At 38.1% G+C, this 72,089-nt stretch overlaps 1 protein-coding gene across 2 annotated transcripts; it reads right to left on the reverse strand.

The window, feature by feature from the left end:
- Positions 1-2,565: 2,565 nt before the first annotated feature.
- LOC149236736 (calcium-transporting ATPase 10, plasma membrane-type-like) lies at positions 2,566-52,198 on the reverse strand. 2 transcript variants are annotated; one of them, XM_089372482.1, is made up of 8 exons: positions 52,050-52,198; positions 51,673-51,863; positions 48,236-48,290; positions 46,187-48,144; positions 45,856-46,014; positions 24,039-24,210; positions 23,491-23,789; positions 2,566-3,447 (listed from the first exon to the last, which is right to left on the reverse strand). In XM_089372482.1, the coding sequence occupies exons 2-8, from the start codon at positions 51,847-51,849 to the stop codon at positions 3,139-3,141; spliced, it is 3,129 nt and encodes a 1,042-aa protein (XP_089228608.1). In that variant the 5' UTR covers positions 51,850-51,863; positions 52,050-52,198; the 3' UTR covers positions 2,566-3,138. The 2 variants fall into 2 exon arrangements, with proteins under 2 accessions (XP_089228608.1, XP_089228607.1); XM_089372481.1 differs by lacking the exon at positions 52,050-52,198 and having other exon boundaries at positions 2,566-2,989; positions 3,138-3,447; positions 51,673-52,038.
- Positions 52,199-72,089: the final 19,891 nt, after the last annotated feature.

Genomic DNA, 72,089 nt, shown 5'->3' on the forward strand with positions numbered 1-72,089 from the left:
AAAAGCAGTTGGACCCTACTCCATAAATAATCTCGAGACTAGGAATATTTTTCTTTGAGCATACAATTGATAAGATTTGGACGTCATCTAGTGTATCCTCCAATTAGTCAAAAAGATCCAAATATTTATCTATATTTGTGGCCAAAATATGCATAATCCCTCACCCCTACTCTCATATTCCTCCCCTAGTGTCAAACATAATCTCATTTATCAACCACCACCGTGACCTATCTCTTTCTTTACAACCATTGCTATAGTTGGGTTTCTATGTATGCATGTCATTTATACATGACCCAAAGAGCCCTTGTAATTGTCTCCACCAACAGGATTTTTATGTTCAACTAGGCAACTTTCAGCATTGGAAGCATGCACAAACCAACACAAGGTCTCCCTTCTTTGTCACGGGCTTACAATTAAGATAAATTATGTCTTGTTACAAGAGACGTTCCGTTGCAGATATCCAATGGGTCAGAGTAACAAATTTATGATATGTGCATTTGGCCCACTGCTTTAAAATTCGGCCGAATCGAATCCGAAACGGCCGAGTTGATCCGAGTCATTGAAGAATTTTATGACCCGGCAGAAAAACCAGTTCGGGAGGCCGAGTCAGTGAATCAGTTCGGGAGGCCGTGCATGACACGACCGAGTTATTGCATGACTCGGCCGAGTCAATCATGACTCGGTCAACCCGGCCGTTTCCACAACTCGGCCGAGTCATTAAATCCAGCCAGTCACCCATTTTTCTAAAAAAAAATTAACTTTTAACATTTAGCTGATTGTTGGGGACTCCAAGGTGTTTTCTAAATTGGTTAAGTGGTATTTGGGGTCCATTCCCCTCTCCTAGTATTGATATGCTATTCAAATTTCATGGTAATGTTAAATTCTTAAAGTAAAAGGATGAAAATGAAGATTAAGGAGAATGTCACTTTTACTTTTAAATTTTTAACATTACCATGAAGTGACTCAGGATGTTTGAGAGTGGTTCCGGCCTCATTGGATTTCATATGGAGAAAGTAGAATTTTAGATTTCATTCAAAACCCAGCAGACTTATCAGTTTTTCAGGATTTCAGGATTGGAGGATTGCAATGTTTCCATTGAATTTTGTCATGTATTAGGGTATGGAACTCGTATTTAATCAAGAGCGCCAATCCCTCTTTGTACCTTGATGTTAGTGACATTGGTTTTCGAACTCCTCTGGGATTCGGTCCCAAACCAGGAGCTTCTAAAAATGTCGCTCTCGCTCCCGTTTTCGCTCTCGCTCCCCACTTTCGCTCCCGCTCCCAAGTAACACTGAGCCAGATGATGTTGGCAACTCTAGCAATGGCCAGTAGTATTGGTCACAGAGTTTTATAGCCTCTTTGATTATGTGTTTTTGTTTTGATCTCTATATCATCATCGTGTATGTATTGGACAGTGCACTGGGTGCCATTTTGATATAATGGATATATTCATGAGCCTACTTTGATCATATGTTGTCTTCTATCTATATTCTAATGCTATGTGTTTGGAAACATGAATGAAAATCTTTAAAATTATGTGTTTTTATAAAAAATAAATATTTAATGTATTTTTTACAACGATCGAGTCATTGAAATCGAGCCAGCCGAGTCGTTACCAAGTCGGAGTCAGAGTCGGAGTTGACCCTCGGCCGAGTCGGAGTCGGAGTCGGAGTTTTAAAACATTGATTTGGCCTACCAAGGTTGCACTAATAATTGTGTTTTGAGGGGGTTTCCCTCACATTCCAATTCTTGAACACACAAAATGTTTGATGAGTGGCACTACTGAGGAAGCCAATACGCATATGCTGCTGGATTGTATTGTCGCAGATCCAGTCAGGATTAAGATATCTATTTGATCTAGCACTCGGCCATCTGGCTATACAACTGGTTATCAAGATGAAGCTTCCAGATCAGTGCTTTAACCATAATTTGTAGCCCACCCAGATCAGATCTCTCTATTGGCAGTTAACCACGTCTCAATCGGAAACATGGTGTGCAGTCACACAATGACCCTACAACCATGGATCTACTTGATCACACTGATGCTATTCTAGGATCTGTTGTTCAGCCCTGTTTTCATACTCTAAAGTGAAGATCCTTTTATTTGCTTAGGTTATAAACCATGGCCATAAGCATACAAGATAAAACCACACCTTAGCACCGTGTTTATTTGGCTAATTCAAAGTTCAGATGTAATTTCATGTCTATTAAGCACGCATGTTCAATTTATTCAGAACCTAGCACAATGCTAACAAAAACACTTTTACCTACACCATCATGACATTAACAACATTGCACTAACTTCAACTTTCCTCCTATACACATTACACAATTAAACACGCATCTTAACACAGTAGATATGATTTTGCCATTAATTTTAACAATTGAGATAACTTGGAAATATAGCCATCAATGACTAGTATTTCTATCCAATGTGTTCTGCTCTGTTTATAAGTTTTGTTTACGCATGTTCTCAAAAAATTTAAACAAAACTATATTCAATGATCGCCAAAGTGTTATAAACAGCAATATGGTCAAACTCCACGGATAAACTTTCAAAATTGCAACAACAACAAAAAGAATAAAGAGATTGAATAAAAATATATCAAATCAATATACATTTCCATAACAGATAACCAGTGCTGAAAGCTAACTCGGTTGACTATTGCTGAATGCTAGCTCAGTTTATTAATTCATCAGGACCACCAGGAAGTGGTTTGTATCCCCTGTAATCTGTCGGCTGTTTAGGTGAAACAGGGATACATTTTATGACTGCTGCAACAGACATGCTAAAGAATCTTATCAGAACACTAACCAACCAAAGTTTCCCACTACGTGGAACTGTACTTGCCAAATCGCCAAGAAATTCTACCATTATTGCTTGGAATACAACAGTGAATGACATTACTCCAATGAAGATCAAGTTGTTGAATGTGCCACGCAATACATGTATCTTCTCTTTATCTCTAGAGCTTATTTCATTGAACATCTGTGCAAAATCCACGGATAAACTTTCAAGATTGCAACAACAAAAAAAGAGTAAAGGGATTGAATAAAAATATATCAAATCAATATACATTTCCATAATAGATGACCAGTGCTGAAAGCTAACTCAGTTGACTATTGCTGAATGCTACCTCAGTTTACTGATTCATCAGGACCACCAGGAAGTCGTTTGTATCCCTTGTAATCTGTCGGCTGTTTAGGTGAAACAGGGATACATTTTATGACTGCCGCAACAGGCATGCTAAAGAATCCTATCAGAACACTAACCAACCAAAGTTTCCCACTAAGTGGAACTGTACTTGCCAAATCACCAAGAAATTCTACCATTATTACTTGGAATACAACAGTGAATGACATTACTCCAATGAAGATCCAGTTGTTGAATGTGCCACGCAATACATTTATCTTCTCTATATCTCTAGAGCTTATTTCATTGAACACCTGTGCAAAATAAATACCAATTAGAGCAATCTAAAGGAAATGACTTTAGGTGAAATTTCTATATATTTTATTCATATAAAATAAGGGAACAGTAAATATACAAAAAATATGGATAGCCAAAAGACACTGCAGCAAAAGCACCACCATTATCCAATCCTCATACACTTGCAAAGTAGGCAAAAGACCAGATAAGTAGACAAAAGATTGTAACAGACTCGTAGGAACAATCATTATTTCACACATATCAACAACTTTGTATAGATAGGCTCTATTATCAAGGGAACAAATTATTTTAAACATTTCAATGACTTCGCAGAGACCCCCTAGAAATTAAATTGTCCGCTGAATCTGACAGTATTTCAAACATAAATATAACAATAACAATGCAAACAGAACAGTCACAATTCTGAGAACAAAAGAAATAGGGAAAGCTTCTAAATAAGATGGTAATACAAGTCTTAGAACTTGGAAGAAATATTTGCATATTATCAATCAGTTATCTCTCCTCCATATGCTAAATATGGAGAGTAAATGGTTAGATATTAAAATATCTGCATTTTCAAGATGTAAGTAATTGCTTATATTTACTTATTGACACAATACAGCTAGGCATGGCATGAGATCTTGTTCTGAAGTACATCTACATCATCCCTGCATTTTCAAACATTTCCAGAATGAAAAGTATCCCAAATGTAGAGCGGTGAAATGAAGTGTCACCCTACTGTACCTCTTGGTTGGGGTAGAATTGGGATTCATTTTCCAGCCAATGAACAAAAACAGAGTTTTATGCCTGAAAATGGCCGAATGGCTGAAAAAACATTATTTTTAATTTTAAAAGGTGGCACAAGCTGTTAATTTTAGGTGTGTTCTATGCTTAGAGCAATTTATTTCAATTTTCACAGTTAGCTCAATATCTTTTCCAGATCATCAATCACATCAGCATTAAAGTAAATTGCAGATAGAACATAAACATAGATCGCAAAAGACAAGCCAAGACAAGAGGACACAAGATGTGGCGCTAGCCAAGGACAAACCCCAATGTGGGGAAACCCTTGATCAATTCTTCTTATATGTTCTTCAATAGTTCAGAAGAGAAAGAGAGAGATAGTACATATACAACAGAGGTCAACACTTTGACTTATCTAAATAAGAGCATAGATCATCTCTAAGTAACATGAGGTAGCTGAACTCGGTTGAAGACAAGCTGCTTCAACTGATTCTCCCAGGTGACTCCACCGTGCTGCACCTATCGTTATGCTGCTCCTCATCATCATGCTGCACCTCACCGTGCTGCACCATGATGCACCCATCATCACTATGCTGCATCTCATCATGCTTCACCAATCATGACTGTACTCATCACTGCACTGCATCATGTACCATAAACCATTGCTGCTCCATGTACTTGCTGCACCAAGTATCATTGCTGTCCCAAGTACCATTGTTGCACCTTGTTGCACCATGTACTTGCTGTCCCATATGCCATTGCTGCACCATGCTTGCCACTGCTGTCCCATGTGGCATTGCTGCACCATGTTGTCACACTACTAGCACTGCTGTCCCACTATTAGTGACATTGCCATTCCATGTTTGCCATACTGCTGTCCTATTGTTAGTCATAGCTGCTCCTATGATTGTTTGATGTCCCATTTGTGTTTGCAGCACCGTGCTTGCTGTTGTGTGCTTACTGCACCTTACCCAATGCAGCACCATGCTCTTGCTGCTGTCCCATTATTGTATTGCTGTACCATGCCATCATTGTACCTTCCTGAACTTTTCTATTTGCTGCATAGGAATTCTGAGCAGCCTCTAGGTTAGGCCATCACAGTCCTACCTATCTTCACACATTGTCATGCTCCTCCAACTCTGTTTGTTAGAGCACACTGCTGTAGCCTCAATGTTATCCCACAGTCAACCCCATAAGGACTGCGGCTAGCTCTCCACTTATTGACTGCGACTAGGGATCTTTAGGCCTTCATTGGACAGCGTATAGAGTCTTCCTTTAAGCCTCTCCTTGCTGAAACGAATAGCCTCATTTGAGATAGCGTATGATCCTTCCCATGACTGCATCTAGGGCACTCTAGAACAGCACCATAGGACCTGCGTTTAGGCCTCTTACTGACCCAAAGTCAGTTCCAATTGATCCCAGATCAATATCAAAAGAGAGTGTCTCAAATCACTCATACTGATCCTAGATCAATGGAGGTCATCCTAGCATAGGGAGTACGGTAGATACAGCGATGCGTCCATCGATAGTACTACTATGGTCCCTAACCCCATTTCCCTATTCATTGGCCAGATGAGAGGTACTTCCCATGAGTCCTAGACTGCATGGGTAGGATGCCTCAACAGGAGAACCACTCATCCTATCCATAAGTCGCCATGGGGTATCACAGGGCAAAGCTAAATCATTCACCCTGTACACAACACACCATTAGGGGAGGGTGAGTCGCCCTATGGTCGGTTGTTGCTCCAAGAAGTACCACAAGCCCCCCGGAGCTCCCAGAGCTCAATGCATGCATCATGCAGGACCCTCATAAGAGGGTCTCTCAACAACTCCAAGTCATTCGGAAAGTCACAAATTTTGACTTTTCCCCAGGGCTTCGACAGAATGTTTGCAACCTGTACATCAGTCTCAATGCGATGGAGCCTTCTTGCTCATCGATGTACCATATCCCAGATAAGGTAGTATCTAATGTCTATATGCTGGAGCAATCATAGAATACGAGATTCCTCAATAATCGAATCCCCCTCTGGTTGACACAGAAGATCACGGTGGTATCTATCATGTGTACAAATAGCTCGCTGAAGAGCTTCCGCAACCAGACAGCTTCACACGAGGTCATACTCGTAGCTATGTATTTGGTCTCAGCAATGCTTATAGCAACCGACTTCTTCTTCCTACTCATCCAGGATATCGAAGCAGAACCCAAAGAGAACCAACACTCAGGAGTGCTTCTTGCAATCCTCCACATTGCCTGCCCAGTCAGCATTCGAATAATCATGCAGCTTCACATGTCTGGCAATGTATCTCAATCCATGAGAGATTGTGCCCCGAAGATATCTCAAAAGATTCTTGGCACCAATCCAGTAAGGCTCAACCAAATATGAGCCCAACATGCTAACTGTAAAACATATATCCAGATGGGAGTTCACCAAGAACATCAATGCTAGTATAAGTTCGTGAAACTCAAAGGCATTTCCCAAAATAGGTCCAACATCCTTACCACATAACTTCTGAAAGTTAAGATCCATCGAGGCAGTCAAGGGCTTGCAATTCATCATTCTAAATCTAGAATCCAACTCCCTCTTACTTTTGTAACTGAGAGGGTCTAGACCTGTCAGAAGGAGGTTGTCCTCAGAAGGCGCCAGTATGGGAGGTCTATCATCCACAACCTTCAAACAATGGTTTGGATCGGCTTCACTCCTAGTGAATCTTAGCTTCATCAAACAGCTATCAATCCTCTCATATTAAGCCCGAGGTGTTTTGCTTCAAGCCATAGAGGGATTTCTTCCACCTACATACATGAGATTCCCTATCATGAATCTCAAACCCCTCGAGTTGTTCCAAACTTGTGGACTTGCTACATGTGGGGAATGGTCCCCTTGTAAGATTTTCCTTCGGTACATCTCAGACATGTACCTTCATGCTCTTTTTGAATTCAAGCATCCCTGTCACCATCTGACTCACATCGGGAAGGGGCCCATAATAAGTAGACCTACGGTGCTATAGATGAGATGTGACAACTGACATGGTCCCCAATGGACTTCCTGCAACTTGAAACAAATTACCAACCCTGAACTCAAAAGCATCTTTGAAAATTCCATTTTCAAATACGTACCTTTCCATCAATGAATGCCACCACAAAACCTTTGACTTCCATTGCCGAAATGGACACCAAGTTCTTCTTGCAATCAAGTACATAAAAGAGATTCTTGTAAATGAATCAAGTTACCCTCATTCAATTAACGGGTAAAATTCCCTACACCCTTTCTGGGATAAGTGGCATTGACTCCAAGTATAATCCCACGATCGTTTCCATCTCTACCAAATTAGAGAGAGCAGCCTTCTATCCAATGAAGTGCCTTGAAGCACAACAATCAATAAGCCAGATTCCCAAAGAGTCTGAAGGAGAGGGCCAATATAAGATAACGCTTCTTTATCTTATTAGAAACAACATTTGATTCTCCATACCTGGGGTTCCTTGCTTTCTTTGAAGAGTCGGTTGTTTCCTTGATGACCTGCATTACCTGTCATTCCTCTAATCATTGAAGATGTCCCTGGAATGATTGTTATCATCATCAAGTGATGAGTCCCTACCATTCGAACACTCCTTTGCATACTGGCTGAATTTATTACAAACAAGGCATTTGCCTTTCCTTCCACCCTTAGATCCAAACTTCCCATTGAAGCGATCTTTTAGGTAGGCCATCAGAGGCTTCTACTACGCCATTCTGATAATATTCTCTGCTTCGATTTCACCCTTGGTGAATTTGAAGAGGGATGTGGAATCCATTGATCCTTTTGTCCTTTCCAATTGTCTTTAGTGATTGCTCTTTCACTCTTGCTTGGGCTTTGTCTTCACTTCAACTCTGATACCAAGTGAATTTTAGGTATGTCCTATGCTTAGAGCAATTTATTTCAATTTTCACAGTTAGCTCAATATCTTTTCCAGATCAGCAATCACATCAGCATTAAAGTAAATTGCAGATAGAACATAAACATAGATCGCAGAAGACAAGCCAAGACAAGAGGACACAAGATTTGGCGCTAGCCAAGGACAAACCCCAATGTGGGGAAACCCTTGATCAATTCTTCTTATATGTTCTTCAATAGTTTAGCAGAGAGAGAGAGAGAGATAGTACATATACAACAGAAGTCAACACTTTGACATATCTAAATAAGAGCATAGATCATCTCTAAGTAGATGATACATGAGGTAGTTGAACTCTGTTGAAGACAAGCTGCTTCAACTGATTCTCCCAGGTGACTCCATCACCATGCTGCACCTATCGTTGCACTGCTCCTCATCATCATGCTGCACCCATCATCACTATGCTGCATCTCATCATGCTTCACCAATCATGACTGTACTCATCACTATACTGCATCATGTACCATAAACCATTGTTGCACCATCTACTTGTTGCACCAAGTATCATTGTTGTCCCAAGTACCATTGTTGCACCTTGCTGCACCATGCTACTGCTGTCCCATGTGGCATTGCTACACCATGTTGTCACATTACTAGCATTGTTGTCCCACTATTAGTGACATTACCATTCCATGTTTGCCATATTGTTGTCCTATTGTTAGTCATAGTTGCTCCTATGATTGCTTGTTGTCCCATTTGTGTTTGTAGCACCGTGCTTGCTGTTGTGTGCTTACTACACCTTACCCAATGCAGCACCATGCTATTGTTGTTGTCCCAACACTGCTACTATCCCATTGTTGTTGCTATCCCATTGTTGTATTGGTGTACCATGCCATCATTGTACCTTCCTGAACCTTTCTATTTGCTGCATAGGAATTCGGAGCAGCCTCTAGGTTATGCCATCACAGTCCTACCTATCTTTACACATTGTCATGCTCCTCCAACTTTGTTTGTTAAAGCACACTGTTGTAGCCTCAATGTTATCCCACAGTCAACCCCATAAGGACTGCGGCTAGCTCTCCACTTATTGACTGCGGCTAGGGATCTTTAGGCCTTCGTTGGACACGTAGAGAGTCTTCCTTTAAGCCTCTCCTTGCTGAAACAAATAGCCTCGTTTGAGATAGCTTATGACCCTTTCCATGACTGCGTCTAGGGCACTCTAGAACAGCACCATAGGACCTGTGTTTAGGCCTCTCCATATACCATCATACGCTGCCCTTTCTTGTACCCAAGACACCTCAATAGACCTATGGCTAGGGCTTGAATAGACCTATGGTTAGGATTGGGCAGATCTGCGGTTAGGGCAGATTTAAGACAGCGTCAAGGGCTTCTTAAGGCCTCCTCCATAGTTGTGTTAAACATTTTCCATGAAAAAGGTAAGGGATCCTTTAGGTCAACGTATAGATCCCTTCCATAGCTTCGTTGGCCTGTCTTCTTTGTTGCGGCTAGGGCAGTGCCCTTTCCTCCAATGTCTAGGGCTTGCTCTCCTAGATTTCTCTTCCACTAAAACCCAAAGTGAGTGGAGAGAAATCAAGAGAGAAGTGTGTGTAAAATGACTCTCAAGTCATCTCCTTTTATACTAAAACGTTGAGCACAAGTGGGTGTTATTTAGTTGCTGGCCAACCTTGACGAATTGTCTTATAACACAAATAAATTCATAACTCCATGAATACTTATCGGAATCGGATGATCTTTAGATCAATCCTGATCCAAGAAAAATATCAGCTGCCATAAATAAGATGACCCACATGGAGTTTGGCCCTAGTTGCCAATTTTAACACAAGCCTACACCTTCACCACCAAAAATAAAAGTGAGAAGAAGCCCAATAAAGTCTAAAGTTCTAAACATTTTTGTTTTCGACCTGAAAATAGTCGAAAAAAATTGAATAGCAAAAGTTATGAAAGTTATGGAAAAACAAAACCTAGAGAAAAGAAAGGAATTATTGCAAGTTAGGGACTTTTACCAACTTATTAAGTCTAGATGAGCATTCTTTAGATAGTAAATGGTGTCACCCTTGATAGGGGCATTTGATTCGAGTCACTCATTTGTGTCCTTCCAAGTTCCACCTAGTCATCATGATCATTGAGTTTTGCCTACCTTTTTGGTTCGAAAAAATAGAGCTTTGGTTCACCCATCATGACTACAAACAAACCTTCCCTTGTGTCTCCTTTTGACCTCAACTAAGTCACCTCCCATGGTCTTTTCAAAAGTGGTTGATGCCCAATTCAAGCTTCACCTACTTACTCTATATCAAGGAAAGTCTTGCATTTCCCTTTCTGTGTTTGGACCATTACATCTCACACTTTTTCACATAAATTCCAAAATTTGAGGCACAAAACCTACTGTACTTTGGAAGGGATGCCACTATCACCTCACCAACTCTGCTCTCACTTCTAGAAAGAGCCCCCCTAAAACATTGACTTCAAATACCACCAATAGAAGCACTATTCCTTTTAGGGATTGGGGTGGAAACAATTGCTAGGATTCTTTGGGCAATTTCAAGGTTTGAGTTCAAAAGGAAAGTCCCCAAACACAAACAACCAAGGAACCACCGAGAGAGTCAAACACTAACAAAACAGTTTGAATGATTTACAAAAAGAAAAGTGATGGACGATAGATGATTTGTTGAAGTTTTTAAGTTTACTTAATTTAGAAACCCTTCATGCACTTTCTGATTTATTCCTACCTACTTGTTAATTTTTCTTTAACAAGTTATTTACAAAGTAAATACTGAAAATAAACAGCAATGCATGCTCAACATATTACAGATCAGCAACTAAAAGAAACAAGAGCAAACACACCACATGACACCATTATTTTTGGACCAATGTCCCCGGAAAAACCCAATGCGGGAAAATCGATGCAGCTATATGAGGGTTTTCTTATTAAGAAATATTAGAGTACAATCTGGGTGTCGTAACTGGCCTACCCAACAGAGAATTTCCTTATCAGATATACCTCACAGTTTGAGAGAAATCTCCTTGCTGAAACCCCGGAAAATCCTTCTGGCAGCTCCTCATCACAAAATTGCTCCTACAACCCCAGCGTCTGCCCAATCTGGACTGTGTCAGCCCCTCTCTGTCTCATGTTGGCCTTGCGTCAGCCCTAGGAGGCCCTGCATCAGCCCCAAGAGCCTTTGCGTCAGCTACGCTGGCCCCTTTGGTGCTCTGCGCAGCACTTGGCTACCTCTGCGTGAGCCCTTGCTGGCTCTGCGTCACCCTCCTTGGTTGTTGCACTGCTCTCTCGGCACCATCTTTGCCTTCTTTGTTCCTCTGTACTCAATGCCCCTCAGCTGCTCTCCCAATCACAAATTCTATGTCTCTTAGCAAACCCCGCTCTAGAGAATAGAATGACTGATCATCTAGTGTGATCTCCAAGTGACCCTCAAGCCTCCTCTTATACTTTTCCTGTTGACAATTCAACAGCCGAGATTAAGTCCCTAATCAACAGCTAAGATTAGATCTGGCTTAGTCCATGTCTTTTGGACCACTCTAACACAGATTCATATTAATACACATTAATATTTTATTTTCATATTAATTATTTTGATATCTCCTGATCTATTTAGAATTTGCCCAAACCCTTTCTCGGTATTGGAGATCTCATGTGCCCCAACCTCTCCACCAAATTTTGTGGCTAGAGCACATCTGATGCTACCCCAAATCAACACTCCCTCTTAGCGAGGACTGTGCTTTAGCAATACTCCTCACTGAGTATTACTCTGATCATCCGGCATCAGTACCTGTGCTGATGCTAGGCCTTCCTACCCAACATCCTCTACACTGCTGCCTCCTGTACAGCTGCCCATGGTTCTGCCACTGCCATTGTTGCATCTGTACGACAGCTCCCTCTGCATCCGTGCTGCTGCTGGTGCCAAGTGGAAAAGGTGACATGTATTTCTATTTAGATAATATTATAGTTTCATAAGGATAATAATAATATTAATGATAATATCGATGATTAAATAAAAATTGAACAATTACGACTGATTAAGGATAAGTTAAGTGATCTTCCATCATCTATACTTGATTACCAATTGAAGCAAGGTGATTTACTATTTTTTGAATGATACACATCACTTTCTATTTTTAGAATGTGACTCTAGAATACTCAGAAATGAGATTTTATTCAAGGAAATTCATCCCTTAGCTACCAATTTTCAACACTTAACTTAGGTCACCTCAAGAGAACTTAATCAAGAACATTGTTCAATGACAATAAATAGATAAAAAATACTAGCAAAATAACAATGAATACTCAATAGCCCTTATCCATTAACAATAAACAAATTGGAAGAAGATAACTCACATTGAATAGCACATATCATCAAAGATCACCAATAATCATCCATGAAAAGATGTCAATCCACATCAACAAAGCCTTCTCATCAAGATCTACCAATATCCATTAAGAAAAGAGAACAAGCCATCCGCATCAACAAAATCTTCCAAAAGGTCACTCCACTTGTTTCTCCATAGTTGAAATTAAGAATCAAGAGAGATTTTAAAAAATTTCAACCTTGATAAGGAATTTCTCCCCAATCCAACCATATGAAAATGAGATGAAGTGCACGTGTATTTATAGAGGTGCTCAACTTCCTTTACATAAATATAATAATTTTTAAGACTAAGAACCCCTAATCTAGCCTATAGAGGGAAAATGTTAGTTTTTGTAGCATCAGACAAGCGTTCTAGTCTTGACTTCGGTCAAAGAGGCTAAGAAAAACAAGATCTCCAAAACCCAAAAAAGGTTTCAAGAGAAAACACCTAGAGGCAACTCGATTAAGTTAATTGATCAGTAACTAAAAATTGCTTTAGTCTAACTTAGGAAAATTGATTAATTAACAACAATTAATTGAGAAAGATCAAGAATGTTCTAGAAACTCACACGGATTGAGTTTGAGATTATCTGAGCCACTGATGGAGCTCTAATCATGGTCGTTGATTCACCAACGAGAGATTATAAGAGCAGGACAATGGGGATGAAGAAGATACATCGAGTGAGTGGTTGATCTAGGTAGATCAAATTTCCCATAGAGCAGAGATTTAGCCAAGGAAGGAATTCGAGCCAAAGATCGGGTTGCAGAGGCGAAGAAGCAACAACAGTGAGATTTTGAAGAAGTTTCCAATTTTAGAGAGGTAATAGCAAGAGGCCGAGCTTTTCCTCAGTGAGGTTGCATAGGGACTGCACAAGCACCTTTGGAGGGAGTCTGATTTATCTTAAAGAGAGATTGGTTCAGTCGCTGGAGGCCATGAAAATTTCCAAAAGGCCAAGCGAGTCATTTTCATAAGCTAAGTCAGGCAGAACAACAACATCAAAGCAATTCCAAAGGCAATACGACTTAGCCAGCACAGACGCTAACGCAGGGGTGTTCTAGCAGCGAGTTTGAACCAGTGTCAGAATTGATACCAGTGTCGGGTGAGAAAAAATTGTCTCACGAATTTTTTGGCCAGATTATTTTGCTAAGAATTGCCAATTTGGCATCCAAACTTTTTGTTCTCAAATTTCATTGTTGCGTATAATAATAAAACCCTCATTTGTTGCACTGGTTTTCCCACAATGGGTTTTTCTGAGAACATTTGTCCAAAAACAATAATGTTAATTTTATTATTTGTGCTCTATTTTCTCAGTTCCAGTTTTATTTCCACAGTGCATTTTATTTTTGGTGAAAATTGCAGCTGTGACTTTATTCGTTGTTTATCATAATAGCAAATAAATTGCACATAATAATATTCAATTAGAAGAATAGTTTCCAGTTTCTGCAATAGAGTGAAAATTTCACATGGTATCAGAGCCGTGTTGAACAGATCAGAGACTCACTAACGAGGAATAAATTGTGCAGTTTCAAAGGGAGTATATGGGCAAAAATTTTGGGTCTACAAAGAGGCCAGCCAAGAGTGTGAATTAGCAGAGGCAGGGGTTTGATTTTCAATTGCAGGCAGCAAAAAATTCGAAGAGTCTCAGTTGCAATGATTTGCAGGCAGTAGTGTTGCCAAGAAGTAGTTCTGGTGAGCAGATCAGCAATTTTGTTGAGCATATATGAGCGTAATGATTTTGCAATAGGGATTTTTCAGCCACACAGAGAAACGATTTTTCAAAGTTTCCCTGAGGGTTTTCGGCTCCAATTTTTTGGAGGAAATCCAAGATTTCCATCGCAAAGGCAGTAACAGAACAGATTTGTGCATTCCAAAAGTGAGTGCGAGTAGCAAAGCATGCAGTTGAGCAAGAAAGGGAAGAGATTCCTATTTATTTTCCAAAATTTGAGTTTTGCAAAAATGGCCTCGGCGGGACTTCGAGATCAGGATAGGCTTGATAGAGCCTCTAATTATTGTATCTGGACAGCCAGAATGAATTTCTTGCTAGATGAGCATGGTCTAAAGACATATGCAGAAAGAGTTGTTGTCATACCTACACATCCGCAACAGCTAGAGAACTACAATAAGGATATGGCCAAGGCGAAGAGGATGATCCTCGATGGAGTTCGAGATCATATAGTCCCACATCTAGCTGGCAAGAATACTGCCTAGAAATGTGGGATGCAGTCACTACGCTTTTCCAAAATCCTTCCGAGAACCAAAAGATGTTCTTGAAAGAGAAGTTGCGGACCACCAAGATGCATAAGGGTGAAGGAGTCACTCCTTATCTCACCAAAATTCGAAATGTCTGAGATGAGCTTCCAACAATTGGAGAGACACCTCTCAAGAGTGAGCTTGTGTGTATAGCTCTCAACAGTTTCACCAAGTATGGGCATCTTTCGTCCAAGGTATTGTTGGACAAGATCAGCTACCTGGATGGGATCAATTGTGGGCCAATTTCACTTAGGAAGAGATGAGGTTTGCTCTGGTCGAGAGTAATATCAACGATAGCAGTAGCAAAGGACTAAAGAGTGTGAAGGACAAGGAGAATGTAGCCCTTGCATCGATGGGGAAGGAAAAGAAAAGTCTTAATCAAGGACAAAGCTCAAAGGGAGAAGAAAAGAAGAAAGATTTGTTGAAGATCAAGTGCTTCAGATGTGGTGAGTTTGGTCACCACAGTACCTAGTGTCCCAAGAAGAAGAAGGACAAGAAGGAGAAGCAGGAGCAAGCAACAGCTTCAGCAGCGATCGATAATTTGTCCAATAGGTTGGAGGACGAATTCGCTTAGTATGTAACTATACCTCCACGAGAGAGGTGGGGAGATCGTGAACTCTAGTTCCCAGAGTTATGGAGATTTGGAAAAGATCCATGGAGGATAGCATCAGATAGATGCTTCCTCGCAGATCATTACCCTTTCTACAGGGGCCCACAGTTTTAGAAGCATATGGATTAGTGTCATCTTGGCGCAATCAGATCTTGAGGGACAATAGCAGAACTAGTTGTAGTCAATTATTAAGGGGCGCAAAACTAGTTAGAGCATAGACACACTCAATAGAAAACACAGAACTAGTTAGAGCATAGACACACTCAATAGACAACGTAGAACTAGTTAGAGCATAGACACACTCAATAGACAATGCAGAAGCTAGTGTTGATTTTTGGGTATCATCAGATGCACTCTAGCTCCAAAATTTTGTGGAGGGGCTAGAACACATGAGATCTCCAAGACCCAGAAATCATTTGGTGAAATTCCACCTGGATTGTATTTTATTAAAATAATTAATATTTTTAATGGGGTTATTAAGTCTAAATTAGGAAAATTAAAATATTAATAGGTATTAATAAAAATATAGGTGAGGAGCTTGTAAGAGATAAGGATCAAGTCTAATTTAATCTTAGCCATTGATTAGAGATTAAATCACAGTCATTGATTTCTCAACAGGAAAAATATAAGAGGCGGCTTGGGGTCAGTTGGAGAATACACACACATAGAGCAACACTTGAGCTAATTTGAAATTTTGGGGCGTGGTTTGCTGAGAATTTCTAAGTAAGTTTCTAGTGCAGAGAGGGGCGCTTCAGCAGAGGGACTTCAGTCCAAGGACGAGAATACATAGCAGAGAGGCAGCACAGCAACAAGGAGAGACAACACATCTCTAGAAGCGTGACGCAGAGGCTAGAGGAGCTGACACAGTCACTTGGAGGTAGCACAGGGGTTTCTGTTAGGCAGATCGAGCAGTAGTTCAAGAAATCGATTTTTGAGCCAAAAAGGATCACTGGAAGGGCGACGCATTTCCAGCGGAGCACTGGGAGCAGCCATCGTTGCACAACACTGGGATAGCGCAGTCACCTGTGGTGTTTGTTCATCCAGTTGTTGGATTCGCCAAAATATGTCTCCGGATAGAGGTACTTTTGCTGGGTTTATTCTCTTTTCGGTGAGCCGGATTTGTCACCCTAGTTGTATTCAGAAATACTTAATAATAAAACCCTCATATCTGCTGCACTAGTTTTCCCACATTGGGTTTTTCCGGGGACGTTTAGTCCAAAAATAATTGTGTCCTTTGTGTGGTTGTCTCATTTATTTTTTCAGTACTTGATCTGTATATTGGTGTAGGCTGCAGTGTATTTGCATTAATATTTTCTGAATAATTCTCAAAATAACTTGTAAACTGAAGAACACAAACTAGGTAATGCAAATCAGTTTACTGTAGTAGAATTTCTAGTTTGCTAGATTCAGATATTTTCACATGGTATTAAAGTAATTGCAGATCAAGAAGGATTGAAGCCATCGGCGAAAGAACAAAAGAAAATATGTGTGCGAAGGCAGTTGTCCCGAGAGAGCACAGTTTCTGGCCAAGAGAGTAGAGGAGGGGTGACGTAGTCACCAAGGGAGGCTCACGCAAAGCCTACGTCAAAGTGATTGGGTGACATTATTGTTGCAGAGGGCAGCGCAGAGACTGTTGAGTCTTGTTTTTCTAGTTGTCGTGGCTAGAGGTGCAGCGCAGATTTTATTTGGAGTTGCTGGTGGGGTGTTGATTCTTTTGGTGCAGAACAGTACCTAGTGGGGCAGAAGCAAAGTAGAGGGAACCAATTCCTCAGAAGATTTCTTGCCAAGAAATCTAGATCCAGTGCTGAGCAGCGGCAAAGAGAGATCAGAGAGGGGTGGTTCGACAGTGGTAGGAAGAAGGATTTCAGTGAAGGAAATCGAAATTCCGAGAGAACTTGTTCCTTAGAGGATTTCTATCGCCAAAGAAATCCAGATCCGAGTTTTTTTGGGACAGCAGCGAAAGAGGGAGAAGAGAACCAGTTCGACATTCTATTTGGTAGAGATGGTAGCCGCATCACATACGGCTACGAGACCCCTTAATGACAGTAGTAGAATACAAGAGTCAGTTGGTGCAAGGGATGATGGAGCGACAGTGGCAGAGCTAGACTGCCAAACTCTGAAGCAACGCAGTAGAGTGTTGAGCAGTGCGGGAGGCATAGAGCAAATACAACAACAGCGTAGTAACATCAAAGGGTCAACAAAGATTAGCAACAGAGGTAGCTTCAGCATCACAAGGTAACTAGACTGACCATCATGTCAATTTTTGGGTGACTTTTCAGTTGCTTACTTCTCAGCGACTGAGTTGCAGTGCAACAGTTAGCAATGGCAGTGCTATGGGCAGCATATTGAACGGGAGCTGCAGTACATATGTAGCAGTCATAATGGCAATGTCATGGGAAGCAGTACAGATTGTAGCAACGTAGTGGATGCGGGGCAGCAAGCCGAGCATCAGCAATGCAAAGGACCGAGGTCGTGGATCAGTTTGAAACTTCTGCTAGGAAGTATTCCTATAGCACATTCCTCACTAAGAGGGAGCGTTGATTTTTGGGTAGCATCGGATGTGCTCTAGCTCCGAAATTTTGTGGAGGGGCTAGAACACATGAGATCTCTAAGACCTTGAAATCGTTTGATGAAATTCCACCCGGATTGTATTTTATTAAAATAATTAATATTTTTAATAGGGTTCCTAGCTCTAAACTTGGGAAAATTAAAATATTAATGGATATTAATAAAAATATGGGTGAGAATCTTCTAAGAGACGAGGATCAAGTCTAATTTACTCTTAGCCGTTGATTAGAGATTAGATCACGGTCGTTGATTCTCAACAAAAAAAGTATAAAAGGAGGCTCAGGGTCAGTTGGAGAATACACATCGAGAGAGCAGCACTTGAGCTAATTCAAAATTTTGGGGCATGGTTTGATGAGAATTTCAAAGTAAGTTTCTAGTGCAGAGAGGGGCAGTTAAGCAGAGGGACTTCAATCCAAGGCCGAGAATACATAGCAGAGAGGCAGCACAGCACCAGGGAGAGACAGCGCAGCTCCAGAAAGGTGACACAGAGGCTAGAGGAGCTGACGCAATCACTTAGAGGCAGCGCTGGGGTTTCTATGAGGCAAATCAAGCAGCAATTTAGCAACTCGATTTCTAAGCCAAGAAGGCTCACTGTGAGGGTGACGTAGTTCCAGCGCAGAGCTGGGAGCACCATCGTTGTACAACACTGGGGACAGTGCAGTCACCTGTGGGGTTTGTTCATCCAGTTGTTGGATTCACCAAAATATCTGTCTCCGGATAGAGGTACTTCTGTTGGGTTTATTCTCTGTTGGGTGAGCCGGATTTGGCACCCTAGTTGTATTCAGAAATTTGCTTAATAATAAAACCCTCATATCTATTGCATCGGTCTTCCCACATTGGGTTTTTCCAAGGACGTTTAGTACAAAAATAAGTGTGTCCTTTGTGTGGCTGTCTCATTTATTTTTTCAGTACTTGATTTGTATATTGGTGTAGGCTGCAGTGTATTTGCATTAATATTTTCTGAATAATTCTGGAAATAACTTGTTAAACTGAAGAACACAAGTATGTAATGCAAATTAGTTTACTGCAGTAGGATTTCTGGTTTGTTATATTCAGAAATTTTCGCAGCTAGTTGCAGTTAGAGACTCAAGAGACAGTTGCAGAGCCAATCCAAGGACACAATTGACTCAAAGTTTGGTTTTCAATTGTAGTAGTCATTGCAACAGCAGCATGAGATCAGAGGCAACACGGAGCAAAGTTGGCAGCAGTATAGGGTGGTACAGTGCAGTGTCAACAACAGCACAGATGCAGTAGGGTTTAGCTACAGGCTTGGCAAATGAATCAGAGTATGGGCAGTGGCTTGGTGAGTAGTGACAAGTTGTCATAGTTGTCAGACATCAACAACATGAAGGAAGATTTTACAGGAGAAAAATGGTAGAAGACCTTCCTCGCTATGAGGGAGTGTTAGTTTTTGTAGTATCAGATAGGTGTTCTAGTCTCGAATTCGGATTGATTAATTAACAACAATTAATTGAGAAAGATCGAGAATGCTCTAGAAACTCACACAGATTTAATTTGAGATGATCTTAGTCATTGATGGAGATTTGATCATGCCCGTTGGTTCACCAACAAGGGATTATAAGAGCAAGACGATGGGGATGGAGAAGATACATAGAGTGAGTGGGTGATCTAGGCAGATCGAATTTCCCAGACAAAAAGGATTTAGCCAGGGAAGGAATTCAAGCCAAAGATCAAGTAGCAAACGCTAAGAAGCAGCAGCAATGAGATTTCGAAGGAGTTTCTAGTTCCGGAGAGACAACAACAAGAGGTCGAGTTATTGCTCAATGAGGTTGCGTAAGGACTGCGCAGGCAGCTTCAAAGGGAGTTTGATTTAGTTGAAGGAGAGGGTGATTCAATTGTTGGTGGCCGGGAAAAATTCCATAAGGCCAAGCGAGTTATTTTCAAAAGATGATTCTAGCAAAACGACAGCATCAAAGCAATTCCAGAGGCAGTACGAATTGGTATGTGCAGAGGCTGACATAGGGGTGTTTTAGCAGCTAGTTTAAGCCAATTTCAAAGCTAAGATTAGTGTTGGGTGAGACAAAATTGTCTCACTAATTTTTTGGCTAGATTATTTCCCTGAGGATTGCCAATTTGACATCCAGATTTTTTGTACTCATATTTCACTACTACATATAATAATAAAACCCTCATCTGTTGCACTAGTTTTCCCACATTAGGTTTTTCTGAGGACATTTGTCCAAAGACAATGGTGTCAATTTTATCGTGCATACTCCATTTTTCAGTTCTAGTTTTATTTTTGTGGTGCATTTTATTTTTGTTGAAAATTGCAGTTGTGAATTTATTCATTGTCTGCCGTAATAGCAAATAAATTGCACGTAATAATTTCAATTAGAAGAATAATTTCCAATTGCTGCAATGGAGTGAAAATTTCAAAGGAAAAAGTCCCTCTTCAACAATTAAAAAGATCCAAAATAATACATAGGGGAATTCATGCCACATGTATAAGGAAAAGAGGCACTAGCAAAGAGTACAAGAAGTTTTTGGTGCAATAACTCACCTCCAAATACTTTATGAAGGGTTATAAGAAGGTTCTGGTGTGGCAACCAACCTCCAAAGGCCTTATGAAGGGGTATAAGGGGGTTTTGGTGCAGCAACCAGCCTCCAAATGTCCTTCAATGTGCAAGGAATCTCCACAAAGTCTTCAAGACCTGCTATCAAACCCTCCAATGTGGGCCCATAAGCCCCAAAGGGGTATGACCTGCTCTAAAAGTGTGTAAAAAATACTTCAAAACTGCCCAACAACTTGCCTTTCATCCTTTCACAGGTGGACACATGGCCTCCCAAATAATCACTCAACCATCCCCACCCCAACATTGGGTCTCCAAGAAGCCACATGCTTAGCCTCCAAAGGCTCTTTAAATGTACAGTCACACCTATTAATCAAGCAAGCAACACCCCATTGACATGTGGATGATTATGCCATATCAAAACCCTCCAAAGGGAAATAATTGGGACCCAAAGGGACTTATCTGACTCCAAAGGTTTAGCAGGTGTGTACACATCATGTAAACTAAACCTCAAATACACCTTTATATATGGACAAGTGGGTCAACATGTTTTTCTTTCAAGCTCTTCATGGTCTCAAGTTAAACTGCTTCTGGTTATATGGACAGGTCGGCTCAGATTTAAAACTCTATTTTAAATCAATTTAATCTTCAGTCTATATGTCTTCTCAAACATTCCCGCATCTTGTCTTAGGTCAGCCCTTAAACACGAAAGAAGGCTGGGAATATATATATAACCATAACCACAAAAATGTTCCAAAATCATGCACCCTCTGTAATTCTGCTGCCAGGAACAGGACTGAGCATACAGTATCTATACAAGGGTTGATTATTCCTTTTCCTTCAATATTGAGCTTACCTTTTCCTGTAAGCAAAGTGTGAGCAATAAGAGGTGAGGTGTTCCCTTAGACAGGCTCAAAGTATTCTTTGTTACATGCTGAAAGGTGACTGCGACCATTGTTTCTAGTCTTTTGGCTGCTAGGCCCAAGGATGATCCAGGCATGAAATCAGGTTCAACCAGTATTCTTTCTAAACTAGAGAACACATTCTGCTGGAGTGCTCTTTCTGCTGATACATTTTGCTACTTGACTGCTGTTACATGTTTACTGGAGATTATTTCTAGTCTTTTGGTTGCTTGGCCGAAGGATGATCTAGGCATGAAATCAAGTTCAACCAGAATTCATTTATAATCTGAAAAGAAACATTGTACTGGAGTGTTCTTTCTGTTGATACATTTGCTACTTGAATTTTGTTACATGATTCCTGGAGATATACTTCACTACTGGAAACAGTGTTAAATCTGCAGGCTGTCTGAGATGTTGAAACAGGACCAGACACAGTGCACTTACAGCCTTTAAATTGTGAATTCTCCAAACTTACCGTCCTCAATCAGTTGGAATTCAACGTGCCCTACAGTCTGCCAATACCATGGTGGAACAACGGACATGAAATCAGTACACTGTCTATGTTTTGTACAGTCCAACATGCCTTAAAAAAACTTGTAATGAAGAATCCCCTGCTACCGAGTAACATAACCATAATGCAAATTTCAACCATAAAGTGACACAATTTTACTTTCCATAGCAAAATTTCTTCACGCCACATGCCTTCACCTTGGTCAAGGATCTTCTTGTTAGTAAAATTGGTACTATGTAGAATGACTGATAGCTGTGCTACATCTCAGAATGCCATGTATTATCCGAGTGCCCAGCAAAACAGTGGGTAGCATGGAATGACCCTTAAGTCTATGTCTCAATTATTCATCAGATATCTTCCTACCTCATGTTGGTTGAAGGTGTTTCTCAATGTCATTCTTTTTACAGTTCTATCCCTATCAATCATGACACATTTTTGCTAGGAGTTTGTTCTATAGGCTTAGTACCTCGGTTTCCACCTTCCTCGTTCATGGATTTACTTGCAATTGTCAAGTGGATTATCATCCTTGCTCCCTAACTGAATAATTCATCTTTGTGCTTGACCTCAGCTCATTTATTCACACTGTTAGGATCATACTAATATCTATTGAAGTTTTGACTCACTAGTATTGGTGCCAATTTTTACAATCGATGGGTCACATCACATCTAGCATGGATTTCATCATTGATTTCTAGCTAAATTGCTTCTCCCATGTTTGAATTCAATTCCTTATCGAGAATCAAATTCAGTGGGTTAGTGTTCCAAAATCTGTCAAAGACCAACTGCATGTGTTGTTCCTTTCAAAACAGTATCGGAGCCTATCTTTTGAGCTCGCTCTCTTCAACTGATTTTTTGAGTTCCTCACATGTCCAGGCCCCTTTCCAGCTTAGGGGCCTCATCTCCTGCAGTTTTATGCCATCCAGTTCTGGCAGATTTATATCATTTATGTTAGAGAATGCATTGATGATGTATTTTCCAAGAACATTAGTGACTTAAATCACTTAGTCATGCAATTAATTTCCCACCATTAACCAAAAAAAATGCATCACTGGAAAGAAATTATATCATCTTAATGATGACAAATTCCATAAGAATGGTCTCACCCAATAGATATTTGGCTATAGTCTTGCCCTCACCCCAAAACTTAAGGAGCAAAGGCCATAGCTTAAAACCTCCTGAACATGATCCCAGCTTGGGGATCAAAATTCGTCAAGGTTTCTGAATCCAGGAAAAATGAAACCATGTCTGGATGGAAAAAAAACTAATGAGTACAACTTCAGCTTTCAATAGGAGTATGAATCTTTCAGTGTACTGGTGAGTTTCTGGCACAACTTATTCCAGCAAATGCTGGTTTCATTTATGGCACTCCAGGCAAGACAGATCTGGAATTAATTTACATGGAAAAGCTACAAGAAAAAATTGAATAGCAAATGAAGTGGTTACTTAATTTCTAGCCTTCAAAAGAATTTATTTTTATTATCGGGTCACAGCTCAAATAACTGCTCGAATGTTTTCCTCAACTCAGAGAAACCTCACCAAAAGAGTTAAATTCTGTATCTCTATGATCTATTTAACAAGTTTTTCACTGACATCAGGTTCCATAATACATTGGGTTGGCTTTAATAAATGCTTAGTATGTCAGAAACGATGTCAAAGAATATATTCACCTTCCAAGACAGCAATAGATAAAGATTACCTGGCAGAAGACAAATGTATTAAATATCAGTGTGTTTAAAATTGATTCTGCATCAGAACCATGTAGCTGAAGAAGCCGTATTCCTTCCATCTCCAAAACTGCTAATACAATGAGTTGATAGACACTTTGGCCAATTATATTCCTCCACATAGAATTACTGATAAAACTTTGAGTTCTTCCTACAGGTAATCTTTTCATCAACTCATCATTTGGAGGTTCTGTTGCCAGTGCCAAAGCACCAAGTGTATCCATAATCAGATTGACCCAAAGCAACTGAACTGCAGTGAGGGGGGCAGTTCCTGCAGTTAAACACAAAAAATGGATGTGAAGATATCAAAGTTTTCAACAAAAGCTACCAAAATAGATAGTAGCACGTATTGGAAGACACATTGAACTACCCATAAGAAAAAGCAATGTCAAGCATCCACTTTAACATGTAAAAAACATACCATAAATTATCACAAATTCCTGCAAACATGTTAAGATTTACAAAACGGATCTACTGGCTTTGGTAGCATAAAAAAGTAATCAATACTAAATAATCTCACCTGTTATACATGCTGAAACAAAATTCAAAACTAGAGCAACCACATTAACTGTCAGCTGGAACTGCACAAATTTTTGAATGTTTACATATACTGAACGCCCCCATTTTGCTACATTTACAATTGTTGCAAAATTATCATCTAAAATCACGACATCGGCACTCTCCTTCGCAACCTGCGATTAAACATGTACATTACACACACAAGACTACAAGAACATGACATTAGGAAATTAACACGGTAAATTCTATAGAATTTGCAGAGCAACAGCAATGTAAAAGCTAAATATTATTAAGGTTTCAGATTAAGTTCCCAATTTCCACCAAGAATAGGGTGTACCAAGCTGCAAGCATAGTTACATCGTACATGGAACATCCTTGGTGGTCTTGAATGCCATGGACATGTTTCATATACCAATGTAATCGCTTTGGTTAGTTCCACTTAGTGACATTGATAATATTGGCATTTCCAAATCTGAGAATCAACAAATGAAGCATATGGACTACTTTGTAAGCCCTTCAGACTATCTACGTGATCCCTTCAGACTATCTCGGAAATGATCTTTCAACAATATGCAAAACAATAACATTGTTCAAGAATTGTACGTTCAAGCTCACCATAGCTGACTCTGGTAGGTATTTGAAAATCAGATGAATTTAGATGGATGGCATGGAGGAGGGAAAGTACTTAATTGACATTATTGCTTCCAGAAAAAGTTCATATCTCAGGGAAGATATAATAAATACATAATAGGACTTACAGGAGATGAACTATGAACATCCCCAACTCCAAGTGTTGTTTTTCACATTTTCAATCTACAAGAGAAATTGTGTAGTTATAGAAATGTGATTTAAAAGCACCTAAGTATTATCCAGAATTTCGATTCAAAAAATTCTACACCTGCTGGATTGAAGATAAAACGTTTGGGACAGTAGGGAGTACACATAGGCATCAACTGAACAGTGCAAACTCAAACTTGAAAGAATGGAAGTGTGAAGATAATAAAAATAGAGTAGAAATAGGCACATAAGCATTGGGCATCAATCACTTAATAAGAATGGTAGAGATGGAAGGAAAATAATTACTTCAAGTGAGAACTGGAAGTAATTAGGGAAGGAAAAAGCCTCAGACTGTCAAAATGTAACATAACCCCTTTAGTAATCAAGACAGAATTTAAGTTAAATATTGTCTTGTATAATGTTATTTTATTTTCATGGAAGAATTGATGAAATATGTATTTTGTTTCAGCATTTTGGTTGATGTGCTGACTAGTCTATTGAAGACTTTGTCTAAATATTAAACAAGTTTAAATCGCACCTACTTGCAGAGATTAAATGAAACCAATTCAAAATACAGGCATCACATATGTGAATATTGCTCCACCTGAATTCGAATAAGGAAGAATAAGATGAGCGGCAAAACATGATAAAAGATGCATTAAGAATTGTAGAAGAAATGGAAATTGAAGCTTTGAGTTGATACATCTCATGGTTTGTGGGCTAATTAATTGTCCCTTACTCCAAACTGCTGACAATCTGAAGTGAATGTCAGATTCATTAACAGAAAATTGCTAGTGCCAGTGGACTCACTCTCATGGCAGGGGGTGAATAAGATAGCTAGAACTTCATAGTGTCGTAATGAAGAGTTGGAAGATTGTTAGATGCTCCATCTTGTTCAAATTTGCACAAGTCACAAATCGCTTCATGAGTCAAGTCAGTTTTGTAGCTCACATTTATTGAACCCAACTAAGTCAGTTTTGTAGCTCACATTTATTCAACCTAACTGAGTCCTCTTACTTGAGGCATTTAAAATGTTTATTGTCAGAAATGCTCTTACTTGATGTAAAACTATTGCCTAACAAAGGGTAATTCATATAACAAGTTTGGCAAACTTATGAATCTGTCCTCTGAAAATTGTACGAGTCAGATATCAATATGACGGAAAGAATCAATTTAATCAAACAAGTATGTGCAAATGTTTCAAAGTTATTTGATGTCAAGAGTTGCATAAATGTTAAGTCACAGTTATTAAAGATTGCTCGACGAAGGAGAAAGTCCTTTTGCAAATGCAGTAAGTTGGTTGTGCATTAGGTCATTGAGGAAATGCAGTGTTGATAATTATAGATCATCATCGGACAGGAGCTTCTGCATATGCTAAGTGTCAAGCATGCAGAAGTTGTCCGAATCCTCTCTAGGTATTTGGCATTTCCTTAATTTATTAAGTAAATGACTATTATAATTCTTTCCGAAGTTTAATTTAGGAAAAGCACATTAGCTAATTAATTAATGTTGGCTATTGGGCTCAGGTTTTCTAAAGAATCGTGATCTATTCACTTTAGTGAATTAGATCTAATCTCTAACCTTGATCACAAGGGAGGCTTAGGATTTAATCCTAGCCATCAATCCCTAGCGAAATTAGGGCTATGGAGCTAGCTCAATGAGAAATTATAAAACAAAGCCTTCGGAGAGCAGGAAGTCACATTGAACATTGAGAGTGCAATTTTCTCAAGTGAAAAGTGAGAGACTCAAGGCTATGAAGAAGGAAACATTGCAGTAGGAAAATCCGGAGGAAACCTTGTGGAGGGCCAACTTATTTAGTGCCAATTTGCATTGGCCAAAATTCACCTTGAGGATTGGCACAGGGTGCCATACAAGTCTCAGCCTAGCTGAGTTCGTCTGAGTGCATCACCACAGGCCATACAAGGAGAGAGGAAGGCCATGTCAGAGATTGGGGTTTCAGTTGGCCAAATTTTTCCAGCTGGCCAGGTTTACAAGGGGCTGAGGTTTTCACAGAGGGGATGAAGTTGGCAGGTTCCAATTTCTGTATAAATTCCATATTTCTCTGTCGGCCATTTTGACTGCCAATGAGCCCTTATTTATTCTAAGTAATAGAAGTGAAGAGTAAATTGGAGGGTTTGGAATTTCTGCTGTGTAATTGACTTTCTATTTGTGCTTCTGTTGCATTCCTATTGTATCATCCAAGAATTGTGCATTTATGTGATGCAAAGGAGGTTTCCCCCTTGAAGAGGCTAATTTTCAAGTCGTTGATCTATCTTTTCTTTTATTTTGTGATCTGGTGGCATAACATTTGGTACCAGAGCATTGGATTCCACGGTTTCACTTCTTCAAACATGTCATCTTGGCATATTCGTTATAACTTTTTTTATACGAGGCTTCAGAAGCTGAAAAATCGACCACATGGAACTGAAATCTTGGTGAACTTCGTGTACGAATTTGAGATCTTGGTTCGCTATATTTTCTGAGATATGATCCAAGCAAGTTATGGTTTTTGTTGGCTCCAGAATTCAGTCTCAAATAGGTGGCCTAGGGAAACTCGTCATAACTTTTGCTACGAGAAGCGGATTTGAATTTCGTAAAAAGTTTATGAAAGTGCACGAAATGTAGTTTTTCGCATATCATTTTCAAGGCCAAAATTTGAAACAGCAACACGTGGCATTCCCTACAAGTTCACTCTACTAAACCAATCCATAATTAGGTCATCGTGGGAGATTGAACATAGCTTTATCTTAAAGAATTCAATTTCGGTTTAACTTGTGGCATTGGAAAGAAGACTCAGAGGGACACCACAGGGCGAAATTTCAAAGCTTGGAAAGCCGAAATTACAAAGATACAACAATTTCAATATCGAGCTCCTAAAAAGCAAAAAAAAATGTGTATTTTTTTAAATTTCGCATAACTTTTGTTTGAAAAATTAGTTTGAAGTGATTCAAAGGGCATGGTGAAACATAGATATCGTTGTTTGATTCCAAAATGCCTTGAAGCGAAAAAAAAGACACACCTAGTAAGCAACCAAAAATCTCTACTATGACGCATGAAGAAGAGGAAGAAATGCAACATGATATATCAAAATGACGCGACCAAGTGCAACAAATTTCGCTCTCGCAAAAAGTTACCAAAAATGAAATGGAAGCTAAGATGGATGGTTTGAAGAATGGTTTAAAAAAATACATGGAAGGTTTTAAGCATGGATTAAAAGTAGACATGGAAGCTAAGATGGATTGTTTGAAAGCAGACATGGAAGGTTTGACAAAATTGCTACAAGAATTGCTTCCTAATGGCGAAAAGATATTCCATGAAACTCATTCCAAAGATCAATATGAGGAAGTTTGATGGCAAGGATTAGGTAACATGGATACTACAGATGGAGCAATATTTTGATCTCCATGATGTACAATACACACAAAAGGTGTGCATTGCATCTTTATAATTAGAACCCAATCAGTTTGTATGGTATCGATGGATTTGTTATCGTAAACAACTTGTCTCTTAGTCAACAATTTTCCCAGAGGAAATGATAGCACAATATGAGGATACAAAGAGCAACACCTTCTTTGGCCAACTGATAAATCTCAAACAAAAGGTTTCAATGGTGGAGCACATTGAGGACTTCCAAAAATTGAATATCAAGGTAACTAGTATTCGAGAGGAGCATAGGATTGATCTCTTCATAGGGACTTTGAAGGATAACATCCAACATGAGGTTCTCCTTTGGGAACCTAATTCATTGGAGAAGGTATTCAGGGTGGCAAGAAAAGTTGAAAGCAAAATTACAGCAACAAGGAAGTCTACCACTCACAACTATAAAGATGGAAGTGTTGTTGCTCCTAGCTTTCCACAACCTACAAGGTTGACGCCACAACAATTGCAGGAAAAAAGAGCATAAGGGCTTTGTTACAATTGTGATAGCAAATACACTAAAGCTCATAAGTGTGTTGAGAAGAAATTATTCTACATAGATTGTGAAGAGGAGGAAGAAAAGGAACAAAAAACATCAAAAGAGGAGGATATACACCAGGATATACTTCCCTTCCACAAAGAGGAGGATATACCTCCCTTTTGGAGGATAGTGGTACAACCTCTTCATTTACATGTGTCATTTGAGTAGGGCATAAGGTATTTCCTAATTTTCTTGGTCAGGAATAGGTAAAGGTGATGTAGTTTCTGTAAGGGAAGAATATCCCCCAGGAAGAGGACAGAATTATTTTCTTGTCTTGGTAAACGATTTAAATTCATATTACATATAATGGATAAAGATTATTAATGTGGGCCATCAATCCAATAAACGAAAAATAAACAGTGGTTTCCATAAAAATGTAGCCCAGGGGATTCCATCATCTGAGCCACTATGTCGTCGTAAATGCACCCACCATCTCACTGAGTGGTGTCAGCATACAGCAAAACCGGGCATCTGACCTGTAGTTGGTTTTTATTTCTTTTTATTTATAATTTCCATCACAATTCAATTTTATGGATGAGTGCTAGGTTACTTTTACCACAACAATTTCCTTTGTATTCTCTCTTGAGCATCCTTTATTTCATTTTCATGAATTTTCTTATATAACAACTTTATATATTAAAGTTGTGTTGATGGAAATTGATCATAGACTTCAACATAATTTTATCATAGGATTCTTTGTCAAGCATTAGTTGTTCATTTTACAATATCTTGCATGTCAAAATTTATGAACCCCGAAATCAACATTGAGGGGATTCTAGTATTAAATACAGTGCAAAAATTGTTGAGTGGAAAATCCCAACAATTCACTAGTGAGATCAATGAAGCATTAAGCTTGTCCAAAAATATTTCATTTTCATCGTACTCTGTCCCACCTAAATGGTCTGTCTCAACCTTAGAGATGTTGGAAAATGTAACTATGTTCAGTCTTCAATAATGTACTTGAGTCATCTTGTAATGTACTTGTCAAAAGAATTAAGAAAAAAAAAATTATTATTAATATTGTGACTTATTAAAGCATGGTTTTCATGCTTGGGTCACTATGTTTTAGGTCAAAATCCCCATTGAGGACTTCTAGGATTTATTTTGTGTCTATAGAGTTATTATACATTTAAAGAGACCCTTCTTGGGCTTTTGAATCATGTAAAAAGGTTAACTATTGAGTCAACTATGAATTATGTAACCTCCACACCATGTCGGCCTAAGAGAATATCAAGTCGACCTAAGGACCCTATTCGACCCCACAAGAAGCCTATAAAAGGAAGGTCATTGAATTCATTGGGAGCATCATTCTCATTAATTTTGAATTCTCTTGTAGCTGGGAAGAAGTGTGAAAACCTCTTGTTTTTGGGCAGAAGTGCGAAGTTTTCTTGTAGTTGGGTAAAGGTGTGAAGTTTGTTGCCAAGAAGCCGAAGTGAATGCGAGTTAGGGGAATTGGAGATAAGGAAAATCGAAATTTTGGTGTCTCTCTGTCTTTGTTTTGTGTCCTGGATTGGGAGATCGAAGTCTTCCAAGTTTCATTGTTGTCAGAAGCTCCCAGTTGTCGTAAGTTGTTGCATAGTCAAAGTTGTTGGGAAGAAGTCAAAATTTTGAGAGGCTGACTTGGTGTGGAGGGAAGGTCTAGTCTTGGTCTAGGATAAAGAGTCTCAAAGAATACTATTGAAAGGAAGAATTATCTTGACTGGGTTTTCCCCTCGAGGGAGGTTTTGCCCTGGCATGTGCCTACATCTAGTGTCTATTGTTTTATGTGTTGCTTCTTTTGGTAATTGCTCAATGAACTAAAGAAAGCAGATATAAAGAATCGTAATAATAAGAAACATCACAAGTAATTATTAAGAACAAGAAAATATTCACTGTCTTTTTGATTTTCTAACATGGTTTCAGAGATTTGGTGAACATGGAAGAAAAAGGCAGTCTCTAGCACTTGATCCATTCATAGGCACTATCTCAGGGAAGGAGTCTATTATATTCAAGGAAGATGTCTAAATCAAGGGTGAGAACAGACTTGAAGGAGCATCTAACTTCGGATCCTGGAAGAAGAGGATTGACCTAATCCTCGAAAAGAACAAGGTGCTAGACTTGGTAAAAGAAAATGTAAAGAAGCCTACAGAAGAAGCCAGTAATGTCGACAAAGTGAAATTCAGGGATTTAGAATTGGTGGCTATGACTCTGATGGTAGAAGGGATAAAAGACAATCTTGTCCCATTCATAGCTAACATCAATCATGCTCAATAGATGTATGAAGCCTTGTCGAAGTTGTTCACTATCAAGAACATTGGTCAAGTAGCAAGTTTAAAGAATGAGCTGAGAACTACAAAGATGACTAAAGAAGATATTGTGGTAACCTTCTTTGTGAAGATAGCTAGACTTAGGGATGATCTCTTGTCCATCGATGAGATTGGTCCAAAAAAAAAAACTAGTGATCACTGCTCTATTAGGATTGCCACCCTCTTGGGGTGCATTTGTTGCAGGTTTCAGTAGTTGGAAGGAAGCTCCCACCTTTGAAGGATTATGGACCACATGTAGTCAAGAAGAATTAAGGATCTCAATGGTTGCCAATCCTAAAGGAGTATCAAATGCTTATGTTGTTCATCATAAAGGAAAGAGATCGAAGGGACCAAGGAAGAAAGCTGACATGTCCAAGATAGAGTACTATCAATGTCATAAGAAGGGTCACTACAAAAGTGATTGTCCCGAGAATCCAAAGAATAAGAAGAGCGGAAGGGATCAAGCCAACCTTGTTGTAGAAGGAGACTCAAAGAAAGTCAAGCCCGAAGAACCTAAAATGAGGTATCCTTCAAGCTTTGGAGGAAGCCCCCATCAACTCCCAAAGATAAGTATTTCATGTCTTTTCAGTTTTGGGTTCATGTATTCATTTTGTTTTGCTTATATTAAATACTAATCACCTTTCTCCCTCTGTTGTCTTGATTAGGGAAAACATCTGCAAGGAGGATCTCTCAAGACAAGTTTAGTCAAGAAACTAAGCTATGCTTTAAATACATTGATTGAAAGGATTACTCATTTGATGATCTATTACTAACTTTGTTAGGACCAGTTGTATTGAATCTTAGTGATTCTTGTTTGGGTGATTCATCTCTTGATAAATCTACCCACCCCACTCTTAACTGTTTTTGTAAAACCTTAGATTTAAACTGCAGATAGAACATAAATATAAATCGCAGAAGACAAGCCAAGACAAGAGGACACAGGATGTGGCGCTAGCCAAGGACAAACCCCAATGTGGGGAAACCCTTGATCAATTCTTCTTTTATGTTCTTCAAAGTTTAGCAGAGAATGAGAGAAAGAGAGAGAGAGATAGTACATTTACAATAGAAGTCAACACTTTGACTTTCTATATCTATATGAGATCAGTTGAAGACATATTGCTTCAACTGATTCTCCAAGGTGACTCCTTCACCTATTGTCGTGTTGCATTTGGTCCACTTGCTACACCACTGCATACTGCACCATGCTGCACTAATCATGATTATCATCATGCTGCCCATGTCCATGATCTTATTCATCATCATGTTGCCCTTTATGTCCATTTGTTGCACATAACCATGTGACACCATGTTGTACTGCACATAACCTTGTGACACCATGTTGTATAGGTCCTCCTCATTGTTGCACCATTGAAGTCATCACTACAATATCTCTGAGATCAGCCTTGACATTAAGTCAACGAGGTCTTCTTCAACATGATGATTATGCCTTATACTTCATCATCATTGAGACAGTGATCCTCATTAATGATTTTCATCAAGTAGTCCTAGTTATTATATCATTCCTCCATTACTAGTTTGTTGAAGCTTTAAGACTGTTTCTCCATATAGACTGTGATACTGCTCCTTATGCCGAGACAGTGAGATATAGATTCAAATCTCATTGTGATGTATGATCTCTCTATGATCATCACTGAGATTGATTGCTGTCTACTATAGGAATACCTTCATGATCTTTATGTCCACATCCGAAACTCCTTTTATTCGAGATAGATATGCCGAGAGTGACATGGTCAAACTTTGTTATGGATACCACCTTCAGATCTTAAGTATGCTGAGAGTGACATGCCCAAACTTTGTTGCGGCTTCAGATCTTAAGTTTGTTGCGGAGAACTTATTCATTGCTCCATGCATCGAGGTTGTGGCAGCACCTAAAACCGAAACCAGGTGAAGTCAAACCCTGCGGTTCCTCTCTTCATGACTGCGTCTGCTTTCTTCATGACTGTGGCAAGACTGCGGCTTCATGCGTTGACTGCGGCTCCTCTTCTTCGTGACTGCAGCTCCACGCCTTAACTGCAGCTTCACCTCCTCGTGACTGCGGTTATGACTGCGGCTGCTCCATATGACAACGGATTAGGGTTAGGGCATCACGTTGACTATCTCTGCCCTGCGTATAGTTCAAGAATAGCGTATTAAGTGTATAGTGTAAATGTCACCATGAACATCGTATAAGTATCTTCAAGAACTGCGTATAAGTAGTCTTCAATTGTTGTGCGTATAGATGACAGCGTATAGAGTCTATAGTTGCTGCGTATGACAGCGTATAGAGTTCATTGTTGTGCATGGTTGCTCAATTGCCAACATTCATTGCTGTGCGTAGTTGCTCCATTGCCAACGTTCATTGTTGTGCGTAGTTGCTCCATTGCCAACGTTCATTACTGTGCGTAGTTGCTCCATATCTGCGTGTAAGCTAGGGCATCATACAAGGCCAGTGTATCTTCATTGTGTCTCTCCTTCACCAAAAACCCAAAACGTGGAGAGGAGGAGATCACGTGAAGATTGAGTGTCTCTTAAATGACTTCAAGTCCTCTCCTATTTATACTAAAACGTAGATGATGAATAGACATGACTATTGGGCTTCCGAGCCTACATAAGATGCTAGCCGACATGACAATTTGTCTTATAATACAAATAAATTTATAACTCCATAAATACTTATTGGAATCGGATGATGTTTAGATCAATCCTACACCTTTCGATGAGAGGGATCCAATAAAAATATCAGCTGCCATAAATAAGATGACCCACATGGACTTTGGCCCTAGTTGCCAATTTTAACAAAGTCCTTGTTTGAGATTCTACGATGATGATATTTGAAAATCTAGGGTTTTGTAGCTAAACCCTAGTGAAGTTAAATTGTCTAGTATATGTGATATAACAATTCGAAATCTATTAGATGATTGTTGAAAATAAAAATCTAGCGTTTTGCAGTGAAATCCTAGTAGTGACATTGTCTAATGTGTGTAATATAACAATCTGAGATCTATGTATTTCATGATTGTTGAGATTGTGGAAATAGAATTCTAAGGTTTTTGGAGTTGAACATTAGTCAAAGTAAAATCTCTTAAATATGATGATTTGAGATCCATGTAAGATTGTCGAGATTGTGAAATTGGAATTCTAGGGTTTTGGAGTTAAACCTTAGTCAAAATAGAAATCTCTGATATATGATGACAATATGATAATTTGAGATTTGTGAAAGATTGATGAAATTTGAGTCTTTGGTTGAGATTGATGATTGAACGGAAATCTAGGGTTTTCCACTAACCCTAGTGGTAGTTAGTGCCTAAACTGTTGAATGACTATTTGGATAGATTGCCCTGGTCAAGAATCTAGTCCATGGCATTGCGGTGCCTAAAAGTTTTTCATGGTTCATATAGTTTGAGATCTTCCATTGTATTTGTACATTATGAATACCTCCCTAGTTAAGGGGAAGTGTTGGAAAATGTAACTATGTTCGGTTTTCAATAATGTACTTGAGTCATCATGTAACGTACTTGTCAAAGGAATAAAGAAAAGAATTTTTATTATTATTATTGTCACTTATTAAAGCATGTTTCATGCTTGGGTCACCATGTTTTAGGTCAAAGTCCCCATTAAGGACTTCTAGGATTTATTCTGACTCTATAGAGTTATTGTACATTTAAAGAGACCCTTCTTGGGCTTTTGAATCATGTAAAAAAGTGAAGTATTGAGTCAAATATGAATTATGTAATCTCCACACCATGTCGGCCTAAGAGAAGATCAAGTCAGCCTAAGGACCTTATTCGACCCCACAAGAAGCCTGTAAAAGGAAGGTCATCGAATTCATTTGAAGCATCATTCTCTCATTAAGTTTGAATTCTCTTAACATTTTCATATCATATCCATACTTAACATTTTCTATAAATTTCCCTCCATTTCATCTAATCCATACGAAAGTTGCATTCCCCATTTGTGAATAGCCTATCAAATGTCACAAAAAGGGTATGATGAAAAACCTTCGTTGACTTGGATAGACTACTTTTTGAAGAAGATACTTTGGAGGGTTAACTTGGTGATTGGTGGAAGTTCTTGGTCTTGTTTTTGGAGTCTTGGCTATCTCATTTTGACTTGGCTCTACATAGAGAAGAGTTTGACTGGGTTTTCCCTTAAGAGAGGGGTTTTCCCTAGCCGAGAGCCTATATCTTGTGTCTCTTGTTCTTGTGATCTTCATACATTTTGAATTGGTAATTGCTTGATGAAAGAAGAGCTAATAATAAAGAATTAAAGGCCAAGATACAATCACAAGTAATTAACAAGAAAAGAGGAATCAAAGCCCCAATTTCCATCTTCATTGATTCTCAACATGGTATCATAAGTAAGGTTCAAGAAGGACACTTTGAAGATCACTTCATTGGCTATCTACTTGAAGACCCCCTTCATGTATTCCTTGAAACAACTATCTTCAACAGCTAGTCGTATGAAACAAGGCATCAAGGCTATTGAAGACTTATTGATATCTACTAAAAAGTGTGTGGTCAATTTCATCTCAAGACTCTCTAAAGGTATCATGGATAAAGGACTCTTCTCCACTCTCACAAGTACTTTTGATGATGAAGACGTATGTATAATTGGCAGTGGAGCCTCAAGACAAATGACAGGAGAATGTGGTTAACTAACCTTATCAAAAGGAAACACTTCTCATGCAGTAGAGCTTGAAGATAATAAGAGTTATCTAGTCAAGGTCGTTGGTTCAACATCTTTGAAGCTAGAAGGTCGTGGAAACATTCATATCAACAACATACTCTTTGTTCTAGGTTTGAAGAAAAATTTACTTTCCATTCCTTGTCTAGAAGATAAATGACATAGAATTGCTATCATAGATGGCAAGGTTCTTGTTTGTGGAAAGGGTACCAGCATTGATAAAGCTAAGGTTATTGGGATTCGTGAGGGGAGGTTGTATAGACTACTAACACCTCTTCCTCAAGTTTTTGTACACTTAGACATTAGCCCTTATGAGTTTTGGCATTGAAGGTATGGCCACATTCACTATAAAATTCTACCCACTTTAAGTAAGATGGTAAAAAGCATCCCCGATTTAAAAGAAGACCATGAAGAAGTATGAAAGGGATGTGCTTTAGGAAAAAAAGTGAAGAAGTCATTTACAAGCAGTGATACTAGGTCTAAAGAAATATTAGACCTCATTCATTCAGATGTATGTGTACCAATGGCAGGAAAATCTCTTGGAGATCATCAATATATGTGACATTCATTGATGATCATTCAAGAAAAACGTGGATTTATCTCCTCAAATCTAAGAATAAGTATTTGAGAAATTCCAAGAATTCAAGGCAAAAGTGGAGATCTTGACTGAAAGGAAAATAAAGACTCTAAGATCTGATAATGGTGGGGAATACACTTCCAAGGAACTCATAGATTTTTGCAAGAAAGCAGGTATTAAGAGGGAGCTCATAGTTCCCTATAATCCATGGCTGAAAGAAAAAATAGAACAATTGAAGGAAGTGTTAGAGTCATGCTCCATGATCAAGATCTTCCTAAATTATTATGGGAAGAAGCAGCAGTGACAGCAGTCTACATCCAAAATAGGAGCCCTCATAGAATTCTTGAAAACATGACTATGGAAGAAGCTTTTTCAGGAAGGAAGCCTAATGTAGATCATCTTCGAATCTTTGGATGTCCCGTTTACAGTCACATTCCAAAAAACAACAGAAAGAAGTTGGATCCACTAGCATGAAAGGAATCTTTGTTGTATATAGCTTGCCATCTAAGGCTTACAAAATCTATATTAAGGAATACCATAGTATTGAAGTTAGTAGAGATGTCATTTTCGATGAAAACATTGCATACAAAAGGTCCAAGGACATTCCTATTGACTCTGATGAAGAAGTACCACTCTTTGAAGAAGAAGAAGATCATGACAACAATGAAGTACCTACAATAAATCAAGAAAATGAAGGACCAAGTGAACCTATTCAACAAACTATCATTCCAGAAAATCAAAAAAGGCCAGCATGGTTAAGAGCAACTCTACAAGAAGTTGAAGGTCATGGAGCAGCAAAAGGAACCTTCAAAGAAAGTAAAAGACCTAAAAGATATTTTGGGTATGCAGCATATATGACGAAACTTATTGAAGCAGAACCCTCCACCTATGAACAAGTTGCTAAATAAACAGAATGGAAGAAAGCTATGCATGAAGAATACCAAAGGAGTTTGGGAAATAGTTCCTAGACCTAGTGACAAATCAATTGTCCCTTCCAAATGGATTTATAAAATCAAACATGTGATAGATGCAAGCATTGATAAATACACGGCAAGATTTGTAGCCAAAGGTTTCTCTCAAAAGGAAGGGGTTGACTATGAAGAAACTTTTGTTCCTACAGCCAGGTACATTACTATTAGATCTTTGTTTTCTTTAGCTGCCACAATGGGATGGAATATCCATCAAATGGATGTCAAAACAGCATTCTTGAATGGAACTATAGATGAAGAAGTATATATTAAACAACCACAAGGTTTTGAAATCCATAGCAAAGAAACTCATGTTTGCAAACTAAAGAAGGCATTATATGGCCTGAAACAAGCTCCAAGAGCTTAGTATGCAAGAATGGATGCCTATTTGTTAAGAATTGGATTTGTAAAAAGCTTTGTTGATCCAAATCTCTACATCAAGTGTTAAGTTTAGGTATGTTCTATGCTAGAGCAATTTATTTCAATTTTCACAGTTAGCTCAATATCTTTTCTAGATTAGCAATCACATCAGCATTAAAGTAAACTGCAGATAGAACATAAATATAAATCGCAGAAGACAAGCCAAGACAAGAGGACACAAGATGTGGCGCTAGCCAGGGACAAACCCCAATGTGGGGAAACCCTTGATCAATTCTTCTTATATGTTCTTCAATAGTTCAACAGAGAGAGATAGTACATTTACAACTGAAGTCAACACTTTGACTTATCTAGATGAGAGCATAGATCATCTCTAAGAAGATGATACATGAGATCAGTTGAAGACATGTTGCTTCAACTGATTCTCCAAGGTGACTCCTTCACCTATCATCGTGCTGCATCTCATCATCATGCTGCACCTCACCATGTTGCACCCATCATCACAATGCTAGACCTTATGACTGCTGCACCTAATGTTGTACTGTTGTCCCATGTGTCATGATTGAACCATGTTGTCCATGTTAGTTGTCCCATTGCTTGTTTGTTGTCCCTTGCATGCTTGTTGTACCATTGCATGCTTGGTGTACTTGTTGCTAAGTACCATACAGTTGTCCCAATGTTAGTTTGTTGTCCCTTGCATGTTGTTGTACCATTGTGCCATTGTTGCACAATGTCATGGTTGTCCCGTTGTGATTTTCCATACCATAACAGCACCATGAATTTGTTGCACTAAATACTAGTTGTCCCATGTTGTACCATTGTACCATTGTTGTCCTGTTGTGCACTATATGCCATTGACCATTGTTGTCCCATTGTTGTACCATATGTTGCACCATATTGCACCAAGTTGCCTTTTTTGTCCCATTGCTTATCATTGCAGCACCATGTAGCATTGTTGTCCCACTACTGCACCATACTTCACCAAGTTGCCTTAGTTGTCCCATTGCTTATCATTGCAGCACCATGTAGCATTGTTGTCCCACTACTGCACCATACTTCTTGTTGTCCATACTGTTGCACCATACATCTTGTTGTCATATACTATGTTGTCTATAATGTTACAGCATTCATCATAAGACTTGGATCTATCATTCATGACTATGATTCAATCCAAACAGCAGATAGAGCATCCTTATTTAGAACAACATTAAGGATAGCTAAAGGTGTGGCTTCTTTATCTCAGCATTTACGTGTGGGAGCATTCCTTCCATGACAGCAATGGTATTCCTTTCATGACTGAGTATAGGATAAGGGCTTTTCCTTTCATGACAGCAAGGGCATTCCATATGTAGAGCACTTCTTCTAGGACAGCCTTTAGGTGCCATCTCCATTAGGCAACATAGCAACTAGGTTTAGGGCATCTCTTCTCCGTAGACCTGCGGCTAGGGTTTTTGCCTTCATTTCCATGGCTGCGTATTATTACTTCTTCATAGGGCAGCGTTAGGGCTTGTTGTTAGGCCTCCTTCACCGTGCTAGATCTCCCTTTCCTCCTGCGTCTAGGGCTTCTTCATTAGGGCAACGTTATCCCTTAGGATCTCTCCTCCTACTAAAACCCAAAGACAAGTAGAGAGGAAGAGATCCAAATTGTGTTGAAATGACTTGAAGGCCACCTCTATTTATACTAAAACGTTGAGCATAAGTGGGGTTTATCTGGTTGCTGGCCGACCTTGACGAATTGTCCCATAACACAAATAAATTCATATCTCCATGAATACTTATTGGAATCGGATGATCTTTAGATCAATCCTACACCTATCAATAAGAGGGATCCAAGAAAAATATCAGCCGCCATTAATAAGATGACCCACATGGAGTTTGGCCCTAGTTGCCAATTTTAACATCAAGGTTGTCCAAAATGAAATTGTTATTATACTATTATATGTGGATGACTTGCTTATTACCAGTGTAGAAAATAGAATTCAGTAGTGTAAGAAGATGATGGCAGTGAAGTTCGAAATGAGGGACCTTGGGCTTATGCAGTATTATTTGGGCTTGTAAGTTTGGCAGAAACCAAGCGAAATATATCTTGGTCAAGGAAAATATGTGATCAAGATCTTACAAAAGTTTGGCATGATGGAATCTAGGGCTTGTGACAAAATCCTAGCATAAATTGTTGTAAAAAGTCTAGGATATGAAAAATGTAACTATTGTTGATTGTAAACCTAACTAGGTTTAGGTTTTGATATCTAAAATCTGATTTATTATGCTCCCTTTGTATCAACACGCTAACCCTATATTAATAGAATTAAATTTATGCTATATATTTGTGCTTGGTTGAACTTGTTGTTGAAGAATTGCATGTACATAGTCTTCAAGATGTTGAAGATGCTTACCTACTTGATGATGACTTGATGATGATGGAAAGAGGGTGTTGTAAGAATCTTGGTAACATTGAACTATACATTGTTGATGAACTGGTTGCCAAGCGAGGATAGAAGGAATGATGTTCCGAAATGTTGAAGTTCTCTGATGATATGATGATAGAACCTGTGTGGTTGAGTTGTTGATGAACTTATCTCCTAGTAGAAAAGAAGCTTGGATAACGAAGGTATATATCTCCCCAGTTCAAAGGGAGGATTTGTCGTGACAAGTTATAATAAAGACTATTAAGTAAGAATAAACATCGGAGAAAAGCTAAAGCACTATGGATGGTTATTTTGTGATTAATAAAGTTGTGTTAATGATTGACGAAGTTGTGAACAAGAATTGGATGTTTTGTTAAGTGTTGGGGTTGAGTTTGGTGTTGTAAGAGAAATTGAAGGAAGCTTCCATCAAAATGTGATTGGATATTGTGATGACCTAAGCAGCATCAGAATAGTTGACCGATCCTGAAGATTATGCTATCATACAAGATATGTTCCGAAATGTTGAAGTTCTCTGATGATATGATGATAGAACCTGTGTGGCTGAGTTGTTTATGAACTTGTCTCCTAGTAGAAAAGAAGCTTGGATAAAGAAGGTATATATCTCCCCTGTTCAAAGGGAGGACTTGTCGTGACAAGTTATAATAAAGACTATTAAGTAAGAATAAACATCGGAGAAAAGCTAAAGCACTATGGATGGTTATTTTGTGATTAATAAAGTTGTGTTAATGATTGACAAAGTTGTGAACAAGAATTGGATGTTTTGTTAAGTGTTGAGGTTGAGTTTGGTGTTGTAAGAGAAATTGAAGGAAGCTTCCATCAAAATGTGATTGGATATTGTGATGACCTAAGCAACATCAGAATAGTTGACAGATCCTGAAGATTATGCTATCATACAAGATCATATACATTGTAAGATTGAATATTGGTTGGGGTCATGAAGCTATAGTACATGCCAACAAACAAGTACCTGATGTGTTGATAAAATCTCTTCTTGGCATATTGATAAATGTCTCGGACTTGGTTGAAAGGAAGAGATGAAGCACCATAAAATTGCTTGTATGATGATGGTATTTGTGGGGACATCATGGTCTAGTTAGTATTGAGATCTCATTTGATGCCAAGATCCCAGAGCGAGGGTATCAGTTGGAGCTTTGGTTTGGTGTTGATACCTAGATCCCTGTAAGGGTTAGTGTCAGGGCATGAAGGCCTAGATGGTATCCTATTGGATGGATACCAGGGTTGTAACCTAATGGTACCTATAGTGGCAAATGCATACATGACACCTTATTCCCTGTGGGGAGGAGATCTTGGTAGTGAGGATATCCCAAGAATTATGTATGTTGTATTCTTCTTGGAACATTTCAAATTGAGATCAACCTTGTACCGATTGAACAATTATGAATCCCTCCCTAGATAAGAGGGAGTGTTGAAGAATGTAACTAGTATCAATCTTCATAATTGTACTTGAGTCATAATGTAATGTATTTGTCAAAAACAAAAAAAAACAAAAAATTAAACGTGAAAGCAAAATTATTTAAGCATGGGTTTCATGCTTTGGTATTTTATTTCTGAGCCAAAGCCTCCATTGAACGCTTCTAGGGTTGAATCATAATTCCATGTCCTTAGCATTATGGTCTAGACCCTTTTTTATGTATTTGGGAAAAATGGTTGATTTTGTCATAAACCGACCAACCGGTTTATGGCCAGTTAGTGCCAAAACCCTAGCTAGCGCGCATTAAAATCAATTTTTCTACTGATTAGGTACCTCTGCCTAATGAACCAGCTAGTTTGATTGGTTTACTGTTCGAACCGACCGATTTTGAATATTACGGGTACACATCAGGATACAAAATGAAGTCATGGCCATTTTTTACACAAAACAAGTCATTTTTATGGAGGCACTTGCAACTGGAAATGACAGCGATGATGGATGAAAAATTAATCGAAACTAAATTCTTGCTCTCTCTTCTCAATTTTTTTCTTCATGAATTACCCCCCCCCCTTTTTTGGGGGGGTCTTCTATCTCCCCCTTTTTTCCTTTCTTAATCATCATTGCTAATCATCTTTCCTTTAATTTAACTTCTATTACTTATATTATTATTCCCTCCTCTATTAGTAATAATGTTAGTATTTGACTTATTCTTTTTCTCTTTATTTATAATAAATGCTTTTATTATATTATTATCATCAGTGTTGAAAATATCGGTATCGGCAAGGGTCCAGAAAATATCTTATCGGCAATATCGGCAAAAATATCGGCAAAATATCGGCAAATATCGGCAAGCATAAAAAATATTTTTTTCAAATTTTTAAATATAGCCGATATTTTGAAAATATCGCGATATTTTGCCGATATTTTCCGATATTTGCCGATATTTTGAAAATATCGCGATATTTTCTCGGCGATATATCGTTTTGCCGAAAATATCGCGATATTTTCGAATATCGCCGATATATCGCCGATATTATCAACAGTGATTATCATTATTATTATTATTATTATTATTATTATTATTATTATGATTATTATGTTACCCCCCCACCATATTTTGGTAGCTTTAATTTATCAAATGGTATTATTATTCCCTCCCAATTTATTAATCTTACAGTATTAGTAATAATATTATTACTACGGTAATAATATTATTACTAATACTATAAGATTAATAATATCAATACTATTACTATAATATCAATAATATTATTATTACTAATAGTATTTTTATAATAATATTAGTAATATTATTATTATATTTATTATTAGTATATGACTTTACTTTAATAGTCCTTTTTTCCCTTTATTACTAATATTATTATATAGTATTATTAGTCCCTCCCCTATTAGTCATATTATTAATATAGTTTTAGTATATAATTTATTTTGATTGATTTCCCCCCTTCTTTATAATAAATTTTTTATTTTAATATTTTATTCTTATTTATTATTTTAATTATTCTTTTACCTTTGACTTGTTCTTTATATCTTATTTCTAGAAAAATAATTCTATTAATTATTTGTCCAACGGCTATATTTTTGACCTTTTATTTGTCTAACGGTTATTTTGACTTTTCCTGTTAGCTTTCTTTGTCCCTCTCCTATTTAATATTGTAACATGATCAGATTTTCTTCATCTCTTTGTCCTAATGATGAAACACATTAGTTGGTTCGAAACGTGACAAGAATAAATCCTAATGTGATGGATTCAAAAGTAGAATCTCTAAATAGCTCTCCTCACAGAAGCCTCAATTCACAAAGACTTCTGAAAGATTAGCATTAATATATGGATGCCATAGCCTTTAAATAAGATAACTTGATTATTGTCTATAAGTAGGACTTCGGCGTAAATCACATAAAGAGAGACATTTGTCGACGCGTTTCGAACCAACTAGTGTGGTTCATCGTCAGGACAAGTTGAAGAAACAGATCCAGCTTAGCAAGTTAAATAGTTTGAGCAGAGCCTCCAACGGCTAACTTGACCAACGGCTAGTTTGACTCTAGGACCGGGGTCAAAATTATTTTATTAATTTAATTAGTAATATTTAGGACCAATCCCTTAAAAATATATATATAAATATATAAAATATTTTTAATGGGTATTTAGTTCAAAAAAATAATATTAAAAATTCTAAGTTAAATAGTATTTAAAAGGAAATTTAGTTAAATAAAGGACCTTATAAATATTATGGATCACAGAAGCCTCAATTCAACAATTGATTATTGTCATCGGCCAAGGTTTGCCACTTTTTCTGTGACAAGGCTCATGCATTACATGGGGCCATCCCCTCGATTGACCAATATAATGAATCGTTGTGATTAGGTGAACTCTTACAGTTGACTTCACATTGCCATGGATCCAATACTTCATTGGGAGATGCACCTTATATATATATATATATATATATATATATATATATGCATATCTATTTCATCTTTACTAGAATGATCTCCTTAGATCTTGGTTTGTGGGCATTTTGGAGGATGTTTGAGCTTGTTGGCATGGTCTAACTCCTTGTGAGGATTTATTCAACGTAGCCAATTCACTATTCTATTCATTATTGGCTTCTTATAAGAGTAAGTTCCTCTATTATATTGTTTTCCCTGGAGAAGAGGATGCTTATTTTATTTCTTCTAAGAGAGTAAAGTGCATTTCAACATTTTATTTCTACTATTACTAAAGAGTTTGTTGAGGAAGTTAGAAATGTAATATTTTATTGTATTCCTTCGAGAACTAATGGATCTGGGAAAACAATTCCCTCTTTATTGTAAATTAGAGTTGATCCCAAACCTATATAAGGGCTTGGTCTCTCCCCCATTTGGATTGTTAAATTTGGGAAATCTTCCCCCAAAGCTTAATCAAATATATTGAGTGCAATGCAAGTAGAAAGTTTTCTCTCCTATGAAGTCTATGCATGGGGCTTCACTTGTTAAATGTTATTGATGGAAATGCTTTGAGGCATAATGCATGGGTAAGATTGTACCTATCTTCTTGCTGGTGATCAACTTCTCTTTCAATAATGTTGATGTCTACTTGACAAAAATGCCATAGTGATGGCCAAATCACCTAATTTGAGTTGGCTAGAATTTATTTATTTTTCATTTAATAAACTCACTGTCGTGCTATCATGGAAATCCTTGCAAGAGAATATGCTTTGGAGGTCTAATGCATGGATAAGATTGTACCTATCTTCTTTCTGGTGATCGATTTCTACTTGACAAAAATGTCATTCTGATGGCCAAAGCACCTAATTTAAGTGGGCTGGAACTTATTTTTCCATTTAATAAACTCACTGCCATGCTATCTTTAGAGGTTCTCCTTAAATTGGTTCTCCAAGTAAATTTCACAACTTGATATTAACAAGATAAGGAAGATTGTAAATGTATTCATTCAGCTCTTTCATGCCTTAATCATATATAAAGACATCACTCAGTTTGATTCTTTGACTCCTTGCCTAATGGATAGGCACTAGGATTCATCTGTCAATCATTATTTCATTTTTCTATACTACACAATTGATTTGCTGAAGCTACTCTTCGTTTCACCTTGAGACAATATTGCCCAAGTTTTAGCAATCCTACCTCTTAGGGAAGCCATCCTTGTGTTGGAGAAGAACCAACCCAAAGTGTGAAGAGGGTTGGTAAACTGACATAGGCCTCCATCTTAGCTGGCAATAGGCTAGAAGCATTTTTTTGGATTTGAATCAAAAGTTGCTAGTTTGTGAGGTAAAAAAAACTAAGTTACATAAAAGAAAAATTTGCTAAAATTCATAATGTGGCACCTATATCAGAATATGCATTCAGAACAGGCCGACAAATGGCTGGCATTGGCAAAAAGGAATGCAGATTTCAATTTAAGGATTGTATTCAGATTTCCATCTATTTCAGCAGCATTCTCTTAATCAGCATTTCCATTAGATAAGAAAATGCATATTTTCTCATCATAGTAATGCTTAAGAGAGTTTTCCAATTCATTTATATGCTTAGGCATCATCCAAATTACTATAATTTAATTCAGACTAAATGGCACAAAGACAGTTGTAACTCAATAAAACATGAAAATATCAAACACGGTATCTCTAGCAATGACATGATCACTCTACCATGTAAAATCATTTGACAAAGTCATATATGGTAATGTAAAATAGAGAAGGTTGATACAAAGATATCTCACAGACTCATGCTTATCAGTGATGTATGTCATCAAAATTTGTGACATTTATTCAATGCATGCAGGAGTATAACAGAAAATTATTATGGGAGGTCCAAACCTCAGTCCCAGCTATGCCCATAGCAAGCCCAATGTCAGCTTCATGCAAAGCTGGTGCATCATTTGTGCCATCACCTGTCACAGCAACAACTTCTCCCAGAGTTGTGCGCAACTGTCTCACCAAGGTGTGCTTGTCCAATGGTGAAGATCTTGCCATAACCTGCACCCATAAGGTCAGAAATGTTTAAAGATTTTTCCACCTGAGTTATTATTACTATTTCTTTTGCAAAAAAATTATAAAATATTGTTTCAATAATTGCTTTCAAAATCCAAAAATGTTTTCGACTTCAGATTGTCACAGTAAACAAACATCCCAAACAATAAAACTGTACCTGAATTTTTGGTATCAGAGTCTTCATCTCTTCTTCGCTCTTTACACGAAAATCAGGTCCTTCAATTGCCACACCATCATCTGTTAAAATGCCACACTCTGCTGCAATTGCTTTCGCTGTGTTAATATTGTCACCAGTGACCATCCTCACTGTAATACCTGCACTTCTACAGAGTTCAACAGCTTCTTTGACACCAGGACGCACGGGATCCTTGATGCCAACAATGCATATACATGTATAACCATTTGTAGGAATGGTTTGTCTCTCTGGATCAAAATAATCTTCCAAGTCTATATAAGCAAGGCAGAGAGTTCGAAGAGATTCAGCAGCAAAACCATTAATGATATTGTTAAGATCACCACTTGCTACTTCATCCAGTGCAACAACACTGCCACTGCCATCTAGACCCTTGTTACACATTTTCAGGATGATTTCCGAGGCACCTTTGCAATAAACCCGGTATTTTCCATTGGGAAGCATCACCACAACAGTCATTCTTTTCCTCACAGAATTGAAAGGCTCAAGTTTTATTATTCTGGATTCATTGCGCTCTGTCGCAAAGTTTCCACCCAATGATAAGCCAAACTCTAGCAAAGCAGACTCAGTCGGTGTCCCTAGAATTTCAAGTTTTCCCTCTTCACTAATCACCACCTCACCCCCTGTATTCTGGAATATGCACTGCAAAAGCAATTTCAACACACTTCCATGGATTTCAGATCTCAGACTCTCACCTTCCTTAACACTTCCAATCTTCTTGACATTGTTAGTAATCCATACCTTTACAACTACCATACGATTTGTTGTTAGGGTCCCTGTCTTATCACTACAAATACATGTTGCTGATCCCATTGTCTCACATGCGGAAAGATGCCGCACAAGTGCTTTATCATTCATCATCTTCTTCATAGCAAAAGCAAGGCTTAGTGTCACAGCCAATGGCAAACCCTCTGGAATTGCAACTACAATGATTGTCACTGCAGTTGCAAAAAAATTCACAATACGAAGTGCATCAGCTCCTGACCATGATTGGTGACTGATTACCTTCTCCACAGTCATCCTTAATGTTAAGACAATGAATGTAACTACAGCAAAAGCTAATCCTATCTTGCCAATGATTGTTGCAACACCATTAAGTTTGACTTGCAACGGAGTTTCATCTTCACCTCCTTCTGTCAACGTTGCCAGCAATTTGCCCCAGCCAGTTCTCATGCCAACAGTTGTGACTAACATTTTACCAGAGCCATCCTGGACCTTTGTTCCTGACAAAAGGAAAGGCTTATCCCTGCCCACACTTACTGGTTCACTCTCTCCTGTTAGGCTTGATTCATTTATAAGTAGAGAATAACCTGAAATAAAAATCCCATCTGCTGGAACTAGATCCCCAATTGATAAATTCACTATATCTCCAACAACTAAGTCATACATGGATACCTTTTGTCTACGGCCATTCCTTGTCACCTGTACAAATATCTTCTTCTTCTCCTTATCTAAATCTCTGAACTGCAATGATTGCCGGTAATCACTGACTGCAGTCACAAGCACAACTATAAAAATGCTGATAAGAATGCCTAATCCCTCAAAAGAACCCTTGGGCCAGCCTTCAGTACTAATTCCAACACCCAAGGATACCACTGCACAGACTGCAAGAATTATGAGTGTCAAATCTTGAGATGCTTCCCACACAAAGACCAAAAAGCCTCGAGGTGGTTTTTCATCAAATTTGTTCAAACCATAAACCTTCATTCTTAGCATTAAAGTATCTTCATTAGCAATAATACCATCTGTGATTGAGGTGGAAAGTTTAGCAGCTATTCCATCAACTCCATTGTGCCATTTTAACTTTTTAATGTCATGCCCTTCTACTATCGATGCTAATTCATCAGCATCAATGTCGAACCCAGCTGCTCTAACATCCTCCGGCGTATTGTAAACAATGGTGCTTGAAGGGGCAGATACACCTGCATCACCCCCTTGTCAGATATCAATAATATATACCTGAATTGAAAAACCATGCTATATGTTCAAACTTCAAATATGAATTTCAAATACCATCGATAAAGTGGAGAGCTGCAGTTGACACCAAAAGAGCCACCCTTAGTTTCTCCTGTTGCAAAGAAACATAAGAAATAGAGAATGTTAAGCTATCGTAAGAGTTAATCCCTGAATGCTGGAAATGCAGTGTTGGGAGATCTATCACAATAAATTGTTTATTAACTGGTTCTCTTTCCCCTTGCCTCCTCCTGAAAAAAATCCTACAAACTTACAAAGAAAATGTAAATATTGACATAAAGACAAAGAAATCAAGAAAAAATTATCACAAAACCAGTGAAATAGCTGAGAAGTGCAACAAAAAGGTCACGTTTGTAACTTTGTGCAGCGGTGTACACTTGTATAAAGTATATATATCAGAAGAAGGTTTCCATGTAGATTACAATGTATGTGGATATATACATTAAGTCTTTTCTTCAATGTTCAAAGGTGTACTTTGAATTTGTTAATGAAGGCAAAAAGAAAACAGAATTAGCTGTAAAATTTTGCTTATGACAATAATTTATGTTTCATTATAGCTTCCCTACTGAGCCTGAACATACAACCTGATCAACACCTTCGAATAGTGCTTTGCATTGGCATCCTTCTAAGTCACATGACACAGAGACATGGTACACGGAGAACAAGTGAATGTGATTATCTGACATGGGACATTGATTCCAGAAACTAGACCAAGGTGAGACTCTCTCTCCCCCTATATATATATATATATGAACAATATAACATTAACATCCAATTTTTTGAGAAATGAGAACATTTACAAAAAAAAATGATACTACTAGTTACTACATCAGTGATGATCAGACACAAATTTAGAATATTCAATACACGTCATAAAATAGAGGTTTAGAACCATAAACTGCAGTTTTCTCAAGTCATTTAATATCATCAAAATTATACTGTATTACATCGATATTGAGGCATTTATACTGTAGCTGGAAATGAAAATGGAAAATACAAAATAGGGTACATACTAGAACCATAGTTAGAAGAATCTCATAGCTCATCACCACCAATGGTCCCCCTCCATTCTAGAATGATCAAAATCACCACCAATTTCTCAACTCTCTCCTCCATCCTCCTCCTTTATTTCCAATCTATTATTTGCATCTGCCGGCATGGAGGATGACCCCTCAAGAGGATCACCATTATCCAAAGTGATTGGATCTAACACTAGTTCAATAAGATCCAAGTTGGCTAATTCCAACTCAACATTGTTGTCCAAACCCATATCATTAGGAAACACATCCCACATCTTTGTCTGTCCCTTCAACCACTCCTCCCTCTACATGAAAATAAAACATATGTTGGAGTGCACATGCACCCATTGTCTTCTTCAAACCATATAAATTCCCTAATGTGCTGCAGTACTTCTCCCAAAAAGAAGATGAAGTAACCTATGGACAATTGTTGTAGAATAGGGCACCCCAGGAATTGGTCACATAGACAATCTTAAACCCCCTATCTTAACAAAGAGAATTATCATCTTCATTGCCCTACTGAATTCTCAACACATGTAACTTTTAAATGATAGTGAATTTAATGTGTTTTGGTTATCGAAGCTGTCGAATGGGAAAAACTTGTGATCTGCAATGGAAATAAGCAATACATAACATTAAACACCCACACACAAGCACACAACTTCTAAGGCATCATAAGTGCATATATGTTACTGTGTACAAATAAGGGTGGATTCCTACCACCAGTTATGTAAAATATATATCTTCGCCAGAAGGTGCCCAACAAACTTAGTGCTGATGGTCATTTAACTTTGTTTATAACACTAATGCGATCAATTACTAAGCATGTCTTTTAGTCAGGAATTTCTGGTGTGATACTTATCATACCTAAAGACTAAACAGGTCTTGCGTCCAACACAATTGACCAATGTCACTTGTTACATCCCACTATCGCAGTTGAAGGATTGTTTGTCATGCACAAAGCCATCAAACCTAGCTCACACCTGCCAATAAAAGTAGCATTTTATTAATTGAAAAAGTTGGCCTTAAGCCCTATTTTTGTGTCACCATAAATGGTATGTAATTTTGAAAATTACGTATTTACTATTAATAAGACGCATAGCAATGTTTTATAATATTCAATGTTAAGGATTGGATTGGCAAGCGCTTGGGACCCACGCCATTGAGATGAAGCTCGCAGTTGTCTCGCGATCCATGTCAAGCTGACCAACTTCCCGGGATCAATGTCAAGGTGCATGGAAGCTAGGGTAGGATTGATCAAGATTAGTCTAAATTACGTAAATTATGTTAATTTAAGATGAGGGCAGTTCCAGATATTTGTGTTGTAAATACCCACCACATGCATGAATTGTGATCAGCTGAGACATGCTATTAGGATAATGCGCAGAATTTTGCAAAGAATAGTTTGCCAGACCCGTCTCTATATTTCATAATATGATCATAGAGTTAAATTCCATTTTTCTTCTCTGAAAATATATTCTATGGATTTACTTATACATTTCACATTGAAATTTTTATTATAAAAGATGAATGTTACAGTTTCCGCTTCGCTAGATATTTTAGTTTGGACCTGGAGCAGAAATTTATGGACGAGTTTTGTCACCCCAGAGATGACAAATTCAAACTCCAAACAACAGTACGCTTGCACGCAACACACGGGCCATGATACGAGATCTAGAAGCACCTGATAGAGGATTGGAATTTATGGTCAAGCTCTGTTTCAGTATGACGATCTTGAAAAAGAAGCTCTCAATTATGACAGTATTGTTTCCTTCAAAATGTCATTCAAGCTAGTTATAAAGTTAAAACCTGGCAGCTCTGGGCCCTGTTTCTCAGCAGTTAGCAAGAAGAACAAACGTTCGGTACACCTCAATGGCATAACCAAATAGCCTACAAAAAGCATTGACACATAGAACCAAACAATGCATAAACCTCTGTTATATTTTGGAGATTGGGACTATCATAAACCCTGGCTCCTAATAAACATAGGTCTCGCAAGCAGGAGCTCAGTTTCTACGAGCCTCCAAACAATACATAACACAAACCGCAGACTAGCAACGAAACAGAGCAAATTGCCCTCAGTAGCTTAACCACGACTTTGAATTGATGAAGTATTATTCACTATGCTTTGTAGGTTTCTGAGATATATATAGCTAGAAATTAGGGTTTGCTGAAATTCATTAGTACAATTTGTGGGTTACTGAATTTATATCTATACAGGCTATGAATTGTGATAAAGGATAAGTACATACTATCTGTTATTGTAATAGTATCACCAAAATTGTTGGTTGCTCAATTTCTATCAGTCTTTCCTAATGTATGTGGCATTTGATGTACGCTGTCGCGCAGAAAAAAAAAAAAGGTTCAGCCTCTTCCAGTAACAAGCATAAGTCATACACCATTCCATTTCATAGTCATACATAGCCACTATAACGGACGTAGCCAGAGAAATAGTACCTTATTCTTCCTCAACATATCTTTGGCTTCAGCTCTCTTTGGCAAATTGGCCGTATTTCTGAATCTCCTTTTTCTGTTTTTCACAAAGAAACATAGCTTGCGCCATCTGGCAAGTGCTTCTGCTGACGAATTTTTGGATTTGACTGCTCCAAACTCTTCATTCAAAAATTGCTCCATCTCCACAACCAATCCTAACACCCAAAACAGTAGAGATCTGAGTGCATGGAAACATATAAAGCCCCAAGCCTAGACGGGTTTATAAGGCGTACACATTGAAATTCTAATATCAATTTCTCAAAGGATCCACTGGTACCAGCATGGATGACCCTACATTGACCCCAGAATTTACGGAAACCGAAACCGATCAAATTAGTTACCTATTAATTATGGCCCAACCATATAGTCTAAACCTATCATTAATGCACAGCAACAATGAAAATCAACAATGGGAGTGGGATGGGAGACGCCGCGTTGGATGGAAATCAACAATGCCGGCCCGGGGATAGCGGAATGGTTTTGACTGAAATGGTGCTGGTGTGAGCATAGTTACCAAATTCGAATTCTGGCGCAACCATCACAATCACAGTTAGCAATAAAGCATAGTGAGTCTTAAATGCACAATCCACATTCCTATTTTTAATAAAACTTATTATTCTGTAGCTGCAATTTTTTAGAGAAACATTGCTTTTCTGTTTTTTTTAATATAAAACTTACCATAAGTCCGTATCGTGTTGAGTTTACCTTAATTTCCACGAATCGAATCGAACTGTACCGGCGAATTTTCGAATTTTTTGGCTAGTACGGCCAAACATGGTAACGGTAAGGGTGTGTGTACGGTTTTCTCGGGAATTCGGTAGAGGACAGGCAGAGGTGGGTCTTCTTTTCGAGTTGACAATCTGTAACACCGCTGAAGCTTCAAGTTTGGATTTTATGCTGGTCAGGTTTATTTTGGGAATAGAGCAGCATGGGCGCTGATGGCACTAAGATTTAAATATTTATGTATTTATGGAGATAGGATGGTGTCCCATTTTATGAATGTATGTTTCTTTAACTTCTTGTTTCAGGGTAATTTATAATAAATAATAAATTAAAAAAATATAATGTAAATTTAATTTAATTATAAATATTGGAAAAGGTTATTTTTGTAAGGATATTGTGAATTTAAAAATAATTGTTTTTATAATATTTTTTATTGGTTAATGCCCAGTTTCACTTTACACAACCATAATAATGTAAATATTTGGAAACTCACACATATATATATATATATATATTTTTGGGTAGATTCTCTTTTATTAGGGAGAGTCTTAAGCTTGAGGTAAAAGGACTTTGTTAATATTCATAAGTTTAATATAATTATCTAACACTTATGTTATAGGTGGATTAACTAGATTTTTAATTAATATTTATTTTTTTATTTTATTTTTTTATTATGGTGAATTGGTATTTTGTTGGAGTAATGTGGGTGAGGCCCAAGAGTAAATCTAGTGGTTGTCACTATAACACCAAGAGTATATCCAACAGCTCTTAAGCCAGATTACTAGGAATTTATGACTAGGCAAAGTGTTGAGACTTTACAACAGTGGGGTAGCCTACATTCCTTGAGTCTTATCACAATGGACAAAAAATGGTATAACATCTCATTGTGCCAACCAATTAGGCGTCCAACGAGAAGACTAAAATTCACGATGCAACTATTTCATAAATGCCACAAAATGGTCTAATATGAAAAAGAGGGGAGGGTGCAACACTAGGACTTTCCAAGAGGTCACTCATACCAACATTCTTGTAGCCCAAGCGCACCTGGCGCGTTAACGTTGGTACGATCGTACCGAAGTTTCAAATTTATATTGTTAATATTGTGAATTAAAAAACAAATGGTGTATGACACCCCCTCGTTTGTGGGACAATGGACCCCCCTCCATGCAGCTCATTAAGTTCAATCCCAAGGGATATGTTTCACCCGTTGTGATAAGGTTTGAAGAGTAGGTGCTCCTACCGACGTGATATCTCTACTCTTGCTCAATCATAAGTTAATGGTATATCCAACTTTCTAGCTATTGGATATACTCTTTGTGTTATAGTGGCTGCAAAAAGTTTTGATCCTGAACCTCTAGATTACTCTAGGTGGTTTCTAATCCACCATAGTTCAAAAAAAGAGACTACAAATGTGTGCAAACGGTTATTATTTAGTGCAAGTTAAATTTAAAATCACTTTATTTTTAATTTTATATAAAACATCATATTAAGTTAACACACTTTGATGGTAACATTATAAACATTACAATTCTTCAATACGAGGTTGTAAAAATTAAAATCATCTTGCATTCTTTAGTGCAAATATAGTTTGTAATAAATAGCATACATAAACTTTAAGGATTAGTTGCAAGTGGTTTGACTCATCATGTACAAGCCATGTTAGTTGAGGATATCATGAGGTTGAATTTACATGGATCTCTTGGGTTAATGCATAAATGTTGTTTGTTGGTGGTATTTACTCTGAGTACTATTCAAGAGAATGTGAAAGAATCCCCAAAGAATTTCCCCATGGAACTATTCCTTGGCAAAGGAAATTGGATCATAGTTTTCAAAATAGGAACCGGTCGCTGGCCCAATCCCCTTATTAAACTAATTTTTGAATTGGAACTAGAAAAACCAAACTAGTCAGATCTCATTGAATCAATCATTAAAAAAATATATGAAATAATTAAATTTCTAATGAAGATAATTATTTCTAAGATTTAAAACCATGATTCTAAACTATTAGAGACAAAATATGCAAAGTTTATGCATCTATATACCATTAAAAGGTGAATATATCAAAATGGTACCGAGTGCAGTACATGTGAGCAACAAAATACATGATCAATGACGATCTAAATGGCTTCTAGAGTCCAAAAACAATACTACAAACTATTGGGCCACTGGCCTACTACAAGTCTACATATCAGTGATCAACATGATCACTCCTTATCAAACTTACCACCACTACTACACATGGGATCATCATCAAGAGCTACATAAACATCATATGGCTCAGAGCCTGAGGACTCCTCAAACTCCTATGCAACCTCAGTAGTAGTAGTAGCAAAACTAGACCTAACAGAAGCATGAGTTGGTCGACTTGCACAACTAGTGTCTCCCATTGGTTGTTTTCTTTCTGATTTAGTGATTGCTTCTAATTCCACTGACACTACCCGATCTACATTGGGGTCAACACCCCTAACTCCAAATGAGATGTGTAAGGAAAATGAGAGGGGAGGTATGATTTTATAAGCTTGGAGGGGTTGTTTTTGGAGGGAATAGCCCTTATCTTCCCAAAAAACCTCACACATGCCCTAAACCGCTCTGTGTGGATTTGTGGCCATGCACGTGCAAGTTGTCAATGTCCCGACCAATTTATGTCAGTTTGGTACCAAACAGGGGTCTACCTTGGCTCAAACCAAGGTCATTGGTCGGGTTGACCTATGAGCCTAATGAACTAGCTGATTTGACTCAGTAGAAGTTCAACTCGAGTGGGTTTTAAAACCATGACAGGGATAGATAATATAATTTGTAGAACATGTAATGTGAGATATTCTTGATCATGGCAACTACCTCAAACTCAATACCAATGGTTGGGGAATCTACTTTCAAAAAAATGGTGACATTCTTAACACAATGCCCTAGATTGATGTCTAATATGTCCAAATTTATTAAGAGCTTAATTTTTGAAACCCAATCTCCAATGTGTGGTCTAAGTATAAAGCTCTTTTCTGCTTAAATAATCTACAAAATATAATGTTTTTGGGAGTGTGGCCATCAATTCAACCACTAGAAGCTTGGATCTATATCCAATGGATCACCACATGCAAGAAGGCAACAAGATCTAATTGTGTGGTAAAGGTTTTTATGGATTTGACTTTCAACTAAAAGATGATTAAGAATTAATATTTTATAGTAACCCTCAGCTTATGTGATCTAATGAGCTTTACCTTAATAAGTTGTATTGGTGTTTTAACCTAAAAGAAGAGACCCCAATAGTCATTTTGGTCCAAGTGAGATTGCCTCATCTATCCCTTCACATAGGGGATGTAATGGCTCTAGATGCGATAAAAAATAAGATCAAGGGATTTCAGGATAAATCAATGCCAAAGATGTCATTGTTTTGATGTGATTGCGTTTGTATAAGAGGAAACTGAGATGCATATCAACCACTAGTCCTTTGTTCAAAGATTGGATTCCATGCATAATTCATTCAAATGCATTGATTCTCACAAATATGACCATTTCAACAAAAATAGTCCAAACATGTACACCCCTCCAACATTGGAAGAGAATGGGTTTCAAAGAGTTTAAAGACCCTCAAACGAAAGGAAAAGATAAGGAAACCCCCAACCCAAAAATTATACAAAAACAAATCTAAATCAAAACAAAATTGCATCCCTCAAAATTCTACACAAGGAAAATCTCTCTTTCCCAAAAATAAATAAAAAACAAAAAAAACAAAAAACAAAAAAAACAAAAAACAAAAAAACAAGTTGTTTTCCCACCATCTTTAATTGGCAACCAAGAAATTTCAACTCCCACTTGATCACCCCCTTAAATTATGACTAAAAATATAGAATAAATTCTAAATCCCACAATAACCTTTCAGAACCAACAAACAAAATAACAAATTGAATACCAATGAAAGAGGTCAAATTCTTAATATCTAAAAATAAAACAAGTCATCCTTTAAAATAAATAAATAAATGAACTCTATGTAAGGAAAATTGTTCATCCAAAAAATAAGACAAAATTTGGAGAAAAATCAACTTTCAATAAAACCACTAAATATTTTTATAAGGATTTAATATAAAATAACACCTTGAAAATTTCAAATTAATAAAAAATACAAATACAAATACAAATAATTCTTTTAAAGTTCCACATTTTCTAGATTGACCATTGAAAATAAGCTTATTGAAAATTTTATTAATTTTATTTTTCAAATTAAAATATATTCAAATCAAATTTAAACAGTTAAAAAAACATATTTCAAACACATCAATCCCCTCCAACTATATATATATAAAATACCCATATCCCAAAAATATCAATCCCAACTATATATACACATATACATATATATATATATATATATATTATACTCACCAAAAAAAACATATTTCAAACACATCCAACTAAATTTATATATATATTAAAACCAAAAATATCAATCCCAACTATATATACATATACATATATATATATATATTATATACCCACTGAAAAAACCAATGTCCTAACAAATCTCAAGTACATCAAATGCCCCTCAACTAAAATTGATAGTTCCAAAAATATATGTTAAATAAATAGATGGTGCATTGGGTCTATGGAGTTGTTGGAGGGGGCCCCTTCTTGTGAACTAAAATAAGCCGGCGGTTTAGATAATTACTTGGAATGATTACAAGTAACGTGGTTTTGTACACGCGCACCTAAAAACATTTCATTTTTCCTTCCTTTCCTTTTTAAGGAATGTATTTTTCCGAGAAGGATTGTGCCTGGCCTGTTAAGGAATGCTTCCCGTGTAATGTTTTTATTATAGTTTATTATGTTTGTTGCTTTATTGTTAAATTTAGAGTTTGTCAGAGAGAACATAAAGCCATTTTGCACGTATAATTGTTAAATGAGTTATGTAGTATTTTGGGTAACATTTTTATATTTTTTCAGAGAGAAAGTAACATTTTTATATGATGGTGATGGTATGTTATTATTATTATTATTATCTAATTTAAGGTTATAGTTAAGTTATTGGCGTATGAATTTTTTTTATGTGTTGAATTTGTGATCTCTTTCAAAAAACACATGTTTTTAATCATTAAGTTCACTTAAGAAGAAATACATATTTTTAACTATTAAGCTCACTCAAATTGTATTAGTTTCTTTTATATTTTTTATTTACTATTTAATAGTATTTTGTTAGATATTTTAGACAAAATCTTACATTCATAATATAAAATATTAATTAGGTGTTGTATGGATTTATAATTTTAAATAAATAATCACAAATATTATTTTTTAAGTATTATTATATTTTATTTAATAATTTGGTTTTTATTAAAATTGATATTTACCATTTTTAAAATAAAAATAAGTGATGTGTTTTTATTTTTCTTCAAAATTACATAAAAAGTTTTATAATATTATATTTATAAATATTTTTATATAATTTGAATTATTAAATTAATGGTTTGATAATGTAATTTATTGCACTTTAAAATTGGTAAAAATTATGATAGGACATTCTTATAAAAGGTTATTTTAATAAAAACTGAACTTTTGAATATGAGTAAATATATTAATCATTTTCCTTCAAATAGGGTGTGAAGCAAGCTTTTAGAAGATGGCTTGACAAGGTGGTGGGTTCAACCATCATTTCAATGCATGGGGTCCCTTATGTGGCAAGGTACTTGCTCCTTTCTTGCTATTATGAGTTGGTATGTCGAAAAGGTAACTAGTATGTGTGAATTGATGGTGATGCAAGGACAAGACCATGGCCCTTCAACCCTCGCAAACCATGATGATGCTTGTTTATGGCTGATTATCATTTCAATTGGATGAGACTTCCTTAGTATAGTTGCTATTATGTAAGGAAAGGGTATTTTAATGCATGGGGTCCCTTATGGGTACTTGCTCCTTTCTTGCTATTATGAGTTTTTATGTGTGAATGGATGGTGGTGGAATGGAAAAATGTTAGGGTCCCACCCTAACCCCCTTATTTATGTAATGGGATCACGTCATAGTCAAGAGTCAATAAAGCCCATATTAATAATTGTAAGTGGTTAATCTGCAATTAATGACGGAACCACAGTTAGTTGCAAATGGGCCGTAGTATTAGATAGATGGTATTAATAAAACCCACGGTATTGGTCCGTGGTATTGCATGTATGAGTCATATATAAAGGATAGAGACTCCCTGCGAGGAGCATCGTGTCTTATTTTGTAATCGAGCTCTGCTCTATTGGAGGTTGCCCCCTCGAAGAGGCAAGTGAACATTACTCTCTGAATAATAAAATCATTGCTATTATGTGTTTTGGGTATCTTTTCTTCGCATATTCTGTATTTGGGTATCATTTTGCAGGTTAAGAGCATAACAAGTGGTATCAGAGCACTTTCCAGGGCCGGTGGGATCTCCATTTCTTAGCAAAAAAATTTTTTGGTTAGAGACGTGTTCCAGCGTCTTTAAACCACGGGATCTGTCGTTAAGCGCATAAACCTGCGGATTTGGGGAGGCATGCACGCAGGAAATACAAGAGGTGGTCACGTCTGTTGGACTCCCTTGTAACCCCTGTGGGTACCCCTTCGAGTAGTAGCGCATTAGACAGAACCGCGCACGGACTGTCTTCCACATATCCTCTGGGTATATCGGAAGCCCCCTAGGCTCCCTTGAAACCTCGCCATAGATAAACCGTCGGCCGTCTTGCGTCTACAGTACACCGAGAACAGCATTCGGAGAGATTACTCGCCCATACAATACGGTAGTCGGGTTGTACGGCTAAGGGTACGGTCGATCCTCCTTAGTCAGAGCCCTGAAACATTGGGGCGAGTACTACTGCCAGACCCTTATTTATATTGCGATCTGTAGCACCTGACACTCCTCAAGACCATAGTTCCCTTTTCTATTGGGGGATCACACATCATCTCTTCCAGATCCGCTTGTGCAAAGGGGTGCAGCAGCAGCAGACATCAGTCCCGCAGTCTCGAGTTCGCAGATCAGCCATTCCGATCTATTAGATCCATCAGATCCGCATAAGCAGTCTGTTCCGCCGCCCAGAGCTATCAGATCCGCCATTCAGATCTATCAGATCCACCAGATCAGAGTCGTTGTGAAGGGTTCCTATACCGGGGTATAATTTTCGCAGGACTTTTGGCCGCATTGACATTTTGAGGATTTGGCAACTGCAGTATTGATAAGGAAGGAGTAAAACTCCGTTAGGAGTTTTCAAAAAAAAAAAAAAGTCTGAGATCTTTCGGGGCGCTTATTGGTGATCTAGCCCATCAGAATCAGGACGACGAGCTGAGCACGGTGGTACCATTCACTTCTTAGTGGAAATTTTTTTTAGGCGGTCCCAATTTTCAAAAAATCAGGTTGGTGTATGGTAGAAACTAGAGCTCAAGCGATGGCCAATGAAAGGATGGACAAACTTGAAGAATCAGTGCAAACCCTCCACATTCAGCTTAGCGGACTATGTAGCATGGTCGAGAAAATAATCCCGAAGGGCAAGGAGCAAGCCCACGAGGAGGAGTATAATGGCAATGGACACAATGAGGGTGAGTCTAGCCACTCTCCTCACGTCTGGCACACCCACCAACAACCCAGTCAGCGACCTCCCAAGTTGGATATGCATAAATTTGACGGTTCTCACCCATCGGCATGGATAGCACAAATGGAGCAGTATTTCAAACTGAATCACATCTTAGATGATGAGACTCAGCTTATGTTGGGGAGCATGTACTTGGACAATGAAAGGTGGCAATGGTGGGAATGGCATCAACGTTGCACTGGACCTTTTAGGACTTGGACCAAATTCACCAAAGCTCTTCAAGACCGCTTTGACCAGGAATCATCTTTTTTGGGTCGTCTTACTAAGCTCCGACAGACTGGTACAGTGGATGAATATATTACAGCTTTTGAAGCCTTAGCCTTCCGCACTTGGGGTCTCTCAGATGTGTTCTACACGGAATGTTTTATCAGCGGTCTTAAAGAAGCCATCAAAGCTCAAGTCCTACTGCACCACCCTCCCACATGGACGGAGGCTTGCAAGGTAGCTCGTAACGTGGAACGTGCATTAGCAGCCCAATACAGTCGCCCAAATTTCTCCGCTAAAGGTCGCCCCCCACAGGCTCACAACACGACTCAAACACTTAAGGTCCAAAAGGTGTCCCCTGCGGAAATGGCCGACAGAAGAAAGCAAGGACTATGTTACTACTGTGATGAAAAATACTCCCCAGGTCATGAATGCAAGGAGCCCAAATTTTTTCAAATTGATGCCACTGACTACAGCTCAACAGAGGAAGATCCACCACTTTAGGAACATGAGCCGCTAGAAGAAGACAACCAAAAGGACAATGTCTCTAACGAACCAGTTATTTCGTTGCATGCTTTGGTAGGGATTTCTTCCCCTCAAACTCTCAAAATCAGAGGTTTTATTAAACATCGCCCAGTAGTAGTCTTGATTAATAGTGGAAGTACACATAATTTCATCCATCAAAAAGTCGCAGAAGCAGTGCATTGTTTTGTACGAGCAGTTTCTAACTTCCAAGTTCAAATTGCGGATGGAGGCAAAATGAAATGTGAAGGCCGCTGTGAAAATGTCAAACTTCAAATGGGGGATTATCAGTTGAAAACCCACATGTTTGCCATGCACATGGGGGGTTGCGACATTGTCCTCGGCGCTGAATGGCTCCGCACTCTTGGGCCAACCACAATGGATTTCCAGGAGTTATATATGAGTTTTAAGCAGAACAACTACACACATACCCTCCGTGGACTCCAGGCGGGAGCCCCCTCTATCATCAGCTCGCATAGGATGGAAAAATTGTTAAAAAAGGGAAATCATGGAGTTGTAGCTCAACTTAATGCCATCCAGTCAGTCGAAACCAAGCCTCTGCCAATCATCCTTAGATGCAACAGATTTTAAATAACCATCTGCCGGTCTTTGACAAGCCTCATGAGCTTCCACCCTCGCGAGGGGAACATGATCATAGCATCACCTTGGTTCCAGGGGCCCAACCCCCAAATGTTCGCCCATACAGATATCTGTTCACCCAAAAGAATGAAATAGAAAAAATCATCAAGGAACTTTTGGAAGCAGGTGTCATTCGTCCCAGCATTAGTCCTTATTCATCCCCAGTGGTCATGGTGCTCAAGAAAGATGGGGAGTGGCGGATGTGTCCCGACTTCAGGGCCCTCAATAAGTTGACAGTCAAAGATAAATTTCCCATCCCGGTGGTTGATGATTTGCTGGATGAACTCAATGGGGCTCAATTCTTCACTAAGCTGGATCTTCGCTCAGGCTACCACCAAATTCGCATGAAGGAAGTCGACATTCCCAAGACTGCTTTCAGAACTCATGAAGGCCATTATGAATTCCTGGTCATGCCATTTGGTCTTTGTAATGCCCCCTCTACTTTTCAGAGCCTTATGAACCACATTCTCAAACCATATTTCAGGAAATTTGTCCTTGTCTTCTTCGATGACATCCTCATCTATAGTTGCACTTGGGCCGCACATCTTCAGCATGTAGATCTACTCTTGCAACTGCTCCGCAAGCATAAATTATTTGTCAAGATGTCCAAGTGTTCGTTTGGCATGGCAAAAGTAGAGTATTTGGGCCACATTGTGGGGCGTGATGGTGTCAAGGTAGACCCCAAAAAGATCCAGGCAATGCAGGAATGGCCTCAACCTAAGACCTTGAAGAGCTTGAGAGGATTTTTGGGTCTCACAGGCTATTATTGTAAATTTGTCTGCAACTATGGTCGCATAGCGAAGCCCCTCACCCAACTCCTAAAGAAAAATCCATTCTTCTGGAATGAGGAAGCACAACAGGCCTTTACAGCTCTAAAAAATGCCATGTGTTCCACTCCAGTCTTAGCACTACCTGACTTCACCAAATCTTTTGTCATTGAATGTGATGCTTCGGGTACAGGTATTGGGGCGGTCTTAATGCAGGAAGGGCGACCGTTGGCCTTCACAAGCCAACAACTAAGTGGGAGGAATCTGGGCCAATCTACCTACGAGAAGGAAATGATGGCCATCTTACATGCAGTCGAGACCTGGCGACCTTACTTATTGGGGCGACGTTTCCAAATCCGCACAGATCATCACAGTCTTAAATATTTTTTGGAGCAATGCCTATCCTCCCCACAACAAAATAAATGGCTCGCCAAAATGTTGGGATATGATTATGAGATCATTTACAAGAAAGGGAAAGACAATAGTGTAGCAGATGCATTATCTCGCCAATTTGAGGAGGAAAGTACTCTACTAGCAATTTCCCTCCCCATTCCAGAATGGATTGAAGAGGCTCGCAGGGAATGGTTTTCACACCCCGGGCTCTCCCAACTCATTTCTCAATTGCAGGTAGATCCAAATTCCACCAAGGGCTACTCGTGGCAAGATGATATTCTTCGCTACAAGGACTGAGTCGTAATATCACCAACATCCACCCTCAAAAGTCGCATTTTGGCAGAATTGCACTCATCTCCCATTGCAGGACATTCGGGCTTTCAGAAGACGTATGCTCGCACCAGAAGATAATTTTTTTGGACAGGCATGAAAAAGGACATCCTTACTTTCGTAGCAGAATGCGATGTCTGTCAACGCCACAAAGGGGAAACCATCAACACACCAGGCACATTACAACCATTGCCCATCCCGGCATCAATTTGGATGGAGGTTTCTATGGATTTCATTACAGGTCTTCCAAAGTCAGGGAACAAGTCAGTCATCATGGTGGTTGTGGACCGACTGTCGAAGTATGCTCATTTCTGCGCCCTACCCCACCCGTTTACACCAACTTTGGTCGCTCAATCTTTCATGGATCAAATCTTCAAATTGCATGGCATGCCCACTTCTATTGTGTCCGACCGCGACCCGATCTTCACCAGTAATTTTTGGCAGGAACTCTTCAGGATACAAGGCACTCAACTAAAACTCAGTACTTCCTATCATCTGCAAACAGATGGTCAAACCGAAGCCGTCAACAAATGTCTAGAAACCTACCTTAGGTGTTTCACTTCAGAAAAGCAACACCTTTGGGTACAGTGGTTACCTCTGGCTGAATGGTGGTATAACACCAACTATCATGCCACCACCAAAATGACTCCCTATGAAGCAGTATATGGTCAACTCCTGCCTTCACCTACTTCGTATCTCAAGGGGTGCTCAAAAGTACAAGCAGTGGATCAACTCCTACAACACCGCGCAACCATGCTCGCCCATCTTCGAGAGAATCTTCATCAAGCTTAGAACCGCATGAAGCAACAAGTAGACCAGCATCGCTCCGAGCGCCAATTTCAAGAAGGGGATCAGGTCTTTTTACGGCTACAACCATATAAGCAAACATCACTCAAAGACAAGGGGTGTCAAAAACTATCTCCCAAATTCTACGGACCATATCAAGTACTTCAGTGCATTGGAGAAGTGGTTTACAAGTTGGCCTTGCCACCTACTGCAAAAATCCATCCAGTTTTCCATGTCTCATGCCTCAAGAAAGTGATTGGGAACAATTGCAAAATTCAAACCAGTCTACCTGAATTGGACGAAGAAGGGTCCATCTGGCTTCAACCTGAACAGGTCCTAGACACACGAGACAAGCAACTGCGCGGCCGCATGATTAAGGAAGTCCTTGTCAAATGGAAAGACACCTCTCCGGAAGATGCAACTTGGGAACCAGCCACTATTCTTCAGCAGTTTCCGCAGCTTCAGCCTTGAGGACAAGGCTAGTCTTAAGGGGGATGGCATGTTAGGGTCCCACCCTAACCCCCTTATTTATGTAATGGGATCACGTCATAGTCAAGAGTCAATAAAGCCCATATTAATAATTGTAAGTGGTTAATTCGCAATTAATGACGGAACCACAGTTAGTTGCAAATGGGCCGTAGTATTAGATAGATGGTATTAATAAAACCCACGGTATTGGTCCGTGGTATTGCATGTATGAGTCATATATAAAGGATAGAGACTCCCTGCGAGGAGCATCGTGTCTTATTTTTTAATCGAGCTTTGCTCTATTGGAGGTTGCCCCCTCGAAGAGGCAAGTGAACATTACTCTCTGAATAATAAAATCATTGCTATTCTGTGTTCTAGGTATCTTTTCTTCGCATATTCTATATTTGGGTATCATTTTGCAGGTTAGGGCCCTCCAACCCTCATGAACTTTGATGATGCTTGTTTATGGTTGATTATGATTTCAATTGGATGAGGCTTCCTCAGTACGATGGCTATCATGTAAGGGAAAGGGAAGTTTTTTGCTTAAATGGGTTGTGTTCCTCTGTTATCTTGTCGTCAAGTATCTTTCTTGGTCTTCTTATTTCTATGGGTAGTCTTCCTATCGTTCGCTTGTTTGTCCCTATCACTTCTATGTTTTCTTCATACGTTTTTTCTCATGGGTTAAAGTGTATCTGGATTTGATTGTCTTACTCATTTTCTCGGCAATGTCAGACTCCTCTACTCTATGGGTTGTTAGGACTTTGTTTTACACACATCATCTATGTAGGGGGGTTTTTCGATTCTCAAGCTTAGATACCTCTCCACCTCCCATTGACGAAGGAGTGGTCTCAATGATCCAGGTCCGGGTGTGAAGAAGGACCCTTCCAAGACCTTTTACTTTCGTGATGTGATAAATTGCATTTTAAAAGAACATTAATGAATACATATGCATGCGGAAAAGAAGAGGAACATGAAAATCATCAACACATGAAAACATAAGCGTTGATAACGGAGTTCGTCCAGGAGGGACTACGACTCCGGGCCTCGGTGTCAAGATGGTGTAGGCTGCTGCATTAAGTGATATCAATAAAGGTGATGTACACAAGAGATAATGACAATCGCGATCATACAAGGAAAAATTCCCTCACACAAGAGTGGCTCTAAGAGATATTCCACAACCGGAATTCACAATCAAAAGACTCTTATCAGTATGACACAAAAACATGCATGATGAGTATCCGCCAACATGGCACAAAAGGGATCTCAATGCAAAATCATGCATGATGACAAGAAGAGTATCCCAACAACATACAACAAGGGATCTCAAAACAAAACATGATGAGTTATGACAGCAAGTACATCACATAGAAGATTTCGCATCAAATCAAGCAAGGAATCACGACAACATGTAATAAACAAGATCCTGCATCAACATCAATCAAGGATCTGTGCAACATAATGCAGAAAGAAGAAGTACATGAACAAATCATATACCTCATAACCAAGGGCCATCTGAAGAAGTGGATGTCACACTACTGAAGCTGCTCGGACCATCGATCTCAAGGCATCGATCGTATGAAAATGGTTGCTCGCACATGAATGTGGACATTTGCACGTGCACTTAGAAAAGTGGATAGAAGAAGAAATGAGAGAATAAGAAATATAAAGACACCATTAGATTTGTGGCATCGAGTAGTGCTGAATCGACTATCCAAAATTCAAATTCTAAGAAGTTGAGAATTTTGGGCTCAAGGAATCTTTTCGATTCCCCCAGGTTTCCTCAAAGATTTTGTTCCATGGATGGATTGGAAATCTGCAACTCAAATGGCGAATCTGATCTCGCCATTGCAATCCCTGCGGAAAACCATGAAAAACAAGTATAAACTTGACTATATTCTAAAATGTCAAAATTTTACCTCCTTGGGAAAATTTCATGGCTCATGGTTCCGCTCCCTGTTTTTGCTAAAATCATGGTTCCACATGCATTCTGGAAATGACCGAAAGATTGAAAGCTCTAATAAAGAAACGGACAACACCGTTGCGCTCGTGGCGACGAGAGGTGTAAAATCCATATAAAATTTGTCAATTTCTGACAAAGTGAAAATTTTGCCCTCCTGCAAAATTCATGGTCCCTGCATTAAAATATTAATTAACTGCCTCGAAAAGCATGCCCGACTTCTGCCTCAAAATTTGTGCCTGCAATCTCTCTCCTTTGTCTTGAACTGTGTGCACTGGTAAAAATGACTATTTATATAAAAAATTTAGCGGACTTACCAATGTAATTGGTTAGTGCATTAGCAAAATGAGCAAATGGTTGAAGAGGGGTCGGGGGATCAAATCCCGCCCCTCTATATATATATATATATATATAGCCACAATAATGTATTAATGGGGGTCGAGTCCGCATTGGGCGGCCCGCTCCTTAAACCCCGCACTAACACAACCATATAGGAAATCAACGCTTTCCAAAATCGGCGATATATGGTATCGAGGCAGCGATAAAATCGACACGTATTAGGGAGTTAGGCCGATATATATATATATATATATATATATATATATATATATATATATATATATATGTATGTATGTATGTATGGTTGCGATTGCGATAAGGCCAGCAGGGGTTATGGCCGTCAGCCTTAAAATATATATGCGATGGTTTTAAAGAGTTCGGCAGGGGTTATGGCCACCAATCCCGAAACCATATATATTGTTTATTGTTTTATATAATTATTTTAATAACTATATATTAAAACAAATTTTGTTATATGGTTATTTACTAACCATTTTCCATAAAAATGATTTTTGTCTCTTATGGAGGTTTAGGAGACCAATGAAAGAACGCCAAGGTTCAATGCTTGATGGGCTACCATGTGGATCCCACGTGCTCACTGGGATGCCATGTGGCACACTATGGGCCCCTCTTTTCCCTTGTCATGTCAAACTTTGAAGAGCTCTATATTTCGCATACGAGCTCGGTTTGATGAACCGTTTGCACCTACTCGATCAGGACGACGAGATATGCGCTCTGGTCCTAGGTCAAAGTCATTCTAAGCACTTTGATTTTTGAGCCCTCTTTGTCATGTCCAACAATCTGTCTCTAAGATTGAGATAAGTGTCTTCTAAGGTAAGTTCCAAGTCATTAATTTGGTTCTACCATAGTGTCTGTCATGTCACTAGCATGGCCCACAATAAGAATCCTAAATCCAGTAAAATGGGGGCTTATAAGGGTTAAAGGCCCTCACAATGGGGTGCCTCTTCGTGCCATCAAGGTATCAAGGTCGAGATAGGCACCAAACTGGTGAGTCAGCATTTCCAACACTCCATTGCACCAAAAACTCAAGTGGAGGTTAAACCATTGGTTAATTCTGTCAAGAAGAGAAGACAATGGACAATTGCTCAACAAATTGTGTTAAAGTTCCAAGGATTGGTGGATGATACAAGGTTTTCATGCTCAAGGGACACAAAAGTGTTTAGAGGTGGTGGAGTTCTATTGAATAACTAAGACTCTCATTCCTCTTGCTCCAAAAACCAAAGCACTTTGAAGCAAAATCAGTTGACAAGCTTAGAAAAAGAACCTAAAAGAAGAAAAGTCGTCAACAAAGTTCAAAAATCTCTAGGAGGAAGAGACTATGCATATATGGTCTTCATAAGCTATGAGTGTCTAGTGAGAACTAAGTGAATATTTGAAAAGGAAAAGGATTCACCCCCTAAAATGTCATAGTACAGACAGCATTTGAATGTAAAATGGTCATCAAAATCAAGGTTTGAGGTGAAAATATGGTAAATATGGTAGTTCGAAGAATATCAAGCTACAAGGTAACTAGAGGTTAATGTACCTTAGGAGCTAGATAAGCCCATCATTAAGATGGAGATATAAGTATGAGTGCATTGGAGTCTCTCTAGGATCTAAGCATCTAGATTGGAGGTAGGATTTGTAAATATCAACATAAATACCATTCCTTATTTCATGTTTGAGATATCAATAACATTCAATGTAAATTTATGCAACATAGTCTGCCAATATCAAGATTGTTGAGATGATGCAATGAAGATGCTCTTGCACACCAATAGATATTGAACCCATGTTTTTTTCCTGCTCCACAACGGACTTGAGAGCAAGATATGGACATCTAAGAAGAACACATTATGAACTACCCATCCATCTAAGCTTGTACATCATTATCACCACATGAAAAATCACTAAAGAAATGAGTAGGAATGTGCCAAATTCTGCAAAAATGATAGCCCAAAGGACTAATCTCTTCGCATTAATATGTTTGGATAACATCCTGACAATAACTCTCCCTACCCTATTTTAGTATACTCAAAGGCATGCTCCAAAACCTCATAGCCATATATAGGGGCAGGGGTGAGCAACGAGTGAGAGAACCAAATCTTCAATCAAATGTCTTAGATCTAAAGCTAAAAATATTGTTTCCAAGGGTTGTAAGAGTCCATATCCCTTACTCATTCTAACCTCTACTACTCAAGTCGAGATAACACGTCGAAGAAAAATACCACCGTATATATGTGTGTGTGTGTGTGTGTGTGTGCGCGCGCGTGTGAAGTGAATCCCTCAATTATGCCACCTCATACGTAAAACTCACCTTGCCTGAAGTCAGCTAAGGGTAGACCAAGTGGTTGAGGTGGGTTGTAAACTCCCTCACCACTCGTGTTTGATTCCCTGAATTGACATGCTTAGCCTATATTGATTAGGCTCAAGGAGTGGGCAGCCCTAGGGAGTTTTCACTCCATTCGCAGTCAGTGTGGGACATCTTAGCTCTTGCTTAGTCATTAGGTCATTGTTGTTTGAAAAAAAAAATTACCTTGCTTACCTCAGTTTTAGGGATGTTAAAAGCTATGAATCTTGTTTTCATCAAATTACCACAGACCCCAAAGATTGGTGGTCTCTACATCCATTGAATATTTGTACCAGGAAGATCCACTAAAGGGATCACTTCATGTCAACTCAACCACGAAGCCTATCCCTAAGAATGTCGAGAAAATTGAACCCATGACCTCTCAATAACTAAGGTGATTTAATGACGGGGACTTAACCAATTGAGCTAACCCTCGTGGCTAATTACCCCAAAGTTAATAAGTCTTTCAAAGAAATATAATATGTCAAATTGTTTTTGAAAAATAATATTATCTAAAAATAGGAAAATAGCAATAAATACTCTATTTAGTAAGAAATATATGTGACACTATGATTGTTGTTCAAATAGAGTCTAAAAGTTTAAGAAAATAACAACCTTGTTTAACTTTGATAGTACTTTTCATCTCTTATACCTCACCAACTTTTAATTGAACTTAATTAATAATACTCTTATAAAGTGGCATCACAAACTAAACCATGGAGTTGAAAGATTTAAAGTATCAAATTTCAACTCAATAAATGAAAAAGTAGCAAATAAAATTTCAACACTTTAAAAAAAATAACACATCAAATTTCAACGCACAAAAGTTTAAGATAATAACAATCTCATTTAAGTGCTATAGTACTTTTCACCTCCTCTATCTAACCAAATGACAATAAGAACCAAGTGATAATCTTATTTAAGTTACTTTTCACCTTTTCCATCTAACTAACATTAAATTATACCTAAATAATAATGATTTCACAAAATTTCATCACAAACTAAACCATAAAAAATTGAAGACTTCAAACTTTAAAATATCAAATTTCAACCTAATAAAAGAGAGACAGCGAATCTAATTTCAACCCAATGAAAAAGATAAACACATCAAATTTGAAACCAAAAAATTATTTATATGATAAACCATCCTTTTAAATAAATAAAATATTTCAAACTTAAAATAAAAATAGAATATTAAAAGATAAACCCATCCAATTTAAAATATAAAAATTCCAAATATTCTTCCTTATTTATCTAATAACTTAACCCTTTAAGCCAATAAAATTAAAAGGGAATATTTCGAACCTAAAATAGAGATGGAATATTAAATTTTAAACAGAATGAGACTTATCTAACACAATATGGATTCTCAAGATTTCATTGTTATTCACGTAACAACTAGTTCCCTTAATTTCAAACAGAGTGAGAGTTACCTAACACAATATGAGATTTCTCGAGATTTCTTTGTTACTCACGTAACAACTAGTCCCCTTAATTAAATGAGGCTAAAGCGTGCACCTCACTCTTAGAATTTTGTTCATTTTTGTTCTCATTGTATCATAGATTTAGTTCAAACTATAGGTTATACAACTGTGGTTGGAGAGCTTACTATGACAATAACTTTGATTTAAAAGGTTAGGATGACTTGCCATGGACATATCTACTTTATAGCCAGAGAAGTGCAGAGAAAATAATAATTATTATTATTATCTGATTTTAAGGTCACAACGAAACTAGACACCAAATTGGTGTATGAGACCCCCTTGTTTGTGGGACAAGGACCCTAAAATCTAATCTTTTTACTTGTCAAGTACACCTCACACTTAGTATTGTGATGTGTGGTTTAACGGTAAGTCTACTTGGGCGAAGCTCAAGAGACCATGGTTCAAATCTCATTGAGTACATGACCTGCTGTGGTGGCGGCTCAAGAGCAGATTTGGCGGCACGAGAGTCTCGCTTTGCTAAAATCATAGGATCTTAGTATATCGACTTGCAGGTAGTTGGATGTACTCTTGGTGTTATAGTGGCAGCTACGAGGATTGAACTTGGGTCTCCCATAGATTAGGACTGGCAGTTACTGATTCACCACGTGGTTAAAAAAAAAAAAGTACACCTCACACTTAGAATTTTGTTCTCATTGTATCAGAGATTTAGTTCAAACTATAGGTTATACAGCCGTGGTTGGAGAGCTTACTATGACAATGGCTTTGGTTTCAAAGGTTAGGATGACTTGCCATGGGCATATCTACCTCATAACCAGAGAAGTGTAGGGAAAACAATTATTATTATTATTATCTAATTTTAAGGTCACAGCGAAACCAGACACCAAATTGGTGTATGAGACCCATTTGTTTATGGGACAAGGGACCTTAAAACTAATTTTTTTACTTGTCAAAGTACACCTCACACTTATAATTGTGTTCCCATTGTATTAGAGATTTAGTTCAAACTATAGGTTATATAGTCATGGTTGGGAGCTTGTTATGACAATGACTTTGGTTTAAAAGGTTAGGATGACTTGCCATGGGCATATCTATCTCATAACCATAGAAGTGCAGGGAAAACAATTATTATTATTATTATTATCCAATTTTAAGGTCACAATGAAACCAAACACCAAATTGGTGTATGAAACCCCCTTGTTTGTGGGACAAGGACCTTAAAATCTATTTTTTTTACTTGTCAAGTACACCTCACACTTAGAATTTTGTTCTCATTGTATCAGAGATTTAGTTCAAACTATAGGTTATACAACCATGGTTGGAGAGCTTACTATGACAATGACTTTGGTTTAAAAGGTTAGGATGACTTGCCATGGGCATATCTATCTCATAACCAGAGAAGTGCAGAGAAAACAATTATTATTATTATTATCCAATTTTAAGGTCACAACTAAACCAAACACCAAATTGGTGTATGAGAACCATTTATTTGTAGGACAAGGGACCTTAAAATCTAATTTTTTTACTTGTCAAGTACACCTCACACTTAGAATTGTGTTCCCATTGTATTAGAGATTTAGTTCAACTATAGGTTATACAGTCGTGGTTGGGGAGCTTGTTATGACAATGACTTTGGTTTAAAAGGTTATGATGACTTGCCATGGGCATATCTACCTCATAACCATAAAAATGCAGGGAAAACAATTATTAGTATTATTATCCAATTTTAAGGTCACAATGAAACTAGACACCAAATTGGTGTATGAGACCCACTTGTTTGTGGGACAAGGACCTTAAAACCTAATTTTTTTACTTGTCAAGTACACCTTACACTTAGAATTTTGTTCTCATTGTATCAAAGATTTAGTTAAA

This window comes from Pinus tabuliformis, chromosome 8, assembly GCF_031772625.1.
Source record: "Pinus tabuliformis cultivar Carrire ecotype Pingquan chromosome 8, CPIR1, whole genome shotgun sequence".
NCBI classification, from domain to species: domain Eukaryota; kingdom Viridiplantae; phylum Streptophyta; class Pinopsida; order Pinales; family Pinaceae; genus Pinus; species Pinus tabuliformis.

Excerpts from the sequence above, each read along its gene's own strand:
- LOC149236736 (XM_089372482.1), bottom strand. The coding sequence starts at position 51,849 with ATGGAGCAATTTTTGAATGAAGAGTTTGGAGCAGTCAAATCCAAAAAT. Across the intron at positions 24,211-45,855 it reads TGGGCATAGCTGGGACTGAG|GTTGCGAAGGAGAGTGCCGA; the intron begins GTTTGGACCTCC and ends GTTTAATCGCAG. Across the intron at positions 3,448-23,490 it reads ATACATTTGTCTTCTGCCAG|GTGTTCAATGAAATAAGCTC; the intron begins GTAATCTTTATC and ends TATTTTGCACAG.